General features: G+C 34.6%; 4 protein-coding genes across 5 annotated transcripts in view; 2 read left to right on the forward strand and 2 right to left on the reverse strand.

Annotated features, from left to right (window-relative positions):
- Nucleotides 1-13,512: 13,512 nt before the first annotated feature.
- On the forward strand, nt 13,513-16,588 carry LOC125874985 (outer envelope pore protein 16-4, chloroplastic). The gene is made up of 6 exons (XM_049556034.1): nt 13,513-13,653; nt 13,723-13,774; nt 13,864-13,895; nt 13,990-14,023; nt 15,030-15,097; nt 16,031-16,588. Exons 1-6 carry the CDS (start codon nt 13,582-13,584, stop codon nt 16,157-16,159), a joined length of 387 nt encoding a protein of 128 aa, XP_049411991.1. The 5' UTR covers nt 13,513-13,581; the 3' UTR covers nt 16,160-16,588.
- Nucleotides 16,589-17,361: 773 nt separating this feature from the next.
- On the reverse strand, nt 17,362-18,640 carry LOC125872052 (universal stress protein PHOS34-like). Its single transcript, XM_049552720.1, has 4 exons — nt 18,361-18,640; nt 18,199-18,293; nt 17,933-18,054; nt 17,362-17,632 (listed from the first exon to the last, which is right to left on the reverse strand). Exons 1-4 carry the CDS (start codon nt 18,527-18,529, stop codon nt 17,545-17,547), a joined length of 474 nt encoding a protein of 157 aa, XP_049408677.1. The 5' UTR covers nt 18,530-18,640; the 3' UTR covers nt 17,362-17,544.
- A 355-nt stretch (nt 18,641-18,995) lies between these two features.
- Nucleotides 18,996-41,075, reverse strand: LOC125872050 (uncharacterized). 2 transcript variants are annotated; one of them, XM_049552719.1, is made up of 27 exons: nt 40,804-41,074; nt 40,484-40,694; nt 40,263-40,387; nt 36,967-37,089; nt 36,698-36,841; nt 35,901-36,574; nt 35,038-35,159; nt 34,851-34,942; nt 32,619-32,841; nt 32,298-32,361; nt 30,948-31,096; nt 30,764-30,834; nt 30,514-30,687; nt 30,355-30,426; nt 25,233-25,334; nt 25,063-25,152; nt 24,559-24,634; nt 24,389-24,485; nt 24,164-24,233; nt 23,890-24,069; nt 23,621-23,743; nt 23,454-23,537; nt 23,015-23,199; nt 22,746-22,884; nt 22,490-22,549; nt 22,163-22,267; nt 18,996-19,397 (listed from the first exon to the last, which is right to left on the reverse strand). In XM_049552719.1, exons 1-27 carry the CDS (start codon nt 40,888-40,890, stop codon nt 19,284-19,286), a joined length of 3,756 nt encoding a protein of 1,251 aa, XP_049408676.1. In that variant the 5' UTR covers nt 40,891-41,074; the 3' UTR covers nt 18,996-19,283. The 2 variants fall into 2 exon arrangements, 1 of the variants encoding a protein (XP_049408676.1); XR_007447106.1 differs by having other exon boundaries at nt 22,746-23,199; nt 24,565-24,634; nt 40,804-41,075.
- Nucleotides 41,076-53,245: 12,170 nt separating this feature from the next.
- LOC125872264 (cullin-1-like) overlaps nt 53,246-56,559 on the forward strand; it is a 9,847-nt gene continuing 6,533 nt past the window's right edge. Inside the window, exon 1 of the mRNA XM_049552978.1 lies at nt 53,246-53,281. Within this exon, the coding sequence (XP_049408935.1) occupies nt 53,246-53,281 (36 nt within the window). The remainder of the gene's footprint in view (nt 53,282-56,559) is intronic.

Below are 56,559 nucleotides of genomic sequence, written 5' to 3' on the forward strand. Positions count from 1 at the left end.
AAGGACAAAACACATATAAAATTAAAAGACATATAAAAAAAAGTTGGTTTAACTCTCAAACATAAAAAGTAACATATGTTATTAAAAACTTTAATAAAAAGTACTATAATTTACAATAAATAATAACTTAAAATATCTACAAGACAACAAAAAAAAGACTAATTTTTGTACTGCTTGTGTCACATAAATTAGGATTGGGATGATTTTAAAATTTTAATTTTGGTTATACATTATAAAATGGCCGAAAAATTGAATGATATAATTTTTTTAAAAATAACCGAATGAATCGTCCTATCGATAACCCTAATGTTACTTCTACTCTGTTTATTTTTACTTAAATTTAGAAAGATATGTTTCATTTCTAACCTCAATCTTATCGCTACATTTATTTGCTATTTGAAATTGAAATTAAAAAGACAAATGGCAAATAAGTTTTTATATTAGCTCACTTATGAGCAAAATATATTATAACAATCTTTACTAATTTTATAACAATACATAAACTATACTCTCTCCGTCCCATATTAGATGCGCACTTCCAACTTTACACGGTGATTAAGAAATCATTAATACATTGGAAGATTTCACCATTTTGCCCTTTGTTTATATCAATGCACATTGAAATGAGTTACAAAAAATACACATACAATATAGGAATGGTCATATTAATTGTAGGGGTAAAATGGAAAAGAATTAATTAATTCTATCCTAATTTAATAAGTGCTCAAATAATATGAAAAAAAAAAATTTAGTTAGATTCTCATCTAATATGGGACGGAGAGAGTAACAATACAACTTTATTAATGTTGGGCCCGGGTAGCGCCCGGGCTTTCTTTACTAGTATATATATAAAGCTGAATATAAAATTGCTGATGTGGCACTAGTTATAAAATAAGCTTAAAAACACTCCTCTCATCCACATGACATAGCAAGTGAGTTCACTTTCATTTAGGAGAGTGAAGTAAAAAAAAATGTTCATGGGCGGATCTTAATAGATTTCCCATCAGAGGACTACTTCGATTACATCATTGTCGAGGCGCCCCGATTTGAACATGCCAGGTTGGTTGACAAACCCAAGGGCAAAGCCGGGGGGAGGGGGCAGCCGGAAATTATTTTTCCTTCTCTTCTCTTTTACCAACGGCTACAAATATTTTTTATTCCTATTTAAGACTCTTCCTCCGTTAAAGTTCAACTCAAACGTTCAAAAAATAGTACTGACGGTTGCGAAGACTGTTTCAAACAAATCCCAAGCAAATTCAAGTCAAAGCCCTACAATTGAACCCTAGCAAACCAAATCAAAGCCTTTGCAATATCCTAATCGAAGTCCTAAAAAACCCAAATCGAAGAAGATACTAACATTTGAAGACGATGTTTAACAAGATGAGCAAAATATGACAGCAAACTAAGCTTAGCAAATTTCAAACTAAAATTTAATCGGTATAAAAATCCTAACAAACTGAAGAAATAAAAATGCAGATCCTTACTAGAACCTTAATCAACGTTTTTAGGTTAAAACCCTTTTGATTTCCATAAAAGTGATGTGGGATTAAGAGCCTGTTTGGATTGACTTAAAAGTTGGTCAAATCTATTTTTAAGTCAATTTTTTACTTCTGGAAGTGTTTGACAAATATAAAAAATAACTTAAAATAAGTTACGAAGTGTTTGACAAAGTAAAAAATGACTTAAAATAAGTTAGAAACCAAAAGTAGGTCTCCCTCAACTTTTTATTTTCTAACTTAAAAATCATTTCAGTTTGACTTTTTCTTTTTGACTGAATCTTTTTTTTTTAAGTCAATTCAAATGGGCTCTAAACTTGGGTTTAGACTGATGTGGAAGAAAAGTGGAACAGGGGTTTAGTTGTAAGAGAAGTGGAAGTACCGTAATAAATATTATTTTTTATTTTTTTTAAAATTATATATTACTATATAATAAGTGGGAATATCTACTACTTAGCACATGACAAGTGTTGGATGATATGTGCTTAGATAGTGTTGTACATTCTTCTTTTATGGTTGTACCTTTAAAATTTATATTATTGGACAATTTAACACCATTAATTACCTACATCATTTGGGCCCATTTATATATATATATATATATAATAAGTCACAATGCAAAGATTTTTATAGTATTTAGTTACATTGTAACTATCTTGTTAGCTTTCAATTAAAAAGAGTATTTCTTTTAAATAATAAATATGTCATTGTAAGAGCTATTTATTACTCATTCCTTTTGAATTTGTTAATCTGATTTTGATCTGACACATAGTTTACGAAAGTAAATTAGATTTTGAGAAAAAACATTAAGTGATACTTGAAGTTGTTCCAGATTTTCAAAAAGACGCCTTAACTTTGCTTGCGTCCTATTACCCCACAAAACATTCAAAATCACAATAAATACACATTTTTTACACAATATTTCCACTTTGGACAAAAATATCCTTCGAATGTGCAATTTATTTTACTATACTAAATAATTGTATAAAATATTATGAATCACGATAATTAATTACTTAAATATTTAAAAAATATAAAAATATATAAAAAATCTGATTGACTCTTCAAATTTTACCGGTGACACATAAATTGGGATAAATGAAATAATATATATTATTTGAAAATTTCTTAGAAAGTACTATAAATTACAGTAATTAACAACTATAAATATTTCAAAGACAACAAAAATTGATCGAATCTCAAAATTTACTACATAAATTGAGAAAGAAGAAATGACCTCTATAATTTGAAAATGACGTAAAAGTATTACAAATCATATAATAAGAATTAACAATTTAAATTTTTAAAAGACTTTAATGCTTTATACTTATCCTATTTCCACTTTGGACAAAAAAATCCTCCCAATATGCATATTTTTAAAAATAAAAAGTGGGACCCATTATTGATGTATTGAAGGATGCTTTGGTAATTTTCCTATGATGAATTCGTTTTGTCTGTTGTTTATTTATTTTAAAATAATTGTATAAAATATTATAAATCACAATAATTATTTACTTAAATATTCAAAAGATATAAAAATATGTAAAAGATCTGATTAACTCTTCAAATTTTATCGGTGACACATAAATTGGACAAATGAAATAATATATATTATTTGAAAATTACTTAGAAAGTACAATAATTTATAGTAATTAACAATAGAATATGTTAAAGACAAAAAAATTGATTGAATCTCGAAATTTTATTAGTACCACATAAATTGAGAAAGAAGAAATAATCGTTATTATTTGAAAATTGCGTAAAAGATATTACAAATCATACAACAATAATTAGCAATTTAGATAATGATAAGAGGTAAACTATCCATTGATTTCATAAAGTGCACAAGTATTGTAGGACATTCCAAAATAGTATAATAGACAATAATTATTGGACGGATGGAGTAGGATTAAGTCTTTCTTTCAGTACTTTTTTCACATTAATTAATTCTCTCAGCATTCAATTAGTGAATCTTTAGTACAATTAATTAGAATATTTTTTACTTAATACAATGAAAGTTCAAATAAGATTAACATAAAGAAAAATAAAAAAAATCCTAAAAATCTATCAATATATTAAACAACATACAACATATATAACAAAAGTTCTAAAAAGATTAACAAAAAGGAAAAAAAAAACAAAATTCTTAAAAATCATCAACAAACTACATACAAAATAAAAAGAAAGCTATTCCAACAAAAGAATACATAAAGTTAAAATGAACTTTAAGAATTCTAGCATCTTAAGCATATTGAGGCAAACATTTTAATTTAATGTCATTTCTCTCCAAAGAAAGAAAGGCATTGAATATTTTAATTTAATGTAAAATTGAATTTTTTGGGGTTATGAATATAAAAGGTTTGAAAGTTATGAATATTATTAATACTAATTAAAAGTATAATTTATGAAGATGAAGAAGTGTGAGTTATGAAAATAACTTTTAAAAATAATATAATTGAGAAAAATTCAAAAAAGGAGAAAAAAGAAAAATGACAATGAAGGTCATAGAGAGCGCCACATCACCGTTTAAGGTAGCTCTACTGATAATTGTGAAGAAAGCATATTAATGGATTAAAAATCAAAAAGAGGTAATTAAACCCTAAAATATTATAAAGACATCTATAAAATTTGGTTGAAGCTCAAAATCTATTAGTGTCATATAAATTAGGATAGAGGAAATAACATATATTATTTGAAATAACATGAAACGTACTACAAATCACACAATAATTAGCAACTTCAAAATTTAAAGGACATACAAAAAATTTGATCAACTCTCAAAATTCTACTAATGTCACATAGTTTGGGATAGAAAAAGTAACATATACGTAAAATGTACTATAACTCATAATAATTAAATAACTTCAAAATCTAAAAGACATATATAAAATTTGCTTGACTTTCGAAATTCTATCAATGACACATAAATTGGGACAAAGAGAATATTGAAAATTACATATAAAGTATTATTAACCACAATAATCAACAACTTAAAATTTAAAGAACATACAAAAAAATTGTTTGACCGTTAAAATTTTATTAATGTCACATAAATTAAAATAAAAAATAAAAATATATGTTGGGCCCGTGCTAGCACGGGCTACTGTAACTAGTATATATATATAGATGTCATATTAGCTAAAAATGTCACATAATGTCACGTGTGCACTCGTTGATTACACACATGTGTCCATGTGGATGAGATGGGTGTTTTAGGAGAGTATTTAAGGTCGACTATAGTTTAAGGATGAAATTAATAATTTACGTATAATTTAAGGGTGTTTTATATATTTCTAATGAAATTCGCTCGGTATAAATATTACAATAATTTATAATTTCATCGTGTATCAATAATACAACAACTTACTGTAGATTGTTGTTATATCAATGATAGAATATAAAGCAAATTATTGTATCATTAATACAAAACAAAATTTCAAAATTGTTATACCACTAATATTTTTATTTTATATAGTAATAAATTTCAAAAACTACTACTCCATCTGTCCACTTTTAATTGTCATGTTGCGCTGTTTGAAAGTCAGTTTAATTAATTTTCAAAATTAAATTAAATTACATTAATTTGATATTTTAAACAAAAAATTTAGATATTCAAAACTATACAAAAAGTTTTATAAACTTTAATTTTTTGCATATCAATATGATAAAAAATACATCGTAAAATGTTAGTCAAAGTTATTATCGTTTGACTCTATAAAAGGAAATTATGACAATTAAAAGTGGACGAAGGTAGTACTACTTATGTTTGATTAATTTTTTTTTATCCAAACTCCAAACTATTATTATATTTAAAAACTAGTAAAATCACTCGCACCTCGTGCGGGAATTTAATATCACGGAATTTATAAAATAATACTTAAAATCTATCGGTCATTAAAACTAAAACACTATATTATCTTACATACAAGATTACGTAGTAACAAACATTAATAATGTAAAGGAAGATGATAATTATAACATCTTATCATTTATCCTTCAATCAATCATCTTTAATTTGATTTTATAATTTATCCTTTTGCTTCTAGGAAGTGTTACTATTTGATATTTTTGGGAAATCAAATGAACATCAACCGGAGATATTAAATTCTAATATAAATAATCATTGATGAAGGGATAAATAAATTTTAAAAGGCTGAAAAAAGTGAACAAATATTCTAATTCTAACGTGTAGAAAGTTCAGCCCTACCTTTTTATTGAAATTTAGGGAGAAGAAAGCATTTGGGAAATTTTTGATTTCATTCAATGAAAACCCAATTACAAAAGAGGAAAATATCTCAGTTATATACACTTTAACTATGTTGTAACTGCTCTAGTTAACTAACTTGACTCTAGTTAACTAACTAACTTGACTTGAGTTAACTAACTAACTTCTAACTAACCAACTAACAAATGGAATCTAATTAATGACTTATTACATAATTAGCTGACTAAGTACTATCTTCAATACTCCCCCTCAAGCTAAATGTACTGAAAACATTCAAGACTCAAAGTTTGGCTAATAGAAAGTCATGTTGTGATCGACCAAGAGCCTTAGTTAGCAGATCTGCCTGTTGGTCTTTAGTGTTGATGTAGCTAGTTTTGATCAAGCCTTGTTAAACCTTCTCCCTAATGAAGTGGCAGTCGATCTCGATGTGTTTGGTCCTTTCGTGGAAAACAGAATTTGCAGCTATCTATATTGCAGCCTTACTATCACAGTGAATGATGGTAGAATTGGTCAGATGCACCCCAAGTTTTTTAAACAGACTTGTGATCCAAACTACCTCAGCTGTCAATGTTCCCAAACTTCTATATTCTGCCTCAACTGAACTTCTGGATACTGTATTTTGCTTCTTAGATTTCCAAGAAATCAATGAATTACCAAACTTCAATAAGTAACCAGTGACTGATTTCATGGTGCTCAGGCATGCAGCCCAATCAACATCACAATAACCAGTTAAAGTAGAACTCTTGTTGGAGCTCATAAGTAATCCCAAACTTGGACTTCCTTTGATATATCTGATTACCCTAAGTGTTGCATTCTAATGTGAGAGTTTAGGTTGTTGCATTTATTAACTCAAGGTTTGAACATCAAATGCAATATCAAGCCTTGTGCCGGTCAAATAGAGAAGTTTTCCCACCATTCTCTGATATTTGTTAATATCATTAAACAACACATCATTTGCACTAATATCAAACTCTGCATAAGTGAACTTCATATTGTTTTCTAAAGGAGTAGTAGCAGGCTGAGCTCCTACAAGCCCTGCTTAAGATATTAGCTCTAAGGAATATTTCCTCTGATTCATCACTATACCACTGGTGGATCTACAGAATTCTATGCCTAGAAAGTATCTCAATTTCCCCAAGTCTTTGATCTTAAAGTGACTATGCAACACTTCATTAGTGTCCTGAGCTTATCTTAGGATCATTACCTGTGATGAGTAGGTCATCCACATACACTAACACAATGACCAAACCATTGGTGCTCCTTTTGGTAAACAAGTAATAGTCCAAGTGACTCTAAACATATCCCGCCCTTAGGCAATTCCATATGTACTTCATGCATTCATCATTCCTGCACCTGATCTACCATTCTTCTTAAATTTCCAATCAGCTAGATAGCCAATCAACTTATAACATATGCCCTTGGTATGGCCATGCATCTTACAATAGTCACAAATCAAATGTCAGTTCTTCTTTGGCTTATAGTTATTGTAGTTGTTATTTCCACCACCTGAGTATCCACCTCGTCCGGTGTAAAATGTCATTGGATCATGGTAAGTACCTCTTCCATTACCAAGGTACATCATTGAATCAGTCACCTGAGAATTATCCCCCATAGAACTGTAAGAACCTCTTCCATTTCTAGGATACATCATAGAATCAAGTGGTTTTCCCATGAATTGATTACCTCTTCCAGCATACATTACCAAGGATTCATGAACATCCTTACTTATTCTAGATCCAGCTATCATACGCTGACTTTCATCAGAAATTATCATGGCATAGACCTTGCTTACACTAGGTAAAGGATTCATTATCAAATTTTAGCTACGTGCATGATTATACACCATAATATATTTTTTATTAGTTTATAATATAGTATCAAGTGTAGTCATTTGTACCAAATTTATAAGAGACATAATGTTAAAATGTGCTAAATATATTAAAAATTAACTAATTAGTATCAAGTATAAAAATATAGTATCAGGTGTTGTGATACATACAAATTTGTTATATCGAAAGTAATCGTGTATCATATACATAATAATTTTTTGGAAAATCTTGCATTTGCTAATAATATAGTATCAACTATAGTGATGTGTACTATACTTATAAGAGACAAAATTTAACAAGGTATTAAATATATTGAAAAGCGAAATAAATAATTTTCAACATAAAAACTCTTCACATTTAGAAGTAGTATCTTCAAAAGGGAAGAAATACTCAAAAACACTAATTAATGTATCTTAAAAACAATAGATCATCGACAACTGTCCGTGAATCGATACATAAAAATCTATTCTACATTAACAAGATCATCTTCTGTTGGTGGAGTGTAGTCACTCTTCGGCCTTGTAGGATCATCATTCTCGCTAACATATCCCGTCTTGGCCTTGCTGAGACTATGGGTGGCAACGGAACCGGGAGGTACCGGTACCGGTTCCGTCTCGGTTTTGGATAGTGCCGGTTATATCCGAACTTGTTCCGGTCCGGGTCCGGTCCGGTTCGGAACTTTTTTTTTTTTTTAATCTGAAATTTTGAAAAAATAGCCGTTGGGCAACGGGTTTTGGGCCCCACCAACGGCTCTTTCACCCCATAACCCCCCATTTACACCTCCCTACCCCCCAAACTTTTTTTAATACCCCAAACTTCTTAAAACTACATTTTCAACCTTTTTTTTTTTAACTATAAATACCCCTAATCTTTCATTCTTTTCACTCACAAAAATATCTTATAATCTCTCTACTCTCTACTCTCTAAATTCTCTTATTCTCGACTTCTCGTTAAAATTACGAATTTGATCTTTGGAAATTGGAGCTTCAAAATTCAACTTTCAATTTTCGCCTTCCGGTCATACACGTCTACTTTTTTAAGTAGACGTTTGGTACATTCGTTCCAACTCACTTTTCATTTAGTTATTTATTTGTTTACATTTAATTATTTATTTTGTGAGTAATTAATCTCTAGTCTCTACTTATTTAGTTGTTTATTTGTTTAAAACTTTGCTAATCATTTTCGTATTATATATAATTTGCTCACTTTTTATATTTTGAATATGGATTTTGGAAAAAACATTATTGAAAAGGGTAAAACAACCATAGTTAATTCGTTCACTAATTTATCTAGCTCAAAATCCAAGAAAAATAAAAAAACCGGTAGTACTTCTCAATCTAAAACTAAAAAAACTTCTCAATTAAGAATAAATACGGATGATTATACGCATGTTGATGAAACTGTTTTTAATATTGATAGTAATAGTGGATTAGATCCTTATCATGAACATTTACAAAGAAGATTTGGTAATTTTGAAGAGGAATTACCTGAAGATGATGAACATGATGTTAATGATTATGTTGATAGTTTTGATAATAATGTTGATGAATATGATGATGATGAAACTGAGCCACCGTCGGCTACTAGTCCCCCTCCCAATCCCTCTTCCCCGGCTCCCGCTCCCTTTCGTTGTCCTGCTCCCATTCCCCCCGTGCATCCTAGGACTAAGGTAGAACGCGCTAAAAAATCAGTTGTGTGGCAATTTATGACTCAGAATGAAGATAAAACACAAGCTATTTGTAATAAATGTAAACATAGAATGAATCATAAAACTGTAGGAAAACAGGGTGGGACGGGACATTTGAGTAATCATTTAATGTCATGTTGTAAAAATGAATTTTTGCATGCTAAAGCTGTAGCCGAAGCTAAAAAAAATGGTACCACCCTTCCTGAAAATGTAGGAGTAGATGGCTCTAATATGGTCCAAACACAATTAAATCCTTCTAATGTTTCTGGTTCTAGTATACAACGGTCATATAGTAGAGAAAAAGATCTTGAAGAATTAGCTAAAATGATTGTTGTTATGGGTTTGCCATTTAGTTTTGCTGAAAATCCCGGTTTTATTCATTATATTCAAATTGTGTATAATCCACATTTTAAAGGTTTTACTAGAAATACAATTAAAAAGGCTATCTTTGATTATCAAGCTCAACATTTTCAATATCTTCGTTGTTTATTTTATTATAACAATTGTAAAATAGCTATTACTTCTGATATGGGCCGTAGTGTAAATGGTAATGATTATTTCACAATTACTGCGCATTGGATTGATGAAAATTGGACTTTGCAAAAAAGAATTTTAGGTTATAAATGTTGTGAAATGCATAAAACCGGTAGTTATATAGCTCAAACAATTATAGATGTTTTGCAAAACTATGGAATTTGTGATAAAATAAGTAGTGTCACATTAGATAATGCTTCTAATAATAGTAATGCTGTTGAAATACTAAAACCGTCTCTTTGCCCTATTTATATTGATGGTTTTCATATTAGGTGTGCTGCACACATATATAATTTGATTGTTAGAGATGGTATAGCAATATATGATGATGGTTGCACAAAAGTTGAAACTGCATGTCATTTTATTTTTAAATGTCAAGTTAAGTCTAGACGTAGAGATTTTGAAAATCGTTGTCGTGAATTTAATCTTCCACCTAGAAAAATTCCAAAATCAGTGTGTACAAGATGGAATTCTTTATTTGAAATGCTTGAAGTTGCTTATGAATATAGGAAACCTTTACAAATGGTTTGGAATGCTCATAATTCAAATATGACATATAGACTTGATGATAATGATTGGAATGACATAAAAGAACTTATAGAATTCTTAAAAGTTTTTTATTTAACTACAAAAAAAATATCTGCACTTTATTATCCAACTATTTGCTCTGTTTTACCTAATATTTGTGCTATTTCTACTAAATTTTATAAATTCAAAAATAAACCAAGATTTGAACAATCTGTTAAGAAAATGATTGAAAAATTTAAAAAATATTTTATTCCTATTCCTCAAATTTATTTAACTGCTTGTTTGTTAAACCCACATTACAAAGATGAAGGTGCATCACGAATGGTTGATAAAATATATTTTAATTTGGGTATTGATAGTGAAGATGATGAAACACCTAGTTGTCAAGATGTTAAAGATAGTATAAAAATTGAAGCTAGAAAATTGTACGACTTGTATAATTCTAATATAAGGAATGTAGTACATAACGAAGAGCCTCAAAGTTCTAGGAGTAGATATAATAATGAAGATGATATTGATGATATGATAGATTGTATTATTGAACTTTCTCATAATGATAGAAATGATTTTGATGCATATATTAATCAAAATACAGAACCTACTACTATTGATCTTCTAGAATGGTGGAGCAATCGCGGCAAAGGATTTCCAAAACTACAACCGGTTGCTCGAGATGTGTTAGCTATTCAAGCATCTTCAGTAGCTTCGGAAGGCGCTTTTAGTGCAGCAAGATTTCAAATTGGAGAGCATAGATATTCATTAGCAGCAGATAGCTTGGAGATATCCGTACTATTTAGAGATTGGATTAATGGCGAGAGAAGGAGTTATGGTCGTCCACCTCTACCGACCAAATTTGAAAATGACGTTGATGAAATAATGCTAGATTTTAGTGATGACGGCATTGATGCAATGGAAGAACTAGCTAATCAACCAATTCCAGAGCATGTTACTAGAGAAATGTTAAATGATTTAAAAAAAGATTTCCTTGGTAGCATGAACTATTAAATTTAAATGTCTATTAGTATGAGTATAATAATTCGAGGTCTAATTCAAACAGAACCCTTCCTAGAAGGTGGCTGTGTAGATTAGATTTTTTAATACTCTACTAATATTTTGTAACTCAACTTGTACTATTTAATTAATATTAATAAAAGTATAGGCTATTCGCCTTAATTTTTTTTTATTATTGTCTTCAAAAGTTCAAATTTAACTTTTAAAGTGTGAAATTTAAACTTTTATAGTTTTAAAGTTTTAAATTTTCAAACTTTTAAAGTGTGAAATTTAAACTTTTATAGTTTTAAAGTTTGAATTTAAATTTTCAAACTTTTAAAATTTAAACTTTAAAGTGTGAAATTTAAATTTTTATAGTTTTATAGTTTTAAAGTTTATAATTCAAATTTAAATTTTCAAACTTTTAAAGTGTGAATTGTGAAATTTAAACTTTTTATAGTTTTAAAGTTTGAAATTTGAATTTAAATTTTCAAACTTTTAAAGGGTGAAATTTAAACTTTTATAGTTTTAAAGTTTGAATTTAAATTTTCAAAGTTTTAAATTGTGAAATTTAAACTTTTATACTTTTAAAAGTTTGAAAGTTTGTATTTAAAACTTTAAAAGTATAAATTTTTAAGTGTAATATTCCTAATTTTTTAATTTTAATAAAAAAATATAATTTATAACGGTTGGACCCGGTTTCCGGTCCGGTCCGGTCCGGTCCGTTACCGGTCCGGGACGGGTACAGGTATTTTTTTCCGAAATTACCGGTTCCGGTTCGGTTCCGGCCCGTGGTGCCCGGTTCCGGAACGTCCCGGTCCGGTAGTTCCGTTACCGGTTCCGTTGCCACCCATAGCTGAGACCATACTTTCATAACAATGTTGCATATCTTGTGCGAAGATAGTTACTTCGAAAATCATTAGATGGGATGTTGATTTCATCGCTTAAAAATTCAACAAAAAACATTTCACAGTGAACGCAAAATGAGGGAGGGTGAACTTACGAAGATGGATCAACTTACCAAGGATGAACTCAGCCCACCTGAAGTCAACGCAAGTCATATCGGAGGAGATCAAGATGAAGGAAAGAAAGAGTAAAAACTTACCATGGAAAGATGGCGCCCACAACCATGGATGGAGCTGGAAATTCCAAGCGGAGCTTCAGCTTCTCGTATGATAGCGAGCTTGAGAAGAATCTGGAACACTTCTTTGAACAATGCCTAGATTAGGAAACCTTTGATTCCTTGTTTTGTTTTTGGGAAGGACCATTTGGGCCTAAACTGTAAGGAATTAGTTTCCTCTGTTTTTTAGTTAATAAAATAGGTCCAACTGTGGACTGAAAATGATTTAAAAAAAAAACATTTCGCAGTCACAACAAAATATAATAAGATACATTATAAAAATAGATCAAATGTGTGAGTAAAGAAAAATTAATTCAATAGTTATAGATTGTCGCTTTCTTGTAGCATAATATCTTGAACAAATTTCACCTCAAACGAATGTTGTGGATTCAATAGTTCAACATGGGAAGACATAAATTTAAAATAAAATAAATAAATACTAAAATACATGGTTCAAAATACATACCCTGAATAGTGTAGGTTGAGATATGGCAGGGGCAACCTTTCTACCTTTTTTTTGTTGTTGTTTTTCAACCTTTGCTTTCGATGATGCAGGTTGATGCAGGTACTTCATTTTTCGCTTTTGCCTTCTCTAAACTTTGATTTGCCATTGTTAAAGGATCCTGCAACCTTATAGATCTATTTTTTGTCCATTTGGAATTATCAGAATCAAAGATTCGATTAGCATTGGTGTAACTATTTAGATAATCCCAATGCTAAATGAAGGAGCATCCATATGTATTAGACAAAATGATGAAACAAGAAAAAACGAAGAAGAAATTGAAGAAGATGAAAGTACCTACAGATCTGAAATTAGTTGACTGGAGAGAGAAATCTCTTGAAATTCAAATTTTGATTAATGTGGTAACTGATTTGATTATGTGAGTGAAAAGAAGGAGAAATTGAAGAAGTAAATATAGGAGTTAGAAACGTAAATTTGGAGTGGAAATGAAATAATGTATCCGGCAGTTGGTTTTGAGGGAAAAGAAGGGATTTTCGTATTATTTTAAAATGGTAGGGAAATATTAAAAATATCGTAACTAATGGTGTATACTTTGGTAATTTTTCCATGTTATTTCTTAAAATTCCCGTTTATAAGTAAAGAGGCCTCTGAAAGGCCCAGCAGATTGGTGTTAGTGTTACATGAAGGTCACCTCAAGGCTGAAAGGGAGATGGAGGTGGATATCGCCGACGACGTCCCCTGTTCTTCCATCGCCGTCGATTTCGTTATTCGCATGGGCACCGTAATCTACTCCTCATACTCCTCTTCTCTCTATGAAATCCAATTGTTCTTAAACTTGTTATTACTGCAGGCTGGCTTAATCTGGGGCTCCTGTTCTGGTCCTTACGACGCCAACAAATTAGGTACTACTTTTTTTTTTTATGTAGAGTTCTCAACTGTTGATAGAAAGATCAAAATTTTGTATCTGTTTATTATTCTGATATGCGAACAGGTCTTGCTGGCATTCATAGAGCTTCTTTTATTGTAAGTTGCTCATTGCAATCCCTTTCCAATGTCTTTTTTTTCTTTTCTCTTTGGTTTAATTTGATTGTTTTGTGTGCTTTTACTCTATATGCAGGCAAAGTCAGTTGGTCGGCTTGGCTTTCAGTGGGGTAATCACATTAACTTTCCCAATCTAACTTTGACTTAACCAAGTATTTTCCCACTTCCTTAACTTGTCTCCCTCTATATTAATCTAGATTTAAGTTACATACATGTAAAGAACAGTGGTGCCAATTGCAGTAGTGTTTATATTAAGCATGAATTTTGATGATCTATCAAATAATCTGCTACAACTGATTAATCATACTACTAAAATAAGATAAATGGCATGCTATTACACTGCTATATAGACCAATCTGTATAGCATTGTGTTTTTGTCTGATGTGTGATATTAAGTCAATTATTTGTTAGTTGAAGCCTATGTTGCTCGAACTCTTCAAAAATGTTAGCGGGTGTGTGTTGATTCTCCAAAAGTAGTGTATTTTGGAGAATCCTACACGGGTGCGGCAATGAGAAGAGTCCGTGCAACTTAGGTTAGAGCCCTATTACTTGTGGATAGGCTTAGATGCAACCTTTTCAATTTAATCATTGACCAGTGGTTAAGATTAAAAGCTGTATTTATGATGTATCATAATAACATCCATATCTGAATGCACCACACAATGTGAACCATAACCTAATAAGCCGTGGAGAAGTAAGCTAGTTTATATAACTAAGGAGTGGCAATGTTAAAAGTCAAATTGCTAGTTATCTGTACCTGTGTGATGGTACAAAACAGCTTAATAAGGAATGTAATAAAGATAATGAGCAGGATTACAATCAAAGACTATGCAACACTAGGCTACTTTCATCAAAGTTTGTTTAGAACGTACTATCACAGTTTCTCTATTCTTATTGTTATAATGTTATGTAAAATTAAACTTGTTTTATTGCAAAGGCATATCAAATGCTCATAGTCAGACTTGGTTGTGTCCAACTATTTTTTTTTTCTAGTGTTTTCACCAACCCTCAGTGTTTATTTATTTTTGCTCTTTTGACTAATTTTTCTCTTGGATAATGTCATGGTTGTTTACATAGATCATTATGATCTGATGAGCATCCATTCTTCTTTTATAGGAATGTTTGCTGCTATATTTTCTTCCACTCGGTGTGGGTTTCAGAGATATAGAAGGCGAAATGATTGGGTCAGTTTGTTAACACGTGCCCTCTCAGATCTCCAACATTAATTTGGACCCTCCTTTATTGACCCGCCTTTGTCTAAACATGTAAAACACGTTATTGTTTAACTAAGAGAATGTATATCCAAACGCTGCTTCCACTACTTTTTGCATATTTGCTATTTACCATATCAAGTTGTTTGTTGGGGCTAAACAGTTGGTAGGCATAATTAATTAGCACCACGAGGTCTACTTTTATGCATTTCAATGGGAAAGTAGGAATGTATGTTCTCCTCCGTTGTCAGATTATAGTTTCATGCAATATATATGAAATTGGAATAATTTCCTTTTAATTCTTTTTTCAATGTGTAGTACAGATTTTGAGAGACTACAGTTATTAGTTACTGTTTCTTCGCGTTAGGAAGCCAATATGACAACATGTTAAGTAATAATTTGCAGAAATTCGTAGATGTGTCCAAATGTAATAGCAAAAATTGCAGGAAATGCATTGGACAGTCATCGGGAACAACCCGAGCTCACTTAGATGTATGTGAAGAAGTACTGTGGTTAACTGATACAATAAAGTGATATCTTAGTACTTTATATGGGTGTGCAAGATATTATGATCTCTGAACTTTTTTCTATATAAGTGACCAATTGGAGGTAATGTTTTTGCAGCCAGCCAATGTAAGAACAGCAGAAATAAGCCTTCTTTGCCAGATGAAACTAACTTTTAATATAAACAGAAATCATGAAAATAACATATTCTTCTGGGAGTGCTAACTAAGACTAATTAACATGCACTGATCCAATAAAAAATCTACATTTGCTTGGACAACGCAATGTTTATAAGCTTTTCTCCTAGTACCTTTTTCACTTTAAAACTACTTGAGTTTCTGTTATTGTAAGCCACGGTTATTACTATCCACAAAAGTTATAAGATCCCTTTTACTTTTGCAGGTTAATGTTTTGACTGCTGGTGTTGTAGCAGGGGCTGCTTTTGGTGCAGGTACCCGGAACTGGAAGCAGGTTGCTGGAGCAACAGGTCTCGTGTGTCTCTTGTGTCATGTTGCTGAGGACTCCCGATAAACTTTGACTCTAATTTGTTGAAAAGGAACTAAAATAGTCTGCAGTAGAAAATTGGAAACTTTTTCTCCATCCGTAGCAGTCTGTGGAAGACTAAGTATATCATGTTGACTAAGGAGCGTGGCATAGCAGCATCCTTCACCGAATGGGAAACATAATTCAGTTAATTGAAGTTCATACAAGATTTATGATGTTGATTTCGCAGGTCATTAGTTTATGTGTTGGGGAAATTAACCTAACATATGAATTACGAAGCAAGTATATATTTGTTGCCTTTTTTGTTTTCTATAGGTATCCTCTAGGGCACTGTTGCTTGGTGTTGATTATAGGTTGGTTGATCTACCTGCTTTTGGACTATAGTTGCGTTGTTGGGAGTAAATTCTAGATAAAACTTTTACTCCTAATTTGGGTAATTTTTCATCTTCATCTCAATTGCTTGAATGATTGTCTTATTTCTTTAGCTAAGTTTTGCTGACATGAGACTAACAATTCGTCTCTCATACTATTTGTTCTCTAGTGTTGTGATTACGGATAAACTTAAATATGCATGCTGTAATTCTATGCGCATGAAGAGAAAAAGTAGTTAACAGAGAAAAGGAAGGAATTGCAAGTAGAACAACTTGGAGTTACATGAAGAGACACTCAAATTAGATTTCATGGCCACCAACATATTCTCTCTAATGAAGAAATCCCTTGAAAATAACACTACTAATCTGCATTTTTAAATAGTGAACTATACTACTCGTTATTCCAAATTTTATTTAATTCCAATGTTTTTGAATAATCAATCTCGAAAAATAATTTTATTCTTTGAAAAGTTTCTATTTGGCTTATGACAACGACAAAGATAGATATGATCCATCCATCCATCCATCTGCTAACAAAATTAGACCATTTCGCAAAGTTTTAAGAGATAACTTGCTACTCAGGAGCTTTTTGTTTCTGGTTTACTATTTTTCTTTTGAGACGGTAAACGGGACCCTAAGCTAATATGTTTTGTTAGATCACCAAACTTTTGATCATAACAAACCATTTCCTTTCCTAATTAAAATGCCCATGTATGTAAGTGCCTGATGATACTTACTGTAATTGCTTCACACAAGGTGTCTTCTCAAAATTTTATGTATAGACTTGTCAAAATTTCCAAATCTACTGTAAAGTATCATCTTCTTCTCAACCTCAACATGTATGGCTGCCAAGGTCCATTATCAATCATGATTTATTATTATACACACTCTGAAATTTATCCACAATAATGTTTACACAGCAGAACTTTTACATTGGAAGATATAGGATAAATACACACCATCAACCAAATGGTTCCCCACTAGGAGCAATAGATAACAAAGTAGTAATAAACTCTACAACTTGTTCAGACAAGAAGAATCTCAAGCCTTGATCTTTGGGCGCTTCACAATCATCACACTGCAGTGGGCGTGGTGAGCACAGTAGTCACTTACACTGCCCAAAACAGTCCTGCAGGAAAAAAGTGCATTATCAATTAAAACCAGGAAATTTGTCTCAGAACAAGTTTGAGACTTGTATGCCTATGCAGAACTAAGTGCAAGATTTCAAGACCTTGTAATTTTAAATAAAAATGTAATGGATATAAAAGATCGACCACAAAGTAATTGATTGATTGATTAGCTGGAATTAGGTCTGTAATTTGAGCACAGTAACTTGTGTTAAGCACCGAGCTTTTCAATCTTGAGGTGAAGATAAATGTTTCTATGCCAAGCAAGATAGAAATTTGTGCAAGTAGATACAGAAATTTACCTCTTCAGAACTCCATAACCATGACTACCAACAACTAACATAGAGGCATGATGCTTCTCTACAGCATCACACAAGACACTCCTAGCATCACCTTCCACAATCTCAACTACAACATCGTTTACCTGAAAACAACTAACTGCTAATATTAAAGATGACTCATTGCAATCAAAGAGAAGTGATAAGATTGGAGATCGCTAATCAGTTGTGCAGCATAAGTATTTCTTCTGGAATGGAAAAGAATATGTATCAAACAGTTTTAAGTATACCGATTTAGCAGAACAAATCTTCTTAGCTTTTTCGGCAATCCTTGAAGAGATCTTCCTCAAATCAGCCTCGACATAGGGCAAAACATCGGCACCCCCTGCAAATTCACTTTCTCAGCAGCTGATCTGATATTAGCATACATGGGAAATAGATCATGTACCTACCAGGACCAGCGAGGCCGATGGCGGAAGTAGCAGTAGGTTTGGCGTGAACGATGAGGAGTTTGAAAGGAGGAGGTGAAGATCCAAACAAGTGTTCCAAAGTCCACTCTAATGCATAAAAACTGTGTTCGCTGTCATCCAGCCCCACCACCATCACCGGTTTTTCCCCCATTACGATTACACACTTTTTTTTCTTGGATCTACTAGTCTGTCTTATGGTGGTAGTGCAGAAGGTTCTAGTACACTACAGATTTGTATTTTCCGCCTTATGTTCAACAATCAATCAATTACCTTTATGTCCAAGTTGTATTTATTTGTTCGTTCATAAACACTTATTTTTTTAGGTTAGAAAAGGTAATCAAGAGTCTTTTTGTGCTTTCTGGCTCACAAAATTAATGATTAAACATTTAAACTAAACATATGATAGATGGTTTGTATGAAAATACCAAAAACTCTTTTTGTGGAATTAGTTTGGTGTAAAATTTGACAGCTGAATTATAAAACCCAAACTTAAATGGGCAGGCCTCAGACTCGAGAGCTCATTTGTAAATACTATATAAAAGTAAGTTAGCCCGGCATTCGCAATGCTTACGGTGGAGCAAACTTCACTAGAGGAATCTTTATAATAATAATAATAATGGAAAAGAAAAAAGAACATGGGGATGTTTATTTATTAAATAAATCAAATTGTATATACAGAGGTGAGGAGATCTAATAAGGTGAAAATTGGAAGACAAGCTTCGGATAGATATTTCATAACCTGCACTTGCGGAGATAAATTACTATAACTAACTATGATACACAGTTTTCCGGGGTGGGGGGCTTGGACTCCAGGGAACCTGAAATGGATTTTTTCCATGCATGCAGGACCCGTCGCTACCAACTTGGGTAAATAAATAAAGCAACACTATACATTTCACATGTCTCTACATGAAGTAGCTCAGAGATTTCTTCCTCCTTGATCCACCTTCTCCATACAATTCATTCCACTGGAGTAACTCGTTCATGTTTGCCGATTCTGAAGATACACTAGCACATACCTGCATTTTTAACATGCAACAATGCATGAAGCTCTCCTTCATAAATGCATGCTACTCAATGGTCTGATAAAGCTTAAAACAGACGAGCTACTAATAGTTACAGTTTCATTCCCACCATTTGATACACAACCATTAATCTTCCAAACAAAGCTAAATTGTAACAACAAACCATGTGGCTGGGCATCTAATGGAAGTGAAGAGCGTGGAAAGCGAAAAATACTGATATTTATGGTTGAGGATAATAAATAAACCCTTGAAACGTTTTACCACTGTGCAGGAGGCCATATGATCAGATAATCGTGCTTTTTTAATTAAACTACAGAGGCAGAGCCCAAGCTGTAGGCTAAGTTGCTCAGACTCTGCAAAATTGTTGCCGCACCCGAGTCGGATCCTCCAAAAATGCACTACTTTTTGGAGGATCCGACACGCACCAATCAACATTTTTGAAGAGTCCAAGCAACATAGGTTGTAGGAACAATCCCATGAGGTAAACAAAATTGACTAGTTTACGACAAGATACCTATATAAAAGCTGAGGAAACTTCATGAACATTTAGAATGCAGAAGATAGTAGAGGGATAGGCCAAGGCCAAGGAAGACAAATGGAATTTTCCACATCATAGCAGTCATTAAAAACAAAATCAAAATAGAGGATACATGCCATTTCATCATTATCCAGATATGAAGATATCTTCAGTGGGAGGAGAGGTCATCAACAATGTAGCATTCAAGCACAGCAACTATGAGGATAAAACGTAGGAGCTTAGTTTTATAGAAGTGATGGCTTTAGACTGGCCTAGACGAGGTATCGCACTAAGAACATTCGTCTACCAACTGGTACATGAGCAGCATGAACCTAACTTTTCGACCCACTAATATGATCTCTGTGCATTCTTATTATCAGTGCCTCCTGGATTATCACAAAGATGTTAAGGTGCCAAAATAATTGAACGTTCAACTAAAACTCACCTGCATTATAAATCTGAGTCGAAGTCCCATACTGTTAGAAAATGATCCAACATTGATTGGAAGAATAGCTCTTGTTTTTCTCCAAGGTTTTGGGCAAATCCTCAACTCATGAGCTAACTTTTGTAGATGACTTAGGCCTAGATCCATTTTCTTAACATGGGGACAAGTTAGACGCATCTCTAGTGTTGACTTTCCTAGTGTTAGGCTACCATGTTGCGCAAGTTCAGCCCTGGGTGTGCGGGAATGTTAAGAGTGTCCCACATCGTTGGTTGAGAAATGAGTGTTATCTCCTTATATGGTCTTAGGATGAAGTGTGCTAAGAGTGTCCCACATCATTAACTAGATTTGTCATACTCTGCTTATGTTTGGAGAGAAAAGAAGATGACTAGGAAACAACAGACGTATCAATTTGAGAAGCTACTGATTTTTTTATTTTTTCAACTTTTACATACAAGTCACCAGTTTGAAACAAGCTATTTCATCAATAGTGATCTCCAAAATTTCTGTTCAGTCACAAAAAGTCCATCTCAAACTACTTCATCGGCAGCATACACTGACTTGTGACAGACAAGATTTGACACATGTCTATCAATCTGCACCCCTCAGGCCCTCACCAACAAAAAATTTTATGACCTAGAAATCCTTCAAGGGCCTACCCTTGGGACAAACCGCAGCCTCCTAAAATCAAGGATGATGGACTCACCCCTCTACCCTACTCCACTAAATACCAAGCTTGGCTCGAATGGCGCAAGGTTTGAACCTGTGGCATAAGTCACAAGTCTCTCAACCTTTGCCAGGGTTCGCCAACAAATATATATATTATAAAACCATCTGGCACTTAATAATCATAAATAGCTATAGTTTGGACCATAATCATGAATAGTAGCTATAGTTTGCCTAGTAACAATTCATAGCAACAATTTTAGAGAGGAGAGAGGCGAGCAAGAATGAGAGAGATAGAGAGCGATACAACCTATATCTCAATTGAAACTGAGATACACACACAATCTCCTCTCTCTCCCAATCTCACTCGCCTCTCTCCTCTCTCCTCCAATCTCACACACAAATACACAGATACAGTTTATTCTGAGAATAGTGATATCAGTTTTTTTTTTCAATACACATCATACAGATACAATTTTTTTTATACATGGATACAATTGGTTGTATCAATCGAAGAAGATACAGTTTGATAATAGGTGTATCAGTTTATCAATCTAAGAAGAAGAGAAGAAGAGAAGATTGAACAACAAACAAGAACCCAGAGTGGAAAATTTCGATATATCGGCATTAATCCAATAAGAAAATGAATCAACAGCCAGCAGCCACCCAGAAAATATTGAAGACCAAGAACCACATGTATAGATAAAAAAAATCAGGTAGAACTATAATGGGATTTCGTATTAATATAACAAACAGAGAGGGAGAAGAAGAAAGATTCACGCAATAAATTGTAGAGAGAGAGAGAGAGCGAGGAGGCGAACGTGAGAGGAGAGATTTGCTATAAAACCCTAGGTATAGTTATGTTAACTAATTTTTTGAAAGTATCACTAGGTTGTGTATATACAGTAGCTATGTTCACTTAATTATGTAGTTTTTCCTAATAATATCTATAAGACATTGACAATTGGCAAAAGGCTACAATAGGATATATGAGAAAAGTTGAGAGAAAACAATTTACTCGTTAGTTAATTATTCTTGTCAGGAAAAAAGCATTGACTATTTCAAACAAGATGGTTTAAGACAGTATGAAGAAAGCATAAAGTATCATGTTAATAATCAGAAAAGCCAACACACCTGTTCATGTGCATATTTAAAATCATCCTTGTTAAGGGGGCGAACGTCCACACTACTATGCAATGCAGGGACTGGCCTGCTCTCTGCAACTGCCAATGCTTTTTCCTGATATCATACAAGTTAAATTACATTCCAGTTACTTGACTAGCAAATGGCAGTATGTAAGACAAGATGATAATTAATAATTTCCCAAGGACTCCTGAAAATAGCTAGTGGAGAGAAGTTAGAAGAGCACGTTTACATGTTGATCAAAGTCACCAATTCAACCATGTGTTGGAAGGTTACCAGAATTATAGAAAGCCACTTGAGTGAACTCAGTCAACTGACCTTTTTCTCTTTCTCCAATATTTCTCTAATTGGGCAATGAGCAGCTGTGACACATAAATTCTGTGGATGGAAATTTAAGAGTTGATAGCATGAATTGTGATATCATAGAAAATGTAACGCAGGGGGGGGGGGGGGGGGGGGGGGGGGGGGGGGGGGGGGGGGGGGGGGGGGGGGGGGGGGGGGGTCATTGGGGTGTTAAAACTTCTAACACATTAGAAAGTCAGTTAATATAGAACAACAGGATCATCTACCAGACCTTTAAATCACTTCCGGAATACCCTTCAGTCATATTTGCGATAGCTTCCAGATCAACATTTGGCGTTAACTCTTCCTTGGCCAATATCACTCTCAAAATTTTCTCCCTGTTCGGAGCATCTGGCAAGTTTACCATCAATCTGCATCAATGGAGAGCACTAAACATTATGACTCCACATAAACTAGTAAAACATAAATTTTCTCTTTTTTTTAGCCCTTCTATTTGCGGATTAATCAGCTAAAAAGATTCACTGAACGATTATTACTTGCCTCCGTGGAAGTCTCCTAATAACTGCTTCATCAAGGTCGAATGGTCTATTAGTTGCAGCAAGTACAAGAACTCGCTCCTTGTCCTTTGTACGCAAGCCATCCCAATTCACCATGAATTCATTCTTCATTTTCCGCATTGCTTCATGCTCACCAGGATTTTCTCGTCTTCCTAGCATGCTATCCACCTAATAGACCAGCGAAATGGAAGAAAGAGGAGGGTAAACACAATAACCTTTTCCATTAAACAGAAGACGTTGATGATTTGCAGTAAAGAGGATGGCATTTACATTTATATAACATATAAGCTAAAGAACAGCATGATCAACTTAAAAGAGGAGTGACCACTTATACACAAAAGGCAAAATATGTGAGAGATACTTTAACTATAACATCAATATAACAAGTTCGAGATAATAAATATTAAGTATATTTTACCAACCTCGTCAACAAAAACAACACTAGGCGCTATTTTACTAGCTAATGAGAAGACTGCTTTGACATACTTCTCTCCTTCACCGAACCACTACAATCAAGAACAAGTTGTAAGCCATTAAAGCGAGGGCTTTAAAAGACAAAATGGGAATACAAACAAAACATAGGTGGTACCTTTGAAGTAATGCTTGACATTGATATATTAATAAAGTTTGCACCAGCCTCGGTTGCAACAGCTTTTGCAAGCATTGTTTTACCAGTACCAGGGGGACCAAAAAGCAGTATTCCCTTGCAAGGCTGTAGGTAATAGCTTCTTCAGAAATAGAAGTGCATAAATGATGAAAAAGTTGCAACAAACCCTACTCCCTATGTCAAGACAAAGAATGAAGAATTCCAATGAAGAATATAGATCCATGTAGATTTCAAGAAGAAAATCTTTTCACCTTGGTCAGCTGTCCTTTACAAAACAATTCAGGTCTTTGAAGTGGCAGCATCACCAATTCTTTCAAAGTATCCTTGACATTTTCCAGTGCTCCAATGTCACCAAAAGTAACACCAATATCGCTAGGTGGAATTACGTCCGCAAGTAGTCTCTTTTCAAAGTCATTCTCAGTAACCACATCCTGAAAACTCAAACATCAGTATTTTGCTTCAAGAAGTTCAGAACAAATGGCAACGTTTTGACAAAATTAAGTTTGCCAAAAATAGATACTTCACCTTAAGAGATATTTTTAGACTCTTAGTTTCATTGTGGATCCCTTGAAAAATATTGACACCATAAGAAATGCTGTCAGATCAAGTAAAAGACACATCAGTGTTATGCATCTTGCCAACCCCCAAAAAACTACGAAGATCCCTTCAGTGACCCAAAGTGGAAAACGAGATGACTAAATAGTGCACATCTTCCAACATCATGAATTAGACAGTAAAATTTAATATGACCTTGCACTGGAGATAACCAGCTTGGCCTCTTTTACTGGCGATTCAGATTTGTGCATAAAGTGATGGCCCAAGGCCCAGCCTACTATCTTTTCCACACCTATCACACACAATGAGAACATATTATTATCATGTTTTCAAACATAAAAATCCCAACTTCAAGGAATACATACTCTCACTTGTTAATGCTTGATCTTTTATGCATAAAGTTTCGAGGTCGGAGCAATCAATTCCTATACGATTCAAAACCTGAAGACGCAAAAAGTTAGAATAATTCGGTCAATTGAGGATACAAATATAAAATCACTAAAATACACATCTCCTTTTTAAGTGAATGTCCAACAGATAGAAAGATGAAAACATTTAACAACTAACCTACACTCTTTTGAAAAGAGATAAACCTATAAGAAGGTGGATTGAGGTGATGTACAGAAGAAAACAGCAAGAAAATGAAAATTGGGTATGCGGCATGCTAGAGAAATGTTACATGGTTCTACTAATTACAGTGTTCATTATAACTTCAGAGAACACCCCGTAAAATTTGAATATAGGGGAGAAATCATCCATGAATAGTCCTAGATAATATACAGCCCAAAAGCAATGAAAGGAGAAGACAAAAAAGGTATTTGCCCTCGGCAAAGAAAGGTGCCTTAAGATGGGGCGAAAGGAGCTCTCACATTGCGAATGCTGGCAATGTTTGACTGAGATTTCAAAGTTCCGATATCCCGTTCCAGCTGTTGTTTCCAGTCAGATAATAATGCTTCATCCTGCCACAATAAGACACATATTAAATGCTTCTATAACAGTATTAGCAGTTGGCAAGAGTATGCAAGAATTAAGATTTTACCTGAGGTAGTTGTATGGTAACTTTGTTGGGGAAAAGACGGGTGAGCTGCTTCATCGTTTTAGGAGTTTCTTTGCTTCTATCATGCAACCTACCAAAATTATCCTGGAAAAGCAGAGACATCGCAATGCATGGCCGTCAGTTCTTTTACAAGTGTACATGTTTCTAGAATGCAATCCATAATTAAGTAAATAGCCATGAAGCTTCAAGGAGATGCCAATTCTAATAAAATAAGAGACCCGGTATCCATAACTCCTAAGTCCTAACTAGATCATATGATGGAAAAACAGGTTTTGTACTGTAAGTCAAAAACATTAGTGTAAATAGTCTTGATTTACAGAGTGTTGCACAAGAAAACTGTTAAATTTCATGTAGACTAATTAGTTAGTACACGTAAGCAGTTAGTTGCATTCTGTAAGGAGGTTACAATAGTGGTTAGCACGTGTAGAAGGCTATAGAAGGTTCCTGTGTTTCTACTTGGATTTATCACACACCTCTATATATAAGAGGTGATCATGTACAGATCAGATTGAACTTCAATAATATCAGTTTCATTTTTCTCTGTTTCATCTTCATTGTTCTTAGACGATTAGAAGCTCCATCAATGGAGTTTGGAGCTTGTTAGTTCACTTTTTCTCATGGTATCAGAGCTTGTTAGTTCACTTTTCCTTCCATTTCCTATATCAATTTTTGAATTTCTCCATATTTTAGGCCACAAATTTCTGATTGTTCTCCATAAACCAACCCCATAAGGGCTTCTAACTTCCTTTGTAGTCCAAGAGTCCTCTATTGCATATCTGGAGATTATAACATCTTTCCACAAACCTTGTTCTACAGAAGCAAACCTCCACAACCACTTCAAAAGGAGACTCTGGTTTTGGACTTTGAGATTCTTTATGCCTATCCCCCCTTCTTTTTTGTTGTTTATCACCACTTCCCATTTCACCAAGTGATATTTCTTTCCCCCCTCTCCGTTTCCTTGCCATAAAAAGTTTCTCCTCATGGATTCTAACTTCTTTAAAACACTCCCTGGCAATGGGAATAAAGACATCATGTAGGATGGCATAGCATCAAGCACACTATTAATTAGTGTCAATCTTCCACCCAAGGATAGGTATTGACTTCTCCAATTTACTAGCTTTTTTTCACACTTCTCCACCATTGCATTCCATATGTTCTTTGATTTACTATTTGCACCTAGAGGCATCCCTAGGTAAGTGGTAGGCATTTCTCCCACTTTACCTCGTTGATTTCTGGGACTTCATTCACTGGGTAAACAAAACTTTTACTCCAGTTTATATGAAGTCCAGAAACAGCTTCAAACAATATAAATATGATTCTTAGATGCTTTAGTTGATCTTCCTCTGTACCACAAAACACTAGGGTGTCATCTGCGTACTGCAAATGGGAGATAGATAAACCCCTTGGGTCACTACCATTCGTCCAGAAACCTCTGATCATGCTGTTTGATTGTGTTGTTTTCAACATGTCACTTAGTCCTCCCATAGCTAGGATAAAAAGGAAGGGGGAGAGGGGATCCCTTTGCCTTAATCCTCTTTCAGAGGGAAAGAAACCAGATGGGGAACCATTTATTAGAACTGGTTCTCACACAATACTTCAACCAATTTATCCACCTATTTCCAAAGCCTATCCTCCTAGTGTGTACCACATAAAGTCCCAGTTGAGGTGATCATAGGCCTTTTCTATGTCCAACTTACATAGAATCCCAGGAATTTTAGTTATTTTCCTCGCATCTACACATTCATTGGCTATAAGTATGGCATCCATGATTTGCATGCCCTTAATGAATGCCAATTGATGTGTATCCACCAGCTTAGACATCACTTTCTTGAGTCTTTCTGTTAGGACCTTGGATATGATCTTGTAGACACTGCTAATCAGGCTGATGGGCCTGAAGTCCTTCAATTCTGTTGCCCCCATCTTTTTTGGGATCAAGGCTATAAATGTAGCATTGAAACTTTTTTCAAATTAGCCTTGACTATGGAAGTTCTGAATGGCTGCTATCACCTCTACCTTAGAACTTTCTTTTTTGATAACCATCTACCTTAGAACTTTCTGATAATGATAAAAACTCAGTTTGATGCTCATGTTAAGATTATCAGATCTGACAATGGTACATAATTTTTTAATTCTCAATGCTCAGTTTTGCTCAAAGATCTAGGCATAATACATCAGAGTAGTTGTGTGCACACACCACAACAAAATGGAATAGTTGAAAGAAAACATAGACATATATTTAATGTAGCTAGAGCAATCAGATTCGAGTCCAAAATACCCATCAAGTACTGGGGAAAATGTGTGGTTGCAGCTGTATATTTGCTAAATAGATTGCCTTATGTAGCTGTGGATGGAAAGACTCCTTATGAAGTGTTGCACTCTAAACCTCCATCCTTAATTCATTTGAGAATCATTGGTTGTCTATGTTATGCTTCATCTATACCAAAAGGAGATAAGTTTGCAGAAAGAGCAAAGCCAGCAGTCCTGATGGGGTATTCTGAGACTCAGAAGGGTTATTTGTTAATGGATTTTCAAGTCCTTTTTTGTGAGTAGGGATGTAGTCTTTAAAGAACATATTTTCCCTTTTGCTCATCATTCAAATGAAGTAGTTCATCAATCAACTACCATGATACCTGATTCTGTCTTGTTTGAAGAATGTGTTGATGAATGTGACACTGAATTGCTGCCGGTTGATAATCGTGTTGACACTGTTGTTATTACTCCTGCTGCAACCCCTATTACTACACCTGAAAGTTCTTCTCCTGATCTCACTCCTCATGCTGATAGTTCTCCCATTATTTCACCTCCTGTCAGACACACCTCCAGAACTACTAAGCAACCTGTTTGGATGAAGGACTACATAGCACCTTCTAGGAAACAGCCTAGTCTTTACCCCACTGCCAATAGCCTTTCTTATGAGAATACATCATCTACATATCAAAGTTATCTGGCAAAATTTTCCAACTAAATAGAACCTAGAAATTTTAAGGAGGCAGCTGAGGATGATAATTGGGTGCAGGCTATGAAACAGGAGATCCAGGCCCTTGAAGATAATCATACTTGGGAAGTTGTTGATCTACCACCTGGAAAGAATGTGATTGGTTCTAAGTGGGTGTATAAGATTAAGTATCAAGCTAATGGTGATGTGGAAAGGTTCAAGGTCAGGCTAGTAGCCAAGGGTTATAGTCAACAAGAAGGCATTGATTATCATGAGACTTTTTCCCCAGTGGCCAAGATGGTTACTGTAAGGTGTGTTATTGCCTTAGCAGTATCTAGAGGATGGTTTTTATACCAAATGGATGTTTACAATGCTTTCTTACAGGTTGACTTGTATGAAGAGGTGTATATGAAGATACCAGAGGGTTATAAACAGACAGGGAAGCAGAAAGTATGCAAACTTCTTAAGTCCTTGTATGGTCTCAAGCAGGTCTCAAGGCAATGGAATATTAAACTCTCCACTGCCCTGTTGGAGGCTGGTTTCTTTCAAAGTGTCCATGATTATTCTATGTTCACTTTGAAAAGAAAAGAGGGGATAGTCATTATTTTAGTCTATGTGGATGATTTACTTATTACAGGAGATAATGAAGCCATGATTGCTGAAACTAAACAAGCATTGCACAAACAATTCAGATTAAAGGATTTAGGTGAACTTAAGTTTTTTTTGGAGATTGAAGTGTTGAGATCCAAGTCTGGAGTTATTCTAAATCAGAGAAAGTATCTCCTAGAACTAATATCTGATATGGGCCTCAGTGGTGCTAAGCAAGCATCCACTCCCTGGGAATCTAACCTGAGATTAACCACTTCAGAGTATGATCAAGCCACTGGGCTTAGTGCAGATGAACCACTCGATGACATTAGTTCTTACCAAAGGCTTGTGGGCAAACTTATGTATGCTACTATTACCAGACCTGAAATTTGCTATGCAGTTCAAACCCTCAGTCAATTCATGCAGGCCCCTAAACAATCTCACTATGAGGCTGCAACCAGAGTGGTTAGATATCTTAAAGGTACAGTAGGACAAGGAGTATGGTTTCAAGCTAAAGCTGCAGATGAACCAACATGTTGGTGTGATTCAGATTGGGCAGCCTGCCCTAACACAAGGAGGTCAGTTACAGGGTACATAATCAAATTTGGAGAGTATATGATTTCTTGGAAGTCGAAAAAACAACACACAGTGTCAAGAAGTTCTGCTGAGGCAGAATACAGAAGTTTGGCATCAGGCGTAGCTGAAGTTACATGGTTACTTGGTTTATTCAAAGAGTTGGAAGTCATTCTCAAATCACCTGTTTCTATTCTAAGTGACAGTAAGTCTGCTATGCAGATTGCAGAGAACCCAATATTTCATGAACGTACTAAACATATAGAGATTGATTGTCACTTTATTAGGGACAAGATCAAAGCTGGTATAATACAAACTGTGTATGTTTCTACTCACGATCAACTTGCTGATTTGTTGACTAAGGGGCTAGGACATGTTCAACACATACATCTTCTCAACAAGATGGGAGTGCTCAACATTTTGCACCCTCCATCTTGAGGGGGAGTGTTAAATTTCATGTAGACTAACTAGTTAGTACACGTAAGCAGTTAGTTGCATTCTGTTAGGAGGTTACAATAGTGGTTAGCACGTGTAGAAGGCTATAGAAGGTTCCTGTGTTTCTACTTGGATTTATCACACACCTCTATATATAAGAGGTGATCATGTACCGATCAGATTGAACTTCAATAATATCAGTTTCATTTTTCTCTGTTTTATCTTCATTGTTCTTAGACGATTAGAAGCTCCATCAATGGAGTTTGGAGCTTGTTAGTTCACTTTTTCTCAAAAACAACATAACAAAGGCAACCCAAGTTAAAATAGTGCAATGCATCTTCAGAGTACATAGATGTCATCTTAAGGCCTCCCCAATTACAACCCAGCTCTCCACCACCATTCAACAAGATAGAAGAAGACATAAGATAGAAAAGGGGGGAAAAGTTGACAGACATCACCTAGCAGGAACCTTTAATATGAAGGTAAAGCATATATTTTATTACTATAAGCCAGACACCTCCTTGCATTAGAAAGAAAAAAGGACAAATAAAAGAGATAAACAGATTCACATACTGGAAAAGCAAGGTCAAGCAATGCTGTCTGGTTACTTCCGAACTTTGTAAACAGTAGTCCACCAGTATGTGACTGGAAAGCATATATGAAATGCTGTCAGTTTTACGAGTCAGAATTGGATTCCAACAGAAAACAAAAGATAACTATGCCCTTACATACTTTCTCCTTTCGGCTGTCTGTTTGGGTATGCGAAGCTATGACAATAACATTCTCAGGTAAATGTTCAAGCTTAATCTTGAAAGCAGCATAGGCCTCAGGATTTCCCACCATAGACTTCTCAATGTCTTTGACAAATAAAACTAATGCACTAATTTTACTTTCTTTTGAAGCAACCTACAAATATGAAATAGAGTAGATTAAAGGAAAACTCATTCCAAAAGGAGAAAACCAATATTGACATGAAAATTACCTCAAAAAGTTCATCAATGGCCAGTTTATCAATATCATCACTGTTTGAGCTATCAAGGCGTAGAAAGTCAGCTGTGCAAGAAAAAAGGTCAAGTTTCAGCAAGAAGACATGCTTATTTATTCCACAATGATGGTCAACACAAAGATGAAGCTCTTTAAAATGAACAAGTGCAGCAGAAAACTACCAGCACAAAAAAACCCATGATCTTCCTCGCAGCGACCACCAAGATCATTGCCCTCTGGAATTGATCTATCAAACCTGATCCCAATCTTAGAGGACTCATTATCTTCAAATGCAAGAACCACTTTGCCCCTGTAACCATACGTTGGACCCCTGTCATCACGTACATGCCATGATTTGCAAAATAAAGAAAAGAGTCAAATCACAATACACACATCCACTTTTACTTGATAAAGAATAACAAGACTTCTACTGAACAAGTCAACCTACACAAGCAATTCCTAATTGCCTTATACAAGCCATTCCATACCATATGATTGCTTTGATTGAAAAACATAGTAAAACTTTCAACAATTTGAAATCATAACATTATATTTGTATTTTCTACTCTACATCTGAATGAATACAAATTTGCAATATCTTCTCAAAGTTCATTAGAAGTTGAAAACTATAGCATCTAGGCAACACAGTAAGACCATAGCGTTAAATAACAGTTCAAAATTTAAACACATGATAAAATAAAGTCATGAATTATTTCAACTTCTTCCATGAAGGACCATGTTATGTCCGGAGTTACTCAATCATTCAGAATAAAGTCTATAGTCAATCTTACTTTTAACATTTGTAAAGAAAACAAACTAGTCAGACGGGAAATATAAAAGGTTTTGAATGATTTACTATTTTTTAAGAGGTTTGAATGATTATATAGTAACAACATATATTAAGACAAAATTCCACTTAAAATTCCTAAGGTATTTGACAATATTGTAATGTAATGCAAAATTACTTTCAGAATTTCTAAGACAAATAAATATTTTAAATGAACTTCCAAAAATTATTATCTTTTAACCGAGAAATCCCCGAGGTCCAAAGGCATACGGTTGGAAACTCATGTGCCCGCCCATTTACCCTTCTCTAATTAAATACCAGGCTTTTGCCTGCAATAGGGTTTGAACACGTGACATTATTAATCAATATAAAATTTCAAAAATACTACTCCTTATGTCCCAATTTATGTGACTTACTTTCCTTTTAGTCAGTCCCAAAAAGAATGACACATTTCTATATTAAGTAACAATTTAACTATAAAATGTCTATTTTACCCTTAATGAAATGATTTACAGCCACACAAATTTCTATCATTCATTTTGGACCACATGTTTTAAAAGTCTTCCTTACTTTCTTAAACTCCGTGCCGAGTCAAACTACCTCACATAAAATGGGACGGAGGGAGTAATTATTAGATATTAGCAATATTACTTTTAGAACTTGGAGAAAGTTAATTATAGATATGAATGTTCTTTTTTCCATGACGATTGAACAAGTGTTAGGAATCAAATTTTCAATGGATTACCTCAAAGGTGCTTGCAAGGGAGAAAAGCCTGACTGTAACGGACCAACATACTTCACTCTGTCACCTGTCCAAATTAGAAATCTCACATTCAGGATAGATAGAACTACAACTACAAATCAAAGACTTCAACCCCAACTCTCTTTTATTTTCTTGTTCTTTTGAAAGGAAAGAAGAGTTGGAGATTCATGATCCAACATCTATATAACAAACATAAGATGGTAACTCTACCATACAGATACAGGGAGAGGGGGGGGGGGGNGGGGGGGGGGGGGGTGATCTTCGAAATACACACTCACGGTGAACACCAACACACCCAATTACCTTTCTTGAAAGTGTAGTTTTTGGATGATGCAGTAGATGCCTCCTGCTTAGGCTGAGCTTGAGAACTTACTGTAGAACCACCAGTTATATCAGCCTCAACACTTGAAGCTGGCTTCTTATTAAGGTGTAGTGCAGCCACTTGGGCAGCACGTTTAGCAATGACACTTGCTCTCTCAGGCTTTGAACTTTCCTTCACAGAGTCAATGTCTTTGGCAATTGACCCCTGCATGATGTTCAAGAAAACCATGAATTGCAGGATTCAGTGATTGAAACTGCCTTCCAAACAGAAAAAAATATACATATTTTAGTGCCCGCCCTCTCAGTTTCACTTAACACCCCAATATATACTCAACTAGTTCGACTGCAGGACAAGTGAAAAAAGCAAAGATTCTTCAAGTCAAATTGACTTTCAAGTTATACGAACTGTGACTTTTTAGTCATTTCCATTCACATAAAACATCAATATTATATCGGCTTCTAAGGCTAGAAAATGTAATAAATGGAGGATCAATTATTAATAAGATATCATACATGTTGAAAAAATTATTCATAAGATATCAGAACTTTATTCATTTGAAAAACCTGAACAATGAACTCAAATTAGTAGGGGATGAGAAAATTTTCAAATAGTAGAGACAATGAACTCATGCAATGTTTTCATAACAAAATAGTTATATGCGGATTTTCTGATTTTAAGCCGTCCTGCACATTCCCCAGTTAGTAAGATCAAGGAAACAAGAAAACTGCCAGACGACCATTAGTTTTAAGCAGCAGTATAAATATATGTATTTTGAAATCAGCAGCAAATTTGGAGGTTTGGAGACAAACCCGGGAGTCTAAAGGGTTCAGGTCGAGCAGGACTAAAACGGAGTATTTGGAGTACAAGTTCAATGACATAACTCATGTGGCAGATGTGGAAGTAAGGATTGATACACAAGTAATCTCCAAGAAAGAATCAATAATCCAAGAAAATGGGGAGATTGACGATGATGTTACACATCGTATTGGTGCGGGATGAATGAAAGCTCACATCCGATGTCTTGTGTGATAAGCATGTGCCACCAAGTCTTAAAGTTAAGATTTATAACATGGTGGTCAGATCAGCTATATTATATTGTATGGGGAGGAGTGTTGGCCGGTCAAGAACTTGCACGTTCAGAAGTTGAGAGTAGCGGAAATGAGGATGTCAGGATGGATGTGTGGATATACCATGAGAGATAGGATTAGGAATGAAGTTATCCCGAATAAGGTGGGAGTGACCTCCATGATGGATAAGATGAGGGAGGTAAAATTGGGATGGTTCGAGCATGTGAAGAGAAGATGAAGAGATTCCCTAGTAAGAGAGGGTGGCTATAGTGGGTATTAGGAGAGGTAGAGGATGACCGAAGAAGTCTTGGGGAGAGATGATTAGATTATGACATGGCACACTTACAGCTTACCAAGGACATGACCCTAGATAGAAAGATATGGAGGACGAGGATTGGGGTTGAAGGTTAATATAATAGGTAGTTGAGTGTTGTCTAGATTCCTTCCCAATGTTGTTATTAGTACTTTCTTACTATCTTATTCTTCAATCTTAGTATTACTTGTTGTTTCCTTCTTCCATTGTTTTCAGCATGGTTTCTTCGCTACTATATTTGCTATAGACACTTGTTTTTTATATGTTTTCCTTGAGTTGAGGGTCTATCCAAAACAATCTCTCTAACTTCACAAGGTAGGGGTAAGGTTGCATACGCATCACCCCCCGCAAACCCCAATTGTGGGAATATACTTGGGTATACTGTTGAAATCAGCAGCACAAATATATGTATAAAAGGAACACTAATTTTTTTTATCAAGATGTATAAAAGGAACACTAAAATTTTTTAATCAAGATGTATAAAAGGAACAGTAACAAACCATGTTATTTCTACAATGATCAAATAAGAGTAAAATAATTATACATGGTAGAAATATATATAAGAAGTAACAGTCATCCACAAGCATTTATGGTGACACAACATTCTGTTGAACGCTAGAACCAAGGGGGGTGTAGCAATAGGAATGCCGATGTTATATAAACACAATCAACTGACCTACAAGATAGATACTAATTTGTATTCCTATCTTTTCTCTTGTGAGGATCAATTAGCTTGGCGCAAATGTCCCTTACAGCTTTCAATAAATGTATTGTGTTTCATGAAAAAGAGCACACAAAAACAGCAATACAAGTTAGGTAAATATAAGGCTTACACCAGGCAATAAAAGAGAATCAACTATCAGTAGCCTGACACCAAAGTATTTTGCAAGAGCCTTGGCCAATGTCTCCTGATAGATTTCTGAACCTGTGAGCAAGCAGCGATCAAAAATATAATATTATTGACTAAATTGAACCTATCAAATAGTGATTACTGTAATACATGCAAAATACAAATACTACCTGCTGGACCTGATAACAAAATCCTAGGGCACAACGTGGGGAGATCAGGTGCATATTTTGTGAATTTGTGACACTTCAAATGAACGTAAGTGGAAGAAATCAGAACATTCTTCATGGTTTCACTGTCATGGATCATGAAAAAAGAGAGAACTCAATAAAATAAATCCCAACAGTACATTTGGGACAACATCCTGCATCTAGCACTAGACACCAGCAACATTAAAAAAAAGGGAGAAAAAACGACACGGGTACTACTGAAAAACTCAAAAGGCAAGTTCAGGATACAAAAATGAAAAATTACAGGCTGCAACACAAAGTAACGGAGTTAATAGAAGATACGAGTGCTCTATAGCAACGATGAACACTACACCAAGTTCAACTTACAAGAACGTTAAGAATAAAAAAAAGTTAGTCTAAAGTGTAATGAAACATTGCAAGATAAACAAACTGAGCCTAGATTCTCTTTTTATTTGTTTGCCTATGATGCAATATGAGGAAACAGTAATAGCATGCACATATTATCTAGGAAAATGCATATGCTAAAGAGAGACACTCATATGCATATCAATCATAACTAGGAAAGAAAAATGATAAGCACAACTCCAAGTCTCCAACTGATAAATAATAATACAGAATTAGTAAAATCAGAACTCCATTCATACTTTTTCTTATTATTAGGAACATGAAGAATTCCATTCATACTTTTTCTGACAGGTAAAAGATCAACTCCAGTCACCCTCATAACAATACTTGAAGTTACCGAAACATTTGAAAGGAAAAGCACCAAAAAGTGCATCAAATATTTGGAAAACAACAAAAAGAATGACAGGAGATTATTTATTGCTTGAGATCAACGTGCTCACCTCAAATAATACGGAAAATTTTCAAACGAGACCTCAATACTTTTTGAATCAAGTACTCCTTGTTGTAACGCATCTTTAAAAGCTTGGCGCCTGGTTGATGTCAAAATTGGCGGGTCAAGATCTCTGAGTAATTCCCGTATTCCCCTCCGCTCTTCAAGAATTTTGGAAATGCTACCACTTAAATCGAACTCAGAAGATCTGGCAAGTACTCGCAGGAGAGGTCGCAATTCCTGAGCTACCCCAGAGATCTTCCCTATCTCCGCATCGACTGAATCAAGTGCACCATTATTAAGATTCAAGTTCTCATTTCCAGTGTCAGGAGATATAACACCAGTCTTCTCACACAGTGAAACACCAGGCAAATTGCTATGCTTAGAAGCATCCTTCATTTCAGCATCTAAATCATGTTTGTCTGACACTCCATCTGCAGCTGGTAGTCTTGGCATTTCCGAACTTTGTTGCACATCCTTACCATTTTGAGATGACGGCGGGAGAAGGGAAGACTCTTTCTGAAAATTTGACAAAGATGCGAGGGTTGACGCCACCGCTACTGTGGAAGGGTCCCCTGACCTTGCCTCAATGCGTAATCCCTCGACTGATCCACTATGAGCCTCAAGTATGCTGACTTGCCGTGGCAAACAAGATTTGTTGTCGTTGGTGATTTTTTCAAATATCTAAAAGAGCAAGTAAAGGAAACCATTGATTCTTCCAGTACTAACATTGATATGGAATGCACACCTTTTACATGTATATAAAATCTCTAAAAACAGAAGAAAATATATCGGAGAAAAGGATACATAAGCATGATCACCCGACGAGCCAAAAACCATCTCATCACCATCATTGAGAGGCACAGTAGAATTTTTTGGGTAGACCTTGCCATTGACTTGCACATCACCTTTCTTGCCAGTAATTTCAAGTAGAGTAATAAAACCTCCTTTCTAGACATATAGAAACATAAACAGAATGAATAATGTGGGTTTAACGTCACAAGTGGGAGAGAAAGAAAATTAAGTTATACTACTTCAAACAACAGCAAAAGAGCATCTAGAAATGTTAAGTTCACCTCTTGCTCAATGTGCTTCAGATTACATAAAGATTTGCTAACAGAAGGGTCTCCTATCCACAAGTCACATTGACGACCTTGACCAACAGAATATGTGGGACGATGCATGACAACGTGAGGATTCTGCAAAAACCAATGGAAGTCAATTAGTGAGTTAATTATAGAAGGTAAACAATTAAGCAAGTAAAAAGAAACAGTTTACATTTATGTCCATTTTATTTATTTATTTGAAAGAATATTAGTTTCCTATGGGCAAATCTCGGTATTGGGAAGTACTCTGGTTTGTTTCTCAAAAAAAATGGTAGAAAAATTTATGGTTGGATTGTTTTGCAGAATAGACGGCTTCTGAACCAAAATTTAAAAAAACAACTCAAAAATACAAGTGGCAAAAGGTGGAGATTTGTGGCTTAGGTCGCAGGTTCAATCCCCACACCATGCAAAGCGAAGCCTAGTATTTAAGTGGAGAAGGGTAGAGGGGCGGGGCCCATTATCCACCGAGTTTAGAAGGTTGTGATTGGTCCAAAGGACGGGTCACAGACGGATTTCTCGGTTATCAAAAAAAATTAACTTTTTGGATTATTTTCTCACAAGCAAGATTACTCATCAAACCAAACACTTTCCTTTAACCACAACCAATTGAATTGGGGCCAATTTTACGGTTGTACCCAGGAATTAAGTTGAATTGAGACATAGGAAGCATGGACACCAAATCTAAGTCATCGTTAGTCCAATATCAACATCCTTCAACATGTATCCAATACCACCCAACCATTTTCTTGATAATTTATTTTATTTTAAATCCAAACATCCATAACACATGACAACATCGCCCTTCACATATTTATGTTTTTGTGAAGGTTACAGAACTTCTTATCTAAAATAACATATAGGCCTCCTATATAAAAAATATTTTATTCTTAAAAAATTGAAGGCAAAACTACCACCGGAGAGGAGATGAAATATAGACTTTATTTGTTAGATTTTCGGTGGAAATTCCAGGCTGTACATGAAATACATAAGATGATAGATTTCATTAGATTGCTTCAAAATTAGAATCTTTTGAACCAAGGCTTTTCCAGATTCCAGACTGCCCGTTCCTGTTCCCAATCACCATCTTGGTGTAGGGGTCTGTTTCCATTTATAATAAAGCAATCCACTATCTATATCTATAGAGCTTTGTTTAATCATTAAAGGGAATTCTCTATACATAGACCTTGGTGCAAAGATAAAAATGATTTGTGCAGCGTCTATATGATGTAAGCACAGGCTAAGGAACACACCACCATATAATGACATGAGTTAACATGTAAAAACCTGCAAATCGAGGTACGCACAAACAATAGGTCAATGTTGGTTACACTACAAACTTCGTTATTCACAAAATTCTTTCTCAATGCATTAATGTCCGTACTCGTCGGAAGAAAATATTATACTCAATGAGGTATGGAAACGGGGAGCATGGAAAAATGGTGTGTTTTCTGCGAAGTTCTACAATCTGTTGGGCATGGAGGAGCACACTTTTTTGGGGTTCCAAGAAGGGTTTGTTTCTTCACCTGATAGCTATGAGGGGGGTGATTTTGACGGTTGAGAACCTGAGAAAGAGGAGGACTACATGTGTTAATTGGTACTTCATGTCTAAGAGCTCGGGTGAAGACGTGATTTGTCTTCTTCTACATTTTCTGATACCAACTTGATTGTGGTGGGAAATACTATGTTGGTTTGTTCTTCAATGAGTGATACAAGGCACGATCAAAGAAGTATTGCTTAGTTGGACGTTTAGAAGGCAGAGGAGAAGACACAAGGCGTGGGAAGTTGCTCCACTAGCACTTAGCACTTATGTGGACAGTGTGGAAAGAGAAAAATAGGAGAGCTTTTAATGGAATAGAGAAGGATTTTGTGTACTTGAGAAATAGTTTCTGATCCCTCATTTCTTTTTTGTGCATTTGCAAGGTCATTTGTAGAAAATCATTTCTTTTTGTAAGGTTTTCTATAGTCCCAGGGAGATGGCAGTTAAGGCATGAGAGCAACACCCTAGAGATCCCAAGTCCGTCTCCCGTCTCTTGCATAGGTATATTGAGCAGCCTCAGAGGGATAGAGGGACTTGAACCCTCACAATTTTTAAAGTCGGCGGATTTTCCTTTTACTATAAACTTCATAGAATACCATGGTAAACAATGTTTACAGAGTGCACACTATTTGATGGAGGCATGCGCAAGATGACTAATTTATGAGTGCAATACCTAGCTCATCCTAATCATGGGAACAGTTTATTTAATGGTAATTGCTCAAAAGATTCTCAGGGTAATAGTTTTTTTTTTGATGAAATAAAAATTCTCAGGGTACTAGTGTACAAACATATGTCCAGGCGTCCAGTAGATCACCAATTATAGCTCCAACATAAGCACACTTGTGTTTGGTTCGAGAGTTTCTCCTAAATCAAAGGTGTAATTAACCATTGCATATGTTGTATCATTGAGGCTGAGTTGATGTATTATTGGGATTTCGTCATCGGAGTCAAAGAATGATGACTATAGATGCACTTCTGGGTGTGTCCTAGTGGTCAATGAAGTGGATTGAGAATCATGAGGTCTAGGTGAGTCCTTCCTATCTGTCCAAGCTTTGGTGGACAGAGTTACCCAACACTTGTGCTGGTAGGAAGCTGCAAGTACCCCTAGAATTAGTCGACGTGCGCAAACTGGCCCAGAGACCATAGCACTCAAGAAGAAACCTTTATATACTCCCCCGGGTACTGTCCCTTTTCACTACAGATTGTGATTGAGCGGTTATTCTGGTCTAATTTCATTGTAACAAAGAGTTATGGAACTTGGTAGAGAGATATGTTGGCAAAAACCCTTATTACAGTTGCATGCAACCAATGTTGGATATAAGTTTTCCATGTCCTTTTCTTGAGAAAACAAACATAACATACTGGGTACCTGTATTCACATTATTAAACACTAAAAAAACACAACTTTTAATTGAGAACTATGAAATCCAAACTCACAGGTGCAAAGCGGGAATGGATGCAAATTTAAATGTTTTGTATTTCTAATAGCATGGTCAGTATCTTCTGCACAGATTAAGTATTTAAATTCTTTTTCCTCTCTGAATTTTTCCTCCCTTGTTCCATGGTGGGGGAGTGGCTGTGTCAGTGCAAGCAGAGATCACTCTGGTATCAAATTTTGACCAAAGGTTACATATTTTCACAAAAATTATCTTCACTGCTCGTTCTCATGCTACTTTTCCGAGAAAAAGGCTCAAAGATTATCATAGAAAGTGTAAGAAGAGAAACCTACTTGAGAGCACTGGGAAATAAGCTTTCCCCATGCAACCCCAACATTAGATTTCAGCTGCCGCTTCTTCCCCCTATTCAATGTCGACCCATTTAACTTTACCTTCTCCGCATCAATCACTGAATGACCTAGAAGAAGTTCAAAGGCCTCAATTAACCAAACAAAATATGCAAAAAGATCCGACTTTTGATAAAGTCAAAGAACATGCAAGGATAAAAGCGCACCTAGAGTGATAGGTGATACCAAAGGCTCGCCTTGCACTTGATTTTCCGGTGATTTTAGTGGCAGAGAAGCATCCGATGACTTCAAAACACTAGCACCAGCCAGATCAACCGATCGAACCTCTTGATCAGCAGATTCTTGTCCTGATTCATTCACGGCACCCTGTGTTTTCTCCCTTATGGTATCATTAGTTGATGACAACGCCTCCACAGCCTACAAAGCCGATCAAATAAATCAACCCCCAAAAAAAAAGAAAAAACTATTTTTTCCTTTGCAGCTACATGCAAACATGTGGTATAGATGCATCAACAGATATCCGAACCTTGGAGCGCTTGCCATTAGGGAGAGGAGAGGAAGGAGAAGAGAGAGGTCGTTTGGAAGAAGAGGAGCTTCGTCTGGTTTCGACCATTTTCCCCGTCTATCAGATCCAAAGAGAACTACAGAAAATGGATAAATGGATGTGTAGAGAGAAGGGAGGATGAGAGAGAAAGGGGAGAAGGTGAATGATTGCGGGGTATCAGTTATCAAGCTCCGCCGTGAATTTATTTATAGGAGAAGGTGGGGAGTGATGCGGCAAAGAGGGTTCATCAAGTTCGGGTGAATGGTGGTTTTGTAGGCTTCGGGTGGGCAAAGGCCGCGTCAACTCTCAACCTCATCATCATCATGATTCATCGGCTTGGTTTTGTTCATCAATACTCTCAATTGCAAATAAAATACAAGCTAGTCTTTAGAGCTTTTCTTCAAAATTATTCATAAATTATATCTCAAATTTAAACTGGTACTTTAAAAAAAATGGGCAGAAATTATACTCTAAATATTTAAAAGTTAATAATTTTCATCCTTCTATTAAAATTTATCAGAAAACTAATAAATTCCTCAAAAATAAAGTCACCCTTTCATATTTATTATTTTGAGATACGCCAAAAATATCATCATGAACTTTTTCGTCAATTGAGTTTAGCATTATTGAAAATCTTCATATGACTTTGAAAAAGTGAAGATAACTATGCTCTAGCATCTTTCCCTTTGTAAATGAGAAAAAAAAACAGATTATATGTCACACCCAAACTCGAGGGGCACATCTGGCACCTGATGCCAAAATTTAGGCCTGAGCCGACCCTCCTAAACCCTCGAGGGTGCAACTGGCACTTGATAATGGTGCATGGCAGCCACACAAAGTCAAGAAAATAAACTAGTATATCTCGACTTAAAAATAAGTCCCTAGCCGGCAAGGTCCCTGACAATATCTCTATAAAGAAAAAAATAATTATTCCCAACAATTTATATAAAGCAATAACCAACTAGCACAAATACTTGTTTAGATCATTAAGGTCACCATGGTATCTAGGAAAGCATAAACATTGTATGGGTTGTCAAAGCCACTATGATCTCTATACAGAAGTTGAAAACAGGTACATATCTAAATAATATGTCAAGCAACTATCAATTATAAACCAACAAGAAAGCAAGTTAAACATGGCCAATAATGTGGCTACAACCAAGCACACTAGTCTCTAAGCCTCTACGAATATAACACTTGGACGGGATAAGGCCCCGGCCTATCTAAAATCTTTAAACAGCAAAACAAGCAAACCTCTAAAACTCTAGTAACCCCCTGAAAGAAAGAAGTCAACTAATCAGCAGGATAGGCAGTTATGTTACTCGTTAGGTCTGTCTAGTCATTACTCAGGACTTGCAAGCATGAATGTAGAGCTCCCAGGCAAAGGTTGTCAATACAAAATAATATATCGAGCGTTAAGGTAAAATGAATGCTAAAATTAAAGTATAAGTATTAAACGGAAAGGGCAGGAGTGAAACACTACTACAATACATTATCTTTATATAACAAGAAAATATAAGCATATAACAAGCAATAACTTGACTTGGCCCCCATAAGCTCAACAGATACAAACAACACACAATAACTATAGGTCTTAACGAGTGCAAACAATCGTTAAATACCCATATTAGCCTCCTTACCTGGATCTTAATGATAATCTGATCTAAATTATATGAATGTGCATGTGCCATGAGTTAATGCAAATTCGAGGGTCTGTGGTATAGTACATATATGTTGCCCGTATGTACAGCCTACTCGGTCCGTAGGCACGGTCTACCCGGTCCGTAGACTCGGTATAAAAATGAATTTATATGCTCAAGAACCCTGCAGTGTCGGTGTTTACTGAGGCCAAAACAAGTTCATAGGTAGTAGCCAAACGATAAAACATCACAACAATTACAAGTAATCCTAATTAATCAAAACAGAATCATAACATGCTTTTCTAGGCCACTAAGTATTTGATCGATAGGCATTATATCATATGGTCGTAGCTAACTAAACAAGACAAGGATACAAATTAAACAATGATAATACACTGTCGTACTAGCTTAGGCCATTATGATCACGAGAGAAATAATAGTCTTAACATATCTTTCAAATAGAAGCCTCATGATGTCCTTATAAAATTCCACTGAATAATCACAATGCAATCAGTACGGGAATCAACAAGGTTGCAAGAACGAGCAATAACCAACTTATAAGGCGTTAGGTCGTCACTACGACCAACCAACTTTAACTCAACAAACAATATATCAATCTATAAACAACCAACATCTAATAATAACAATAAAAAGCTATTAACATCTCATAAGAGCAACGAGCTCCTGAAGTAATATAACAAGGTGCACTTCACGCGGCTCAATAAAAAATCTCTATATGCGACACCTAAAAGTGGCACACCAATATTCCATCCCTCCAGAATTTTAATACCATCAACATAAACATCAACACAGCTCACAACAACTCAATAACTAGGTTATCCAGAGCCACGACATTTGAATGTTGATGCGTGGCTCAAAAATTAGCAAAACTATATAAAAATTCAAAATTGTGAGGGATGTGATTGGAGTGAACTTACCTCTTAAAAAAGGTCTATTTATATATAAAAAAAAAATTGCTTCAAAGGTTTAACATCATCCAAACTTCACAACCTTAAAAAAATGTACCAAAACCACACTTAGGTCGTAGAAATAGATTTTCAACTTTAGGCATGAGATTCTAAGAAAAGGAGGTGTGAAACCTTACCTCAAATTAGCTCAACCAAAATATTTAAAATACAAGGCTGAAAAATCTACCTCTTTGCAGCCAACAAACGAAGCCAAAATCAACAAGAACACTATACCACGTTGATGAGCTCGTGACGTAGAATAACTTTCATTGAACTTTAATGTTGAATAAATCACAATTCATGAAGTATTTAATATCTTAGTTCTAATTTTTGTGAGTTTTTGGTCAGTTCTTACAAAAAAACGAAGAAGATGGATATATACAAAGCATTACCAACTTAGGGGCTAGGGGGCCGCACTTCGAGGTGTATGCTTATGCAGTCTCACAAAAATATGAATGTCTCTCTATTGTGAAGTTGTATGGACAAACGATTTAGTATGTTGGAAACTAGACTCGTAGACCTTCGATTTGATAGGTTATGGGAGTTTTAACTCTTTATATTAGGAGAAAACTGCTAAGACATTTGACCCAAAATTTTAGAGAATTCCTTAACGACATTTACAATTACTTTTGCCGAATTTTATTTCGCAACTTCCTTGACTTTAACACTTAACACATGAACTTTAAGCAATCAAAATAAATCATATATCATACTTCCATATATGTTAATCGGTCTTAGTCTTATTCCTAAAGTATGAGTTATTGACGTTCAAACGGGCGGGGTGTCACATCATATATATCCTCACACCTTCCTAACATTATACTTAAGAAAACATCTTTGATATTTATACTTAAGAAAAATCTAGATGCTCTAAATAATTAGATATTTGGCTTAAGTCATATGGAGCCCCTTAAAGTTGTCTGCATAATTCACTTAGACACCTCAAGTATTGAACACTTAAACCTTAACAAATTTATACCTATTTAACACAAAATGATAGTTGAATCAAAGAGAAATATGCGTGCATTTCAAACGCTCATGCATAGCAAATGGACCAAAGAAGCGATGACACATGGCAATTGGATTAATTTTTTTAAAAAATCTATTTAAATAATCACAAAGCAATTTAAGAAAACAAAAAATTATTTTTGAATTAACCCACCTCATCGTCCACCCACCCATCTTCTTCTTCTCCGTCAATCTTAACCGTCACCACCATGCTTCTTCTTCTTCTCCGTTCCCTTTCCACTGGCCGTTGCTCCTCAACGCCAGTCAACCATAGCCTCCACCCCTTTCTTCTTCTCCATTGAATTTTAACCCTTTCATTGGTACACCATTATTGTCCATCTAAGCTAATTCATCACTCACCTTTCATTCTAATAGCATCAAAACCTTCTATTCGTTATCTTTATCTTCTTTCCACTAATAATTATTTATAAGGATTTCAAGAAAAAATGGACTTTTACAGCAAAAAAATAATTATCAATTGCTTCTCCGGAATATTATTTTTTATCGACAACAATGGAACTTTGCCGAAATATTTGAGACTTTAATTAGATTTACAGAAAAAGAAGAACGAAAAAGCACGAGAAAAATTGGAGAGGATGAGAGAGAAAGATGGAGGGTGTGGGTAAAGAGATGGGAGTAGTTGCAGAGAGGGAGAAGATGAATTTTTTTTTAATTAATTATTATATATACATTATTTATTAATTTAGGTTTATTAGTTGAAAAAAAAACACAATCATTTCCAATGGTTTCATGCACTTAAGGACTGTGAAATACACATCTTTTGCCATGTAAGCATTTTTGTGTCCAATAGAAATCATTTTTGAACATATAAAGTGTTCAATAGGTATGAGGTTAAATTGAGGTGTCTAAGTGAAATATGCGGACAACTTTTAGGGGTCGCATATGACTTAAGCCTAGATATTTATAGTAAAGTGTAGAAATATATAGATTCTTATTACATAGTTACTCTCTTTGTCCCTAATTACTTGTCCACTTTTGAATTGACACGTCTATTAAGAAAACAAAAATTGATAAAGTGAGTTTATCATTTTAGCTAGGGGTGTCAAAAATGAACCCAAACATAGGTAACCCGCCCAATCCGCCCATAATTTTAAGGGTTGAGCTCAAGATAATTTGAATTGGGTTCAATCTCAACTCATTCAAGCCTAACCCATTTTAAGAGAATCTTCAATTGAGCCCAATTCAATCTCCAATTTCAACCCGTTTTAAAACTCTTTACTAAGATATATTCCTATATTAAATGTATGAATTATTATCTATTTAACATCTTTTAGGATTTATCTATCCATTTGTTACTTTTAAAAAAAATAAAATCTTGAGCTGAAATTTAAGTTGTGATTATAAAAGTTAAATATCACTATGTAATAATTATTGAGATTAATCGGGTCAAATTGGGCGAGTCAAGACCCAACCCATTTGAGCCCAAAGTAAACTTGGGCGGGTCAAGATCCAACCTGATTTCTATTTTAACCCATTTTAATATCTCCAATTTCAACCCAACCCGTCCATTTGACACCCATAATTTTACCCGATTAATTATAAAGTGGATGAATTAAAATCTTAAGATTTTCAAGAAGTTCTACATTTTTCAAAGTAATAAATTGAGGGTATAATAGAGAATTTTGTTTGTCCTTTCTTGATTTGTCAAAATGGACAAGTAATTAATGACAACTAAAAAAGGAAAAGTGAACAAGTAATTAGGGACAAAGGGAGTAAAAGATAAGGATATCTAGATATTTCTCGTAGATGTATCTAGAATAATTTCTAGAAACATCCCTATACAAATATAAATAAGGGTGACTAAGCATTTGTAAATAACCCAATAACATATTTTTCTTCTGTTATTCTCTACATTATATTCACTATTCTTTACTCAAAATAAGACTTAATAGGTAAATCTTACGACCACAATATACATCAGATGCAAAAATCACATATAGTACTATTCTTAATAATATAATATAATGATTTTTTATTAATAATAATTAAAATAACAAATAAGAAATTCATTAACCGGTCATCTTCATCAAAATGTTTTAAATGATCTATCACATATACAACTAAAAATAGTTGACCTTAAAATAATAATTAATGTTTTAACTGTATTTGTAAAAAATAAGGTTATGCTTTATAACATTCTTCACTATTCAAAATTTGTTCAATTCACATGCATCTATTTATAAACATAAGTTTTATGGATAAATTTTATTTATACTATGAAGGTCATTTAATTCATCTTGTTTCAAATTTTCATTGTCGTTGAAATTTCTTCAACCTTGTATTTAACCTCTATAGCTTTTCAACTTTGATTGATATGTAATTGTGTTGAGATTGCTTCAATGAAATCGTTATACATGATATTATTCTCAAATGAATACCATCGATTTTATAATCAACGAATATTATATCTAAAATCCATGTACCATAATGCCTCAACAATACAATCATGTTCACCATTGTTAAAATCAGAGCTCTAAATTCATATCTAAAAACATGATAATTAAATATAAAAAACGAAGCTAAAATTAAAATTACTGAGGAAGAATAACTATTGGATAATCAAATCCTTAAAATCTCGATAATCAGATACAAAAACCAGAGCTCAATTTTGAATTACTAGAGAAGAATTTTTTTATATTTTTGGAATATGATATGAGAATATTTGAATTCTTGTTTTATGAATTACTGGAAAGAAGAAAAGTATAAAATTATTCTAGTTTTATGAATTCTATATTTTAGGAAAAAATTTGATAGAGTTGATATGCTTAAGACGATCAAAACTTGTTAGAGTAGTTAATTACTCCTTTAATTAAGGAAATTAGTTACAAACATGTAATTCAAATGAATTAAAAATGTATCTCGCTTTGTCAATTAATTAGATACATATATTTGTCGAGCAAAAATACATGTATCAAACCAACAAATTCCGGTACAAAAAGTAGTATTCAAACTAACGTAAATACGAGTAATTAGGACATAAACTAGTGGTATTTATGTACTAATTTGCCCTAAATAAAATGTTATTTTCCATTATTATTCATTTGGTCAATCTCAAATTATCCTCTTAGAAATTGTAAAATAGTTACGAACCTCACCACATAAAAAATAAAAAAAATAAAAGAATTCAATAATTTTGTTTAACTTTGAACAATCTACTTATTTTGAATTATGATTTTTTTTTTGCACCAATTCAGTCATGTAGAACATTTGAAATTAGGGACAATTTCAGAGACCTCTATTCAGGTTTGACCTTATAATATTGACCTCCCTTGTGGTTTACAATATTAGATTTATCTCTCTTGTTTTGATTTCTTTGCAACAGAACTTTTAATCTATTTATATTATTATTAATTTAAACAATTGTAGTTTGACTAATTTACCCTTCCAATATACTTTTTATTTAATTCAATTTTATAAAGAAAAGATATTGAAATCCAACAGCAATATAATCAACTCTCTCTAAAAAAAAACATAGAAAAACTGTCAGTTTCTTCACTCTTCACAAAATCAATAATTACATCATCGTTCTTTGATACGAGGAAGATATTATTCCCAATTATAAACCAATTCAAAATTATTATTGATGCTAAGTTGTCTACATTCCCATAAAAAACAACAAATAAATAATTAGAGAAAGAATATCTTGCAAATGACACTTTTTGTGAACACCGTCTATTCATCAAAACATGAATAATCGATTTGGAATACTATAGTTTCTTGAACGTGTTCTTGAATACAACTAATGAACATGTCTATTTATGTGAAAAATGAACAAAACTTGCAATAAGATGGACATAATCAATAGTCATGTGTTATTTTCCACGACTACAACCTATTGTGAACTTACATTTTCATCCAACAACAAAATAACTGTTGACAACCAAATTTGGTGGTTGATCTTTCGAACAAAGGAAAAATTCATAATATGATTATTTTCTAATCCAGTGGCAACTAAAAAGGTGTTGGGACTTGGGAGACGATGAAAATGAAACAGTTTTTTAGAAACATTTGAAGAATCTTTAAAGGGTATATTAATAAAGTTAGTAAAATTAGTCAAAATATAATTATTTAAACTAAAAATAAATAGTTTAAAAGAATTGTTACAAAAAATTAAAATAAGGAATGTTAATATAATATTGTAAAGCACGAGAGCGAAACTTAAGGAGAGTTCTTTGAAATTATGGTCAAAGTCTAAAAAAAAATAAATTGTGTAAATACACAATTTATTTTATCATATTCTCTAAAATTCACCATCATTTGAAAAAATTTCAAAAATCTATACTCTCTCGTATTTTGGGATACATCACTCTTACGTGATATATTGGGACAAATTGTCTTATATCAACAAATGTAATATATTAAGACAGAATGTGTCGAAACGTTGAAAAATTTATCGGGACAAGTATGTATTGCATCAACAAAGGCAATTTATTGAAACGCGATGTATCAGCCATTTAGTGTTTGTCACAACCCGAGCCTACACCCCGAAAGCGACACGACATATAAGACTCCGAAAAGTCTCATAAAAGCCTCATAACATTCGATATAAGGAAAATGGTACAGAATTAAAATTTTCTTTAAAACCATACAATTAAAATACTCATTTAAACATTCAAAAATAGCGAAAGTCATCGTCTCACATGGCCATCTAAACAACATCTTGAAAACTAAAGTAGGGACACGACCCTTTACAATCGAAAGACTAACAAATGTCTATTACATGAAAGAAATGGAAACTACAATACTTGTCATCGATCTATGAGGACATACCACTTTGCCTTGGAAGAATCTCAAATCCAAGCTTTTACTAGAGAGAGTCAAATCGAGTACCAACCCCTACACTTCATAAAGGTAAAGAATATGGGTTAGCACAATTAAGTACTAAGTATGATAACCATGTTAAAACATGCTTAAAACGGACATTTTATTAGAAAGTCATGATATATGCCATTTTGAGAAAACTTTATGAACATAAGCATAAGAGGCATAACACAAGACATAATCAACATACAAGACATTTCATTACCTTAAGCTTTCACCTCAAGTCCTCAAGCTATACTTTATGCAATGTATGAATAACGTCTCATACCACTATTCACACTAATTACCACCTCAAGGTCACAAAAAATGAACTTACCTTTCAACCTTTCCATCTTTACACAATACTTATACATAAGAGACATAAACATTACATAAGTCATATCATTACATTAGTACCATCATTTAGGGCAACCCTAAGTCATACTTGTGTAATAAATAAGTATCATCCCATACTACTACTCATACTAAGTACTCTTTTTAAGTCACTATAGATAAGGCACATTCATACTCAATAAGTCATGACAAGGAAGTAACTCATAATACAATCCAAATATAACATGCATTATTACATTAAATACATAAGTCAACATTCCCCATTAACTTCATTAAGAACACCTTCATTCATTAGACATTAAACCAACATTCTCCATTAGCATCATCATAAGAGCATATTCATTTCATTTAACTTTATAACGTAAAGGAACACACCATAACCCCTCTCAAAGCCTACTCGTGCAATGCATGGATGACATCCTATACTACCACCCATACTAAGTAGTGTATTCTTGAGAAGCCATAACTCATTAACATTCTTTGTGGGGGTAAGCCTTAACCGACATAGACTATATGAGCAATTCATGGAATTTCGGTATCACCCTCACCGGATAAGGAATTCTTACTTGCCTAAGGTAGGACCATTACTTTTAGTTTAGGTGGATCCACTAGCTAGACCTATGCGGGCACATAGTTGGATAAGGAGATTACTACTAGATACCCCGCCTCAACTCACAGATGAGCATCTATCTCAAGAGATTGTTACTAGATACCCAGCCTCAACTCCCGGATGAGCATTCATCTCAATTCATATCCACTTAGTTCTTAACATTATTCCCCACAGAGTACTTAACATTCATTACATTAGTTATCATTATGGGATAAAAGATTGTTACTAGATACCCCGCCTCAACTTTCGGATGGGCATCCATCTCAAACTTAACATTCATTCATTAGATACCCCATAGATTCAAAGATGAGAATAACTTTTCAACTAAGAATTCCATATTGTGAGAAAGTCCTTTCACAACATGTTATTATCATTCATTAGAGTACAATTGAGAATAACCTTTCAATCAACCCATCATCATTAACATAATCATATAAACTTCATTAATTAGTCATTCATGAGTGTGTATGTGAGAATCACCTTTCACATGTTGTCGCATCATTCATAGGTGTTAATTGAGAAATAACATTCAATCATAACACAGTTACATTTTAAACATGATCATAACACTTTCATTGAGATCACACACATATATACTTCACATCATAATCATACATAATCCTTCATGAAATTGCCCGTTAGATACTACAATAGATAAGGAAATTGACATGATTCTAAGATACTACAATTAACATAATTCAATAACTAATCCAATATAAACACCAATAATTCAATATACTTGCATAATCAACCAATTCCCAATCTCAATTCACCACTTAAGAATTTGGGGAAAAACATGGGTTCTAGGAAGAAATCATTTTAATTCATATTTAAAACCACAACTAATTCATAATTCAATGCAATAAAGCCTTTGAAAATCGTTTGGAATCGAACTGTCACGACCCGATTCCTCGAATCATGATGGCACCTACTATAACCCACAAGTAGGTAAGCCAACCCGTAACTCGGAACAACAAGTAATGTGTCTGAGGGCAGAAACTAAACAAGAGTAGGCAAAATTCAAGATAACAACATAAACAGACGGAAGCAAACCAAAACATTTATACAAATAAAGATCCCTCCCAGAACTTGGAAGTCACTAGTACAAAGCTACTAAAAAAATGAGTACAAGTCCCAAAAGTGGACCACAGAGAATGGATTGTCTCGAAAGGTAAAAGACAAGTCTATATACACAGATGGAGACTGAAATAGTACAAAACGTCGTGTGCTCACCCCCGTCTCCAGATCAGACTACTCCAAACTAGATCAACGCTGGCTACTGGTGCTCGGACCTGCATCACGAAATAAATGCAGAGCGTAGCATGAATACCAAAACAACAGGTACCCAGTAGGCATCATAGTCCAACTGAACTTGAAAAGTAAATGCAATATGAAAAGAAAGAATAACACAAACCGAAGTCAAGAACGAAAATCTAACTAATAATGGAATGCACACGAGTGTAGAAAGAACTAACTAAAGTAATCTATAAGCTAACTACACCTAACTGGACCCCATAAGCCCAGAAGGTACACTTGTGCGCAAGTTAAATAAAAACCCGAACGGACCCCTATAAACCCGACGAGTACACAAAATAACAATAACTAAAGAGAATTGCATATAAGAACCCAAGAACGGAGAACATCGAATCAGAACTTCAACCCCAATTAGTAAAATCTGACAGTATGGAGACTGGACCTCAAACCGAATGCTCACCAGAAGTACCCAAGTAACTAATCACAAGTATCAAGTAACTGAGGCCGAAACTCTAACCGGATGCTCTATATAAGTATCTGGGCAATAGAGGTCGAACCTTAAACCGGATGCTCTATATAAGTATCTGGGCAATAGAGGTCGGACCTTAAATCAGATGCTCTATAAAGGTGCCAATGTAGCTGTTGAAAGAATTATAATCCATTCATGCTCATAAATGTCTATGGAACGCCGTCCACACTTAGCCAATCAATGTAAGTCCTTGGAACCGAATTGAAAATCAAATTTCAGTTGCGAAGCAGAATTAGTGTCACCGACGTAACTCGTAAAATCGTAACATCGGGAAAAATAAGGATAACTATAGTCGGAGCAAGTGTTTCGCCTAACTAAGGCCCAAACTATCAGACTCAAGCCTACTATACCAGTCTACGGGGATCTAAGCCGGCCGAGCGACGTCGGGAAAAAACTAAGGCCTATCGGATTCGAATGATGTATTTCTAAGGCAAGCCCTAGTCAAACCTAAACTAAGGCCCAACATGTTTCAAATAAACAACAATTAAGCATGCAAGCACTCCACATAACGAGTAGGGTCAGTTAATAACAAAAAGCATGCTCATAGTTACTAGATAATTCTTAAAATAGGCCGAAAACATGATTTCTAAACACCTATGCATGATTCAATAACTACCCAACCCAAATCCCAACTAATCAACATGCATTCACATTTTCGAGTTCAATCTAAGAGAGGAAAATCGTAGCCTACCTGTAGGCCGATCACACGCGCTCCAAAATCACTTCTCTAAAGCTTTTCCTTTCCGAACTGCCTCGAAACGCTACCCCGCTATAAAAAATAGAGTCACAATGTTATTACAGTCATTTAGACACCCATGCCAAGATTGAAAACTAAGGTTTTCAGGAAACATTGGGGATTTGAAATCAACTTTGAAATTGGCTCCTTGAAAGAAACTAAGTCAAAAATGAAGACTATCATACCTTTAGTAAGAATTCCCAAGAAATTTGAGGAAGAAACACCTTGAATCCACAAACCCTAGCTCCCACTTCTTCTTCTTCTTCTTTGGGAACCTCTAGAGAGAGAATTTTTTAGAGGAATAACTCTTTTGGTTTGATTTGGGTTTTGGAGAAATAAGGAGTAAATGACTAGTTTTAAGACTTAAAACTATATATACTAGTGATATAAAACAATTAAAACAACCCCACTAATTAATTAATTAAAATGAAATTACTTAAACACCCTTAACTAAGGCAGTCCCGTCAGGGACCACATTCATTTTGACGGGTCGTGAGGGGCACCATGGCTCGTGGTGATGCCCGTGGTCCCTTGATCAGTGTGCCTCTCCACCTTGCCAATCCCTCAAGGGCCTAAGGGAAGACCACGAGTGTAGCGACCCTTTTTAAAGAGACCTAACTTATACTTGCGACATTCAAAAGCGATTAACGAGGGCATACTGATTCGAATCTAGTAGAGGGATTAGATTTATAATGACCTCCGAAAAGTAATTTAAGCAAATAACCGACGAGCTTTTCATGTATATGTATTATCCTCACACTCAAGGATGAAATAACAAGAATATTACAAGCTTCCGAGTATCGAAATCAGTCTGTTCATGCTTTACACAAACATTTGAAACAAATAGTAAATTTAGTATATTACAAGACTTAGGTTTACACACCCAAAAAGATAAAAATGTATAGCGATACTTATATTACAACCCATGGTGACATGACCAAATCAACACTTACATTCTAATGTAAATATACAAAACATAGATCATGTACAAGTCCCAAGGTTTATACAAAATATATATGGCTATATGCAAATGTGATCTTCCTTAAAGCTTTCAAAATCTCCATCTTCAATGGCCAACTTCAAGCATCTTCTCGATCATTCCCTATGATAGAAACAACTATCGTTAAGCATATAGCTTAGTGGTGTAAAAACTACAGGTTCGGAGCTCTCAAATTCACCAAGTTATCATTCTCAAGTAAATGGCAGCATAATTGAACATAATAAATAAATCAAGTAAACAATATATAAAGAGTATCAAGTTCGATATTTAAAGATCCAAATGTCAAGAACGCTCATAGCACAGTTTTCCAAGAGATTCAACAATAAGGCTCGCCTAATATATACATCATGTCGTCACACCAAGCACAAGCATGTATCAAGAAGGGTCAAAACCCAATAATCAAGAGAACCAAGAACCATATTAAAAATGGCTTTCTAGTTCGTACTTAAAATAGACAACTTCCATTCTTAAGACGGACTAAAAATCCAAAGTCAAGATAGTAAATAATCCGAATGAAGAGGCATGCCAAGAGTGACAAAGTCACAGCCACAAGAAGGACAGGGTCCCAAAAAGAGTGTCAAGTGATCAAACAATCCGTACAAGTGGGCGAGTTACACAAGCATCTTTAATGTATTAAAGAATACCAATACGACTATGCAAAGTGACAAGAGGTAACCAAGGTACCAAAGTAAACTTTCAGATATACCAGCAGGTAAAAAAGAGTACAAGTATAAGTTTATACATAAACCTCAGTTCTTTAGCACAAAAACAGTCCAACACGACTTCACGAGTTTAAATCGTAGACTAACCAGCGTATCAAAATCTTCAACTCGTACACGAGGATATACAACCTTAAAAAATGAATTCAATAACTTATTTACTTTCTAGTAGCTCAATAATGATGGCGTAACACAGGGTTATCATCACAAGTAAGCCTAGCCTGTACAAATACGACTATACTCCCAAAACAGATATTCTGCCCAATAAACGCACTTCATGTCGCAACTTAGATTTGAAATAGAAAACGGCCAAAATGGAATTTATATCCTTCATAAAAAATGTAGGTACATCTCTTCAGTTTGCAAATAATCAAAAATCACCGCAAAATATGCTTTGTACAAAAAGATATAATCAAAATACTAAGAGTTGAACGTACATGATTTCTAATTCCAGAATCTGGACAGAACTTGTCATATGTTGCATCCCTTATTTCGTATCCATAACAACTAAATTAGAATTTTACATAAACACAAGAGTTGTAGGTCTACGAATTAGCTTTCCAAAACATATTTATTCACTGTAAACTAAGTTCATTTGAATGAGATATGCATAAAATACCAAACACTACCCAACTCAGAAGCAAATTTCGTCACTTACCAAAAGGAAGTGTGTGTGTGTGACGAATTCCAGCCAAAAGGACTTAGTTTTTCTCTTGATTTTGAAGAATAATTGTTTACCTAATGTTATAATGTTCTTAGACTTGAGGGAAAACGAATTCAATCAAAGGAGGTGTAAAGATATGTAGCTACAAAAGTTATCCTTGTCACATGGGCAGATGTCACCAAAAGGGGCCGCCCAAACAAATAGATGGCTGCCCAAAAAGCATACATATATAACTATATTTATGTACTTAATACTCACACTTCCAATGTATAAGTATAATTATATAATTACGCAAATACCCCCATACAATACCTTAATTTACGATAACAATTTATGCTAAGCAAGTTTGCAAATCACAACATTTCAAGTTCCAAAAATGAGAATAAAACATATTCTAGTAATTACGAGATGATGTAACAACATGCGACTATTTGCTTAAGAATTTAGGGGTGTTACAACGAGACCTCCTACGATCCGTGGTCAAGACCACGAGTCGTGGTGATGGTCGTGATCATGAAGGCAGTAGCTTGGCCTAGTTGCCTTGCTTCCCATGCAACCAAGTGATCTTCATGACCACTTATATGGACCGTCTAGGGCACCACGACTCGTGGTGGTGCCCGTGGTCTTTGGGGCAGTAACTTCCTCAACTTTGCACAACTCCCTCCAAGCTAAGGCAACCCCACGAGCCTTTCCATGGCCTGTGGTCATGACCATGAGCCGTGAAGTGACTCGTGAAGGGAAGCCTTGGCTTGGCACCTCACAAGGGCACACTGCCATGCCAACCACGGGTGGCACCACGACTCGTGGTGGCCACCACGGGTCGTGAAGACCCTCGTGGTCATGGTAGGCAGTGGCTAAGCCTAGTTTTTAGGCAGCCTTGGCCCCTCACCATGGCCTACACCCAAAAACCTTAGCCCTTAACCCTTGACGTTAATCCTCACGTTTAGGCTCTAGATCAACCTATCATTTTCTGAGTCGTTACAATGATGTATCCAAATTTGGGACGCAATATATCATGACATTAAGTGATGCATATGATATTCTTAAATTTTAAGAAATTTTTATAATTTAAGAAAAAGTAAGAATATAATGTAATTAATTCTCGACGAAAAAAATTAAGAGCAAGCATAAAAAGTGTCATTTGCATGAATGAGTGTATTTGGGGCCTGAAGCCCAAATACTTGGAGAAATGGACCGAGATTTATAGCCAATTTGTGCCTGAAATTGTCTCTATTTAGAGGCTCAAAAAACTCTTTTTTCTTTTGTAAAAAAAATAAAATAAAAAAGTAGTAAGTTTATTTTGCAAGTTTGGGTTGCACTGTCTTCTCTCTCGTCTGCCCTAGCTTGCTCGCTCCTCTTCCGCGATCTCCTCGTGTTTTCTGCAACCAAACTGCTGTACGTTTGTTTATGTTTCTCTCTTTCGTGTTCCCCCCCC

Source organism: Solanum stenotomum, chromosome 8, assembly GCF_019186545.1.
Source record: "Solanum stenotomum isolate F172 chromosome 8, ASM1918654v1, whole genome shotgun sequence".
Classification (NCBI taxonomy): Eukaryota; Viridiplantae; Streptophyta; class Magnoliopsida; order Solanales; family Solanaceae; genus Solanum; species Solanum stenotomum.

Coding starts and splice junctions, on each gene's coding strand:
- LOC125872050 (XM_049552719.1), bottom strand. CDS start 40,890: ATGGTCGAAACCAGACGAAGCTCCTCTTCTTCCAAACGACCTCTCTCT. Junction 30,427..30,513: donor CAGACAGCCGAAAGGAGAAA/GTATGTAAGGGC, acceptor TATGCTTTCCAG/TCACATACTGGTGGACTACT. Junction 22,885..23,014: donor ATTAGGAGACTTCCACGGAG/GCAAGTAATAAT, acceptor CCATTGATGCAG/ATTGATGGTAAACTTGCCAG.
- LOC125872052 (XM_049552720.1), bottom strand. CDS start 18,529: ATGGGGGAAAAACCGGTGATGGTGGTGGGGCTGGATGACAGCGAACAC. Junction 18,294..18,360: donor CATCGGCCTCGCTGGTCCTG/GTAGGTACATGA, acceptor GTGAATTTGCAG/GGGGTGCCGATGTTTTGCCC. Junction 17,633..17,932: donor GGTTATGGAGTTCTGAAGAG/GTAAATTTCTGT, acceptor TTTTTCCTGCAG/GACTGTTTTGGGCAGTGTAA.
- LOC125874985 (XM_049556034.1), top strand. CDS start 13,582: ATGGAGGTGGATATCGCCGACGACGTCCCCTGTTCTTCCATCGCCGTC. Junction 13,654..13,722: donor TCGTTATTCGCATGGGCACC/GTAATCTACTCC, acceptor TTATTACTGCAG/GCTGGCTTAATCTGGGGCTC. Junction 13,896..13,989: donor TTCATAGAGCTTCTTTTATT/GTAAGTTGCTCA, acceptor CTCTATATGCAG/GCAAAGTCAGTTGGTCGGCT.